This window comes from Rhipicephalus microplus, chromosome X (genome assembly GCF_043290135.1).
Source record: "Rhipicephalus microplus isolate Deutch F79 chromosome X, USDA_Rmic, whole genome shotgun sequence".
Lineage (NCBI taxonomy): Eukaryota > Metazoa > Arthropoda > Arachnida > Ixodida > Ixodidae > Rhipicephalus > Rhipicephalus microplus.
The window spans coordinates 368,590,716-368,662,804 of NC_134710.1; the positions used below are offsets into that span (position 1 = coordinate 368,590,716).

Consider the following 72,089-nt stretch of genomic DNA (forward strand, 5'->3'; position numbering starts at 1 on the left):
CGAAAGTCACCTCCTTTATTGGGCTACTTCAACAGTGATTTACACACATGTTAAAAGATGCTTAAAATTCCGAGTATGATTTCTTTTTCGGCTTGTTGAGCCGTTTCGCGCGTCAATTTTCTGTGCATGCTGACGTCACGCATTCGCTTCCTTTTGTCACATGCGGAAGGTTTAGGTCTGCGTATGTTTACCTTGGTGTCACCGCTAATATCTTCTGAGAAATATCTTCTGAGAAATGTTTTTTTTTTGTACTTGTCCGCGTAAACCACTACAATTGTGTCAGTACTGGCGTTTTACTTTGATGCACTAGTTCTTGATGGTGTAGCTGTACGTGAAGTGTTTTCTTTCCTGTTGTATCTTCATATTTTTTTCCTTTTTTGTATCACCCACCCCTGCCTAAGGCCTCATGTGTGAGGCTGGCAGTATTTCTGAAATAAATAAATGACAGAACCGCGATATGATTAGGCGGCATGCCACAATGGAAGGCTCCGAAAATTTCCAATACTTAGATTTCGTAACGTGCACATAAATCTAGGCACACGGGCCTCTACAGCAGCTTGACCTCCACCGAAAATGCGACCATCGCGGCATGGGTCGATCCTGCGTCCTCCAGGCACCAGCAGCACCCTTTAACACTGAATCCGCCACGTCGGATACTACTGCTGTTCTTTAACAGCCATTTTTTTTATTCGCTGAAATGGCAACACTACGCATAGCTGACCGGTTCTTATCTCATGTAGCTGCAGGTACCAGTGCTTTACTTTGTGGGCCATTCGCGTACTTCACTCAGTGTACTTCACAGCCGAGAACCACGGCAAGGAGCGTGGCACGGCCACCGCTCGTGACACGTCTTGCAAGTGATCCACGTGGCCGGCTATGTCACAGCGCAGACAAACGTTCTTTAGCTCGTTGCCAACGTATACAGACGCCACATAACGCACCGTCCGGCCGAGTCGCCGACCACCATTACTCACGCGCATGTCTAGCCAAAAGAAGCCATGGGCAAACAGCCGAATCAAAGCGGCGTATATATATTTGCCCATCAGCGTCTCAGACGTAACGCTCGGTTCTTTACACAAAGCGCTTCATTAATAACGCGTGTCGGTGCCTTAATTTCAATAAGAGACCGTTACCAGGAGCTGTAGCAGAGTTCTCGAACCAAAGTGGCACTCAAAGGTTGAAAGAGAAAAAAGAAATAAAACAAATGAAGACAATCGAGGGGGGGGGGGATGACCGGAAACGGGAACGCTCATATCCGCGGGCGCTTTCAGTATCGCGCTTATGAGTGGCACGTTTATTCCGAGCTTCCAGACACCACGCCGAGCCCATAAACGCGCGAGCCAAACCATAATTCATTCGACGCGATTTCTATACACTCGCGGCCGGATTCAAGAGAGCGGTGCAGACTAACGACCCGGTTAAAACACACAGACTCCTCGGCGGTGTCTCCTCCAAACAAAAGGCGCTGAGAGCTTCTTTAAGGGCAGAGGGGGGGGGGGGGGGGAATGCGCGACACGACTGCGATACAGCGTCTTTTACGAGAACTATCTATGCAAGCGAAAGGAAGAAATTAATAAATAAATAGGGGGGCGGAAGGAGCGAAGACAAACTGCTCGCTCTTCGCGCTTTGCAACACGTCCGGCCGAGCAAGTGCACTCGCTTTCTCCACTTTGCGCCGGGAACCCTCTCCACTTCACCCTCTTTTTTTTTTTTCTTTCTCCGCTCTCACTTACGCTCGAGTCGGTCGGGCACGCGAGAAGGGCGAGCGAGCTTTTTCGAGACTCCGCTCCTTTGCATGGCTGCCGCGACTAATTAAGAGTGGGCGAACCGCCGTCGACCTAAACTGGTCGTTTAAAACAAGTCGTCGGCGCCTTCTTCTCCTCCTTCCGCGGCCTCGTTAGCCACGCTCGCCTCAGCGACTCCCAGCCCCTCCCCAGCTGGCATTAGTGTCGATTCGACAGCACGAAAAGAACGATATTCAACAGCGGTGAGCCCGACGAACATATCACCGCGCGACTGCTGGGATAGAGAGAGAGAGAGAGAAGCGCTGCGTGCAGGAGGAAAATGAGTATGGCATATCTAAAAGCGGGGAAAAAAAAAGACAGCGTGAATCGGCTGGAACGAATTAATATTGCAGTCGGAAAGTACTTAGGGAAACGCGTCAGATTCGCGCGAGGGTGAACCGGCCCCGCACGCCGATGCGAGAATAAAGAAGACACATGCAGAATGAGCTCCTTGATAAATTTTAATGAATCAAGTGTCTCCACCTCACGCCGTGAACTCGCCTACCGTTTTGCGCGGCGATGGCTTCTCTGCGAAGCCGCTGCCTGGCCTGCAGTTCGTTCGAGCAAGAAAAATGCCTCGCGCGCCCGGCTCTTGCTGCCCGGTCTTCAATATATTTCCTCTTCGCTTCACACTCTTGTCAAGTTTTCTTGTCTATCCGTTCGTTTTACCCTCCGTCGAGTGCTCAGGCTCTACCTTTTTTGTTGTTGTTGTCGTTTCCCACGCGCCCAATGCCTCCCCTCCTTTCTCTCCTCCACTTCCCAAGAAACGTGTGTTTGTTTTATCGGTGCGGCGCTTTCCTAATCACCGAAAACGAACCGCTTATTTCGCGCAGAGACGCCGGCTTGCCCACTAGAGGAGAGCGAGCTGAAGAGCGGCACCACCGCCTCCTCCTCCTCCTTTGACATCCCACCTCCATGTGCGTTGCGCGCGATAAAGTATAGCAGGAAGAAACGAACGCCGAGCGGGAATTGAGCGGCTGCGCACGCGTGTAACGCCGGGCGCCTGTGCGAAAGAGGCACAAACCCGCGTCTCCATTGGACGGCGGCTAAAATGACGTTGGCGTAGAAGGGCGGGGACTGAAAGACCGCCCCTGCCAGGAGGCGGATCCACCGGATCGGTGCCGGAGGCCAGTCACTCGGCGGCGAGTTGTCCGTGATCCCTGCACGGGAGCTGCGCGTCGATATTCGTATTTTTTTCCCCCGACCTCCGGGTAGTTCTGCGAGTGAGTGGTGTGCGCGGCTTCCCTCACTGACCACCCGCCACGAAACATCACGCTCAACCCGACGGACAATCGACGGCGGCCAGTACAAACTGTTGGGCGTTCGGACTCCGCTCAGCTGCTTCCGACCGCGCAGCCTGAAATCGGCGACCACGGCTGGAGCTGTCACGGGCACGGCTTAACACGCAGCGCGGCTACGGTGGCCCGTTCGCGCCCAGCGGGATCCCTCGTGGAGAACAGCTCGCAGGAAGGACGTCGTCGTTTGGGAGCACGTCGCCTCACTTGGACCAGTGGGGGTGGACTGGTTCAACCGAGCCGCGCGAGGAGCGACGGTGTCTGCGCGTCGACGGACGTAGGGTGGCGGCGAAGACCACGAGCCCGATGACCGTGGACCTGTCACCGGGCCAGCAGCAGTCCAAGTGCTCGCGGCAGCAGCACGACGGCGACGCGATGCCCGGCGGACCGGCACCCCCGTCCTTTCTGATCCGTGACATCCTGAGCGAGTCCGGTGCCCAGGGAGCCGCGGCGGCGGCTGCGGCGGCCGCCGCTGCCGCCGCTAGCCTCGCCGCCGCGCAGGGGCTCGTGCACATGCCCTTCGGACAGCACCACCCGCTCCACCCCATGGCGCACCACCACATGCCCAGGCCACCGAGTCCGGCCGACAGCTATTCGAGGCACTCGGACCGCGACGACGGCCACGGTGAGAGAAAATCTCGGTCGCCTCCCGATGGTCACACCATGTGACGCAGCCAATAGTCGGAGCAACAGTGGGCGCACTCTACGCATTGCGCCGCTGTTCAGCGTAAAAGCATGGGAAATTGCATGTAGCCGTCTGCATGATCGTGTGCGTCGGAGGAGGATGTGACAGTGCAAGAGTAGGCATATATATTTACGCTTGCCCATCAAGCAGTATATCTGCCTTCTCGCTGTCGCTTCTCTATTGTTTATATTGAACATCGAGGCATGCCCTTATACATTTACTGCCGTCTAAACGAAACCATGGTCCAGTATGAGTGCACGCCTCCTTTCGTATGCTTGGGGGCGTCCCATAGTGGGACATCTTTTTCGCTTCGATCGCGGGCATTGTTGACGCCGAAAGGAAACAATGCAGCGGTCCGTCTCTTCCTGACGTCCGATGCTTTAAATGATGGGCTCAAATTTCGGGCTGCTGACGATGCAATGAGTTACTGTATACTACACGTTTCTGTATAGAAGGTTGGTCACAATTACCCCATTTGTATTCGCCATACTCCGACAATTTATTTAGCTTGCATTGCGCGAAAGGTTACTCGGATGCTATACAAGTGACATATAAGGCATCACAAACTTGCAAAATATATGTTAAAGGTAAGAGAGAAGTTGACGCCACCATACTTCGCAGCCTTCCCCATCTTCACATCAACCCGTGTGTGTTGCTCGAGCACGCCTACATGTCCGGCGCGGTGCATTTCGATTGAGGCGAAAAGACCCGTGTATAGTGCGATATCGACGCATGTGAAAGAACACCAGATGGTCAAAATTTCCGGAGCCCTCCCCTATGACGTCTCTCGTAATCATTTCTTGGTTTTGGGACGTAAAACCCCAGATACTAATAAATACGCATGCATAAATAAATTCGAAAATTATACCTTTAGACAGAAATGGAACTGTTGGCATTGATGCCTTTAGTGACATTGATATCTTTCAATTCATCTGTTGGCACCGTATACGGTAGGCTCAAACGTAAAATTAACCGTTAAACCCAATTGATGTGCATGCTTCGTTCAAATCAATTCATTATTACCTAACAGATATGTGTTCATATGTGAAGGTATAATTGTCCTTTACACGCCTAAAGGAGGAAACGGGACATTCTGAAATGTCGAGTTTTCCATGCCCCAAAGGCCGTCAACTTATCGGTGCCGAGATTTCGGTTCCAGGTACACACATTCTTCAAGCCAGTTCTTTTCTTCGAGGTGTGTCTTACCCCTGAACGTCTTATGAATTTACGAATGCTGAATTTACGTCAAACGCGTAATTGATACCCGAAGCACTTAATTAAACACTCAAATAAGCTAATCAGTTTTACGGCATCAAATGCATATTGCAAATATCTCCGGCTAGCACTTTTGTACGCAAAGAGGAAACATTCAGAGTGGCGCTTTCAACCTATCCAAGGTTACATTCCATATTTAATAACCACATTAGACCACGCTCTGAAAGCCGTTGCGTCAGATGAGAGACCGATCAGAGTTCTTTTCGTTGCCTCGGCGAATTCGGTCGAATATAGCTGAAGCTATCTTCACGCCCTTCCCTTCAGTCTTCGACATCTTTATGTGATCGGACGCAAAGACTAGCTGGGCAGGCGACAGTTTTAAGTTGCATTGGGGGAAACGATAGCAATGCATATTTACATTATATATACCGGAGTACGTGTTGCAATGTGAAGAATTAAAGCAACACCTTCAAACCTCGTCTCGGTTTAAATTCGTTGTGTTATACTAGGCGCACTGCTTTCCTCAATCCCACAAGCTAAATCATGGGACAAAGAACGCACTTGCTAAAACTGGGGTCAGTCTTACATTGATCGCTGATATTTAAAAACGCGCCGTATAAAGGAGGCACGAGTGCTAGGCTTTTGAAAAAATAAATAAACGAGTGAGAATCATTGGAAGAACGGGTATTCAAATGAAAAAACTGGGAGTACATTTATATTGCCATCAACACACAACTCCTCTTAGCAAGTTCAACTGTCTCGACTTTACGGCTTACAAAGCGCAGCGAAAGCCCAATAAGGCGTCGTGGTTTCTTATCGTTATCAGCGGCAGCGTTCGTCGGTGTGAACGCATGAGCGGCTGCGGGACGCTCCGTTTTAAATGCAGACTGTTTTTCGCACAGGCGCTCATGTAATAATAGCCCCGTTAGTGCACGGCCTCTCATTCCTAACTCGGGATAGATGCACGTCAAGCAGACGTGATGCCTCCGCGTAGAATCCTTTATCGCAGACGGGGGCTTTAACCTTGTATAATAACAGGGCTCGCTTCCCAGCCGCACACGGACAGCGTCGCGTTGCGTATACACGCGCTTAAATAAAAGAAACCCCGCGTACGGACGTTTCTAAAACGATCGCTTCGGCTTGGAGGAAAACGGCGCACGCTGCACCGTTTCGAGTTTGACAGGCATACACAGTGCACCGCGCGCCACCTCGTGCTCCCAAGATTAACCCAGTTCACATGACCGAATCACGCCGAGCGAGCATTACGAGTGTGTGTTGGGGACACAGACAAGCGACACCCGTTGCTGCGGGCGACGGACAGGTGACCACGCCGAGGAACACAGGACGCGCAGGGGTCGTTAGGCGAACGTTTCGGCCGGACAATGGCTCGCGCCCGGAGGCGCATCGCGAAGCGGCACATCTTTCTTTTTTTTCTTTTCTGTCTGCGTCTCGTATGCACGTGGACCCGCGAATAACCTCCCTTGGCGACAGCCTCTCTCTGAGAACCCCTGTCGGGGCAAATGTGGTCGGTGTGGTCGCCGTGAAGATACGTGAACTCTTTGAGCATCGTTCCTCCCCTGAGGAGGTTATGCTAAATAACCACCTTATAGTCTTACCCAACAGCACTGCTGTAGTCGCGCTTGTAGGCAAAAGTAAGGCAGTGGTGTGCGGAGTTGGTTCCACGGGAATACTTCTGGGTTCATAGAATGAACTGAATATAGAAGGTCCATCACTAGGGTTCATAAATATATCAGTGGGGCCAAAGCCTTGATTGATTGATTGATTGATTTGTGGGGTTTAACGTCCCAAAACCACCATTTGATTATGAGAGACGCTGTAGTGGAGGGCTCCGGAAATTTTGACCACCTGGGGTTCTTTAACGTGCACCCAAATCTGAGTACACGGGCCTACAACATTTCCGCCTCCATCGGAAATGCGGCCACCACGGCCGGGATTTGATCCCGCGACCTGCGGGTCAGCAGCCGAGTACCTTAGCCACTAGACCACCGTGGTGGGGCGGGGCCAAAGCCTTGACAGAGAAAGAGCTCAGGTTACGGGAGATAGAGATAGGAAGCTTCAGATGTTTTTCGTGGTTCAATGGCATCACTTTTCTTCGGAGTGTATATATCTGTGCAGTTTGCTGACAGTGAATATCAACCCGGTACTCTATGCGTGGGGCCTTTTATGCGGCCAGTTACAATTGGATGGCGACACAGAGCCGAGATAGGGAACAAGAAATTCAGTTGGTCGCGAGCATATTACGATACATGATTCAATCCGCGCCGTTTCCCGCCTGAGTTCGACGCCGATAAATCATGTAGCATGATATCAACGAGCCACTTGGATGAATCCACGTTCTCTCGGTTTTCCGTAGCATTAACAGTGCGCTACATTTCTCTCATATGTCGTGAGTATATACACTGTGTCAGTTACAATGAAGTCATGAACATATCAATTCTTCGAGGCAGTCCCATTTCGCGCATTTGGGTTCGGTGTGGAAATATATTAGACTGTTCTTACACTGTTTACCAAGACGTCGGTTGAGGGAAGAGCTTGTTTAACACGCTGTTGTCTAACTTTGTGCTCCACAACTTAGTTGTATAATATTGTTATATGTATATGTGCTTTCTCGTCTACCGTCGCAATAAAGACATCCGCTGGCGCGAATTGACAAAAAAGTAACATTTGTCTGGGACACTCTTATTAATCAGATCCTGTGTAAAAAACGACTAATTATTAGCTGAAAACTAGAAGTTTCGCTCAAGTTTCCTTGATACATGTGGCACTTTAAGAAACAGGTTATTTAGACTCTTCCAGATACTTTCATTTGAATAAAATTCGCCTTCCGATTCTTCTACTCTGCGGCTTTTTTGCCTTACATAATGAGCGCTCTTATTGGCGCGTTGTGAGACTGTCGACTGTACACTATGTGTTGCTTATAGATCGCATGTGTAGGCGCCCGTCACTACCTCGCTTAAAAAGCAAAGAAACATATTTAATAGGTCCCATTTCTCTGTTATCCTCGCGTGTTATGCGTGCAAAGGCGAAGTTATACACGCACCTCAGACAGTTCATGGGCCAAGTAACGTCAAAATTCGCCAAATGTTAAGCGGCTTTCTCAAGCGATGCTTCACATCGCATTATTGTCAGTGTCTGCATGCGAGCTTTTAAACATATGTCCTGCTACTGTTTGTGGTATACGTATTGCGTCATTTTATCGCAACACCTCTTTGGCGCATCGCGATGTGCTATTCGCTGACGACATAGTCTCGCGTTGCTTGCCGGCAAATGCTTTGTGTGTGCTGCCGAGGAACATGCGCTGACTGCTCCTCAGGACCTGGCGTATATAGTCGTATAACAGATCGCGTTTCGCTAGCCTAGATACAAAGCCATCCGAAGAACTGTCCATTGTAGAAGTCGGTGTGCCGGCCAATGACAAATAGGCTTTGAGAGATCCTTTGGGAGTCGCGCATGCGACTATCATGGTGTGTAGCTATCTCATTCAGGGGCGAGCGGTGGTCGGCATGCAGGGCCATGCACTGGACGTTGTTGTATGCCAAGATGCACAACATATATGACAAGAGAAGACGGTAGGTTAGGAGCGAAACCTAAAATTATCGATTTCTTTACCTTATTAAGCTTGACGAATACAGATCAGCTTATACGCTCACTGATACCGTGTTTGTGCGTAGCGCTTCGAAACAGGCTGTCTGTTACAACTCTGTTTAACTGTCCGTGATACCTGTATGCACTGCCAGCCAGCTGACGTCAAAACAGGTCTCCTGTGCATGGCAACTATGCAACTATATATGCCATATCCCTGACCATCCAGTGTCTGTGCCGGACATGTTTCGCGCTTGTCCCCTCGCGTGGGGCGATCGGGGTTCGTGGCCCCATGTGTGAGAGCGAGTGGGCCTAATTCGGCCGCTTAGACGCATGGGTGCGCGCCGCCCGGCCGCTGCACGGCGAAGAGCAACTCGTGTAATTGGGGCCCATTTAGCCGGCCGCGCCTCGACTGTGGCCCAAATGGCCGCGAGACAGTTGGAAGCGAATTAAGAAACGGCGCCTGCGGGCTGTCAACGAACGCGTTTATCAGCTTGGAAATAAACACAAGAAGGGGGTGGCAAGGGAACACGAAATGTGTGGCTGCGCCATGGTATCGCTGTCAAAAGGGATGGGGGGGGGGGGGATATGCCACAGAAGAGTGTCACGATATATATACGCGCCCGGTTCCTAAGGGGCTGGTGGAAACTGTTACGGGAGATAATAAGTGCCCTGAGGCCACACATGTATAGTTGCGGCCCTGCAAGCGTTCGCCAGAAATGAACACTGCAAAGAAGCCATTCCCGCCTTTCACTGCAGCGTTGTTTCAATATGCCAGTCCCATCCCGTGCTTTTGTGTATATCAATGAAACCAATGAACCTTGCGTTTGCTTAGTAGAAATTTGTGCCGCCAGCATTTCCCACGCTAGTGTGAACCTGTAAAGTATCATACAGCGTATGCTGTAAGAAAACGAGATGTTACTGGATCGCAAGCTTATTACAGTATGCTGTAATGAGGTGGTGGCTTCGAGCGGGTTTAGCTGGATGGCTGTATTATTTTGTATACATACTACATGTCCTATTCTTGCATTTTATATCATGCATCGAGTAACGACAACTGCCACTTACGCACATGAGACGCGTGTTCATTATTTTTCGTCGTTTATAACAAAAAACAGGTCATCAAGTTCTTTCCGAATACATAATACTAGCGCTAGCATTCCCCTTGCCTTTTTTTTTTACATCAAGTGACGAATGCTTTTACATTTGAATATTTTGTAATGGTCGACCCCTCGAGAACGCGCATCTGGTTACACTCCGGAGCATGAGCATATCTCTCAATGCGGCATATCTCCAGTCAGGCCTGTAACCAGGGGGGTTCCCTATGGGCCTGCCCCTTTCTTCCCTTCACATTAGGGATGAAGGAGGTGCTTTACCAAGGACAAATAATGAAAATAGGTATTTTTCAAGGTATTCAACAAGTGGGCCTTTCCCGAAAAAAAAATTCCTGGCTACAACCCTGTAGGGCTTCAGTGACAGCTTATTTGCAGAGCGGATCATTAGCGAGGATCCATATGTTCACAAAGCACATTGAATCTCGACCCAAATATACGCGTTATAAGAAAGTGCTTCGGCAGAACCGGCATTTTTTTTTTTGTTAGAATTACAGTATTCACTTCTCTACTATGATATTTGTGGGGGCGCCAATGCGCTCGAAGCGGACGATCGCAGAATCTGCCTTATTGTTGCCACTTCACTGCGAGAACTAAGGACAATGTTGGCACTGAAGGAGGCTAATTCGCTAGCAACTCGTTGGCAGCCTTCTTATTGGGATGTCTCCATGTGCACACACACACAGACACCATCTACACACACACACACAAAGGTACACCTTCAATACTTTGTCACACACAGAATCGTTCAATGAACGTGAACATCACGAATTTCGTGTTATTTTACGTTAACTGACGCCATACAACAACACAAACAGATGAGTCAGGCCAATCAAGCAAGCAATGGTAACAGGTCAAACTGTGGTCGTCGATCACTTTCTTTTTTTTTTTTTTTCGGTTCCGGACGTACGGACTGACCGTGAAACCGCGGCATCCCTTGCCCTTTGCTGTCCCTTTTGTCCAGCTCCCGGTAAAAAAGCGGGGACCGAATGCTTCAAAGTAGGCGCCCCCGTCGTGCGAGAGTTTCATGCCCGCTGCCGAGCAGGATGGGAACACTTTCACGCTGACGGCTTTTCGACTGCCCGATCGTTCAAATTGCTGAACGGTGGGTGTGCTCATATACGTGGTCGATTCGTCGCGAGACAGGCGCGGAGAGGAAAAGTCGGTGACGAGCTTGCTACGGGGATATGCGAGAAAAGCCCGGTCACAGTTGTTTCTTGCAAAGACCACTGGCTACCCACTTCTTGCTGGCGCGCGTTTGTGTGTCTTCGAGCATGCGGTTGACTTCTCTTGTAAGCCTCTTTTCCGGCGGCGGGCACCAAAAGCTCGTACGACTGCTTACTTCGAACTCTTTTGGGGCGAACAATGACAGCGCTGCGTACTTGTTTGTTAGTGAGTGAGACCGGACAAACAAACAAAACAAACCGCCGCACGCACACGCAGCAGGCGTGGGAAGACCAAACTGATTGGGGATGCGAAGGGGAGTGGACGGGGCCCGAGGTTGGACAGTTTTAATTTTTTTTTTTCCGGAACGTGGGGTTCTACAAGAGGAGTTTGTTGGTACGCAGAACCTTGCTAATGCCACTGCGGTCGGGAAGCCAGCGTGACTATTCTTCTATGGCCTCCTCACGCCGAGCGACCGGAGTTCTTTCCCGAAACGCGCCGGCAAGGACGCCGGTTCCAGTATGCCTGGGAAAAACAGCGAGGGGGCGAAGGAGAGCACACGAAAGAGAGCCACCCTTTCGCGATTGCTGACACAGAGCGATTGCAAAGTCCTTTTTCGCACAAGCGCCTATTCGCATTGTCTCGTAAACGACCGCACTCGTTGGGCGTCCGTGATGAGGCCCATTTTTTTGAAAACCGTCTCGCGCGCGCACACGGGCGCAAGTGACAACGGTGCCCGGCGGAGCCTGGTTGCGGCGCCGCGAGAGGCGCCACTAGCGGCTTTTACGTCGCACGTATCCCGCAGGTCACAGCCGCGCGGGTGCATCTTTTAGTCAGTCCTAAACAGAAACTCGGAGGTTGGTATGTGTGCTCGTTAGCAGCGCACCCACGTGTGAGGAGGCTACGTTTTAGTTATTTTATTTTCTCCGTCCCGAAGTCCGCTTCCTGCTAGAGTTGAGGGTGTACGTTTTGATGGACGTTGTTGTGGTGCCCGCGGGTTCACGATCGTTTGCACGTTACTCTATTGAACGCGAATGAGCAAGCACCCAAGATGGAGCTGGTCGAGGAAAGAGGCCGGCGCACAGCATTGGGACACCCCGTATGTATCGAAGCGCTTACATTCGACACAGGCGCTGCGCCGTGCTCCCTGCCGGGCTGCAGAAATTAGGCGCCTTTCTTCTCCTCCTAGCCACTTCCACCACCACATTCGACAGGGAAACGACAAGTATTCGTGTTTACCATCCAATAGGTCAAAAATGCACCCAACAGGGAATGGGCAGCTTTGGGTTGAAGTTTTTGGCTACGGTACAGGGAATCGCGCAGTTGGCTCCGCGAATTTCGTTCCTTTTGTTCGCGGTCAGTGATGGGCTTTCTTCTCTTTTTTTGAAGCATCGTCCAGAATTCACCGTGTGTGACGTGTACATCCTCTGTTTTCTTCCAAATGAGCAAGCGCTTAATAATTGGATGCGTATGTATATAGCTTAGCTGCTGTGCCCATAAGAGTTTATGGTGTTGTAATTCGGGCATATATTACGGCCGCAGGGCGCTGCATATTGATAACATTGGAAATGAAACAAATGAGGTGTACTTACAGTTAGATTCATGTTGAGGATACCAATGCGGTCGAAATTGATCGGCTTTTCAAGTTCGGCTTTCATGTTTCTGATTCTGCGGGATGCTTTCTTTTTGTGTGCAGGCATGCCCACAGAATAATAAAAAAGCAGACTAAAAACCACATGAAATCGATTGCCACGCAAATGTATGCTGCGAGCCGATACCATAGTATGTATCCCCACGTTCACAAAGTCAGTGTGAAGCGACGGTTTGATACAGAAGCACGGAGCGCAGGATCAAGAAGCTAGAATAACTTGAACATTGTTGCGTATATGTTGAACAAACAGACGAAACACGACGGACTCGCCCGTTTTAAGTCCTACGACAACAACCTTGACCGCCTTGCATGTTTTAACAATTCACTTTTTTAAAGCAAGTATGCCTAGTAGTTCCAATGTAAAGTGCTAGTTTGAAGACATCTGTTTAGAAAAATAACGCTCTCAGTGTTTTACAAATAAATATAAGAGCGTGGCTAAGGTTGAACATATAAGGCTTTGATTGAGCAGCGTGATAAGACATTATGCAACAACATGCGAACGAATTTCCCGCTTGCGCCTCCGTTCGTATCGAACCTTATTACGCAGTTTTCAGCTGACGAAAAAAAAAGTAAAAGTAATGTAACGTATATCGAATGCCATTAAGCACTGTTAAAAGCTATAGAATCCAGCATCCGTCGTTATTTCTTCTTGGAGGGGGTTGCAATGATTCGTCGAGTTTTTGGAAGCATAATTCAACTACGCAATAAAGCAGATTAGCAAGACTGTTTGGCTAGTATGGATGTTGATATTCAGGACTTTCGACCGTTCAAAGTTGTTCTTCCGTTGGCTGACCTCGGTACTTCGTTCACATTTATGAGTGGCCGGCGCAAAAGTTCTTCAAGTTCTTATATATATATATATATATATATATATATATATATATATATATATATATATATATATATATATATATATATATATATATATATATATATATATATATTTTAAAGAAAAGGCAGATAATATTGCAACAGGGGAAGCGTTCAGATAAATAACGGCGGCGTAACACACGCTGTAGAGTACGCGTTCCTAGAGATACAGAAAAAAAAAGGTAGGAAATAAATGCAGTCAAACCTCTTATTGTAACAAAGCAGCGTCAAGATCATGAAGTAGTTTGTTATATCCGATATTCGTTGCAGCAGGAGAGACAAATATTGTCTCTAACGAAATCGGCATTCTGGCTCGTGCAAACATACTCATTACATAGACGCATGCTCGTTACAGAACACAGCGAAGTTTTCGAGTGTCTAGGGACAAGAAGGCGTTATTTTACTGATATATTGCCATGACGCGGAATTTTCGATCACAATGCGTGTTATGTGGGTTAATCATTGTGCGTTAACAAACAAGCTCACCATATTTTAGCTCATTTGGTCAAGTACTTTATCTCTAATTAAATAATAATATTGTCATAACACGTTAGTGATGTCACAGTCTAGCAACACTGGCACACTCTCGAGCCGTGACGTAACAAGCTGCGGCTTGCTTTGCGAGCGTCTAAAACCACGTTTAGCGGTAATGTTTCGTGGCTCGAGCTACATCAGCTTTCTTAAGCTTAGAAATGAAACTGAATAATTTGTATCGGCTAAAACCTTGGTTGATGATGATGGATGCAATACATGACGTCACGCACGCCATGGAAGGGTTTATAGCTGGCTTCTTCTAAGGCTCACTTCGCTTCTGTGCAATCTTTTTTTTTTTTATTTATGTGCAGGCACAACAGGCCCTGTACTTTTATTTTTCGCTGAAAACTGCGAATGGTTGGGTCACCGTGACCCGCCCACGTTTAGCAGTTGCACTCGTCCGGAGGTTCTCTATAGGTTCTCAGTATCTTATTCTTTTACAGGGTGGCCAGCCGGTCTGAGTACTGGCTAACCTCCCTCTCCTTCCTTCTTCAATCATCCTCCTCCTTTCCGAAACTTTTCTAGCCACATCTGAAACGTTTTTCTAGACGTCGCAACCATATTTCAGGTCATAAGAACGTGAATCGCCTTTCAATATTTATTCTGATTTTCATGCAACCTTTAGAGTATCGCGCGTCACGTGAATCAAATAGTTTTTTGTAACAGCCTATGTCGTGGCGACTCTTGCGTTTTTGTTCTCGTTACGAAAAAAACAAACAGATGTCGAGTTAAACGTGACCAACCAAAGTTTGGGTTTAGTTCACTATAACAAATAATTACCTACTTATAGTGTTCGTTGTAACGAGGTTTCTCTCTACAGCGAAGGCAGGAAAAGTCTTACAAAAGGTAGCGGGGAGGGGGTGGCCTTGTACAAATATGAAAAAGAAAGACATCAGCTCCAAAAGCAATGTTAGTCGGGTGAACGCCCAGCAAAGTTTTCACCCTTAGGGGACTTTACCCGTGTCTAAAACTAACACATTTACGCTAAAGAAAAAAATGCATTTTTACGCATCAAAGCGCTGATATCGTAAGAAGTTGCTAATCGTCTAAACACCCTTATCACTGAAAACCAATCAGTGGACATCGGAATACAGATGACACCACCTTAGATGGCGCACGTGCCCAACGGTGCACGCATGCAACGTAGCAGAGTGTAAAATGCCTCAGGGATGAAGTGCTACCGACGGGCCACTTGGTATATATAACCATTGTATCTTGAGCCGTCATTCAGTGCCGGTGGGGACATTGTTGTTCCGCATAATTGAATGATAAACATTCACAGAATACGCGTACATTTATGGTGTGCTTGTAGATAGCGCTAACTGAGACTACTAAGTGCGTTTTGTCTACTTTTACAGCTTTTCTGTCTAGGTAATAATTAACAACACTAGAGAATAAAAGGTCAAATTATGTCCCCAGTGCTTCACTTGGCTTAAGTGTCTGTTGGATTCAGTGTTTTGTGTCTAACAACACAACAATATTTTGGAAAAAATTACCGTACTTTCATTACTCAATGAAGTAATTTTGTCAACAGTGACGAAACTGTGTTCGTCGGGCTGTCGCAGTCCTGTCTGCGCCTAAACAACAATAAAAGCACAGCCGAAAGCCCATGATCTCGTCAGGCATTTATTACATTACTTGAACGCTCTCAGTAGATTGGGTATCACCTTTTATTTACCTTTAATTTACATGATAAACCCCGTGCAATAAACATTGCTTCTAATCACTTATTAGACTCTCTCACTGCATTAGGTCGCACCCTTGTCAGGTTTTCTGCCCTTACGTTACTTCCGGGATAGACTATATATCCTTTTGGCACTATGCGTCGTCATGGTACCGCCGATGTTTTCAAGCTCATGGGTCAAATAAGGCCTATAAGGAAATTTCGCGCTTTTAGCTTGATTTAATGCCGTATCATATTTGGGGACATGAAAAAGAATGCAGTAATGCAGCGTCATACAAGTTCTGCGAGAAACACCGAAACTATTGGACGCGTCCTTTCGAAACTGCCATGTATAGCCGCGCCACAACTCCTTTGAGTCGATATAGAGTTGAGGCGTTTGGAGGGCCGTCGACTGGAATGCCTTCCAAGTGCGTCCGTGCGACACGGGTATTTTCGGGCGTGGCCCACAAGTTTCAACGCACTATATCATTATACTTATAGATATTAGAGCTCGCAGGATGGTGGCAGACGTGCGAGAAGACATACGCTAACATAGACGAAAGTAAAGCGAGCCCCAGCTTTGTAAACACATCTCGAAAGGTTCGGATAGAGCTGCTAAACATGAGCGGCGGACCGAGGCGACACCTGGCAAGCGCGCGCGTGGTGGTAAGGCGTGAAACTGCGTTCAAGGCCAGCCGGTAAGCGAAGTGGGCATTCCACGTTTTCCTTGCCTCTTCTTTCTTTTTTTTAAACGTTTTTGCACAGTTTCTTTGACTCAATCGCTCCTCTCTCTCTCTCTCTCTCTCTCTCTCTCTCTCTCTCTATCTCTCTCTCGTTGTGCTTATCGCTCGCATTTTAGGCACATATATGTGATGGAAGGAGTGGCTAAAGATGAGTCTGGCATGAAAACGACGATAATAAAGGTACCCTTTTCTTTAAAAAAGAAAAATCAGCAAAACAAGTTAATGCTCTTGTTCCGATAACGGAGCAATATACACCTGTATGTTAAATTAAAAAAAGGAGCAGCATAAGCTGGTATTGAAAACGGTCACAAGAAAGGAATACAACAAAAGCACGGAAAGGGAGAAAAAAATGTATGGCTGGTGATTCTCCCCCCTTCCTTTTTTCCCCCTTCCTCTTCCTGAACCTCGTAGAACAAACACGGCTAAAAAAAGTATCAAGAAAACAATTCAAGGTGTGCGCGGTGATGGAACGCGTGAACGACCGTGCCCATGACGATTGGCATAGACTGTAAGCAGTGGTCCGGAGCAAAGTACGGGACGTCCTTTCATCTCTCTCTCACTCTTTCTCTCCGTGCTTTTTTGTAATGCCCTTTTCAGTCAGACTGCAACATAGGAGAAGGGTCCGCCTCTCGCAAAGAACGCACACTTGACTGGAGTTTAGTGACCGGTCACTGGTGACGCCTGCAAAGCGCTCAGTTTTTTGTTTCCTTGTCTTTTATGTTTTTCATTTATTTCAAGGCGTTTTAGTTAATTACTGCAGCTAAATTGTAGATTGATGCTACAGTTATTACCGTTAATGCCTATACCCCGTTTTGATCTGTTACGGCAAATTGTGATCCTCAACCTGTACAATGAAGGCGTTTGTCGGCCATGACCAATTCTTCTTGATTTTGTCCAAGATGTCCTGAAATTGCGCTTGTTAGGATGTCCTTTAGGAATGCGTGTTAAGGCCATCTTAGTCAAATCAACAAGAACTTAGAATGGGCAGGGCATGTAGCGCATAACCACTGACCATTACGAGTAAAAAAAATTGAATCCAATAGAGGGCAAGCGCGCGAGGGGTAGACGAAGTTGGGTTAAGACGTTCGCGGGGGTAACATCGCCGAAGAAAGTACATGACAGGGTTGATTGGTGGAACGGGAGAGAGCCATTTTTCCTGCGGTATGACTAATGATGATGATGGTGATGGTCGGCGAAGTGTCCGTTAGATTGCCAGTGTACTGCGACTTAAATCGCTGTGCGAATCATAATGTTGGTAGTTTGAAAAGTATGTCGGTGCTCTTTTAGAACATCCTTTAGTGTACACGATTCTCTCTGCATCAGACAAAAGCCGTTCACTCAATTGACACTTTCTCCCATAACGATGTCGTCGTTGCTATCTAGACAGCTGCACAAATGAATGAAGCTTGCCAGTTTTGCCCGCACATTAACTAAGAAATTGAAGCCACAAAAATCTGAGAGAGAGAGAGAGAGAGAGAGAGAGAAGCAAGGACGTAAGTGAAAAGGCAAACTTTTGTGCGAAGATGACTTTAAGTTAAATCTTAAAACTAAATTTAAAAAAATGTACATGCATGCCATATAGACATACTACGCGCAGGTCGGCCTACCTTGCAATCATGGAAGTCTAGAAATGTCCAGCAATCGTCTTCCCAGAAGTCAAGGCAAAAGAAAAAGCAATAAAATATTCCTGCAAAGAATTAACCTAGTAAATTCATGCCCAGAATGCTTAAATAGCTTGTTAGATAACCAACCCATAACCGGCCTGTTTTCCATCTCGTGGCTTTAATTAGTTGCCTGCGGACATTAGGCCGATTGTTACGGCCGATATTCGAGCGAAAAGTTTTATAGCGACCGGTCTCCCAACAAGTGATCATGACCCTTTTAGTGACAACGGCAAAATGCTCGCTTAAGCTTTGACGTCTGCGCCATAAATTAAAAGGGACAAGAACAAATTACGCTGAGTCGAGGCGTATAACCGACGCGCAAGCTTTTGTGATTCTTAGCACGCCTTTACCTCGCCGATGCACCAACGTATGCACAGGAAAGCAGGTGAAATGCTTGACAAGCGTATACGTATGTACAGTTGTCTGCGACATTAGAGAGTTTTGATGCCAGGGATGCCAAGCGTCTTAGTGGTGGTGGTGGTTAAAAGAGGAGAAAGGCACCTAATTTCTGCAGCCCGGTAGGAAGCACGGCGCAGTGCCTCAATTGCGTTCTGTTGTATGTACTCCTCCCGCGCGGCTGGCAAACAGAGCAAGGGATTGCACAAAATAGCACAAGAACTTGAGTACCCAAAGGCTAGTTTGTCCGCAAAATTGCACTTCTCTAACAGAAAATTTTAGTGCCGCGGCCCCAAAGCTGCTCGCTCCCGTAAGCTCTTCCGTTCCTTTGTATTCTAGTCCACAGGGCAGTGAAAGCCCTCCGTGCTTTTTGAGGACAACGGGCTTGTGTGAACCAAGGAGGATACATAAAACTTTTATGTATCCTCCTTGGTGTGAACGCCTCTGAGTTGCGCTGCAGTGCCTTCACTGCTTCTCCCTCTTCCCTTTTTCACCCTCCTTTCTCTTTCTCATCTTTCTAATCGCTTTTCCTAATACCCCAGCGTAGGGTAGCCGTCTGGAACTCTTTATGGTTAGCATCCCTGTCTTCTTCCTTTCCGGTACCTGCGTGGGATCCCTGTGAGCCACGTGGGATCCCTGGTACTAAACTCGATTGCATAAACAAGGACACACGTTTCCAGAAAAAAATAGAGAGGGGTGGAAGAAAGATACGAAGGGTATTCTCAACGCTTGAGCAGTCATTTTAAAAAGGGGTAATGTCCTAATGTCGAACATGTAGTGCGAAACGGACTTATGCATAAACAACACTTACGAACAAAGAGCTACATGAATTCATCCCGAGGTTCTTCTGAACATCTTTAATGCGCTAAGAAGAAATATGCTCCTGGTGCTTCCTAAAAACGCTGCTCCGCCTTTGTTCGGACCATTCAATAATTCCGTGCCTAGCGGGACCATGGTCGTGGACTCGTATAATATTGTACGTACATAAGCGTATATATCTAGGAGGCATCCACACACAAGCAATCAATCAATGTTTCAATCAATCAATGTTTATTTATAAGCATCAGAAGTGTACATTGTGAGTAAGTATGCAGGAGGAGGTCCCAAGGTAGTAAACCGCAGGCGGGACCTCCTATGTTATTACAATGAAAAAGCTAAAATATGAATAACGAAAGAGCAAGTCACGGAACATTTCGAACTTTTTTTTTTCTACAAACAAAGCAAGATATCAAAACTTAACAAAAGCGTACGAAGTACACGTACGAAGTACGATGTACGTACAATACGTACGAAGTACACGTACGAAGCACGTACGAAGTACAATAGCGTACGAAGTACACGAATAAGAAGTTTCAGCTGCAGTCTGACCCTCGCTTAGTTTCAACAGGGCCTTGCCATTACCGTAATCCCATGCGGCGTGCAGTTCGTCACGGGCGAGGCTTCCTGACCCTCGACGACGACACAACACAAGCGTGCGTGTCTCGCTGCTCCAGCCACGAATTCCCATGAGTTATAAATGATACGTCATTCACGCCGCCAGTTTCACACGTTTACGGGCAACCTCCCTGGAACCTCACATCGTATTGGCAACTTCATTCTTATGACGATAGTTATAGCGCGAGAACAAAACGACGACACAGAGACAAGAAGGACACTCTGTGTCGTCGTTTTGTTTTCGCGCTATAACTATCGTCATGCCATACCAACTAGCCCAAGCTGCCACACTTCATTCTTATGTTCCAACCAAAAGCCTTCCATTCCAGCTTGTCGCAACGACCGACCGGAGTAGGAATTGGAATACGCGCAATCGGAATACGCTATTGTATAAAGAAACAAGCCTACCAGAAGTACACCACTTAGGAACGAAGATCCTCCAAAATTGGGCTCACCCCGTATAGCCAAATTTTTGTTTTTCTTGCCATTTTTTTCAGGTGACATTTTCTTCTGGTGTCACCAGTTTGCATCAATTAAGCGCAGTTAGAAGGCTTTAGCACTGCGCAAATCCTAATAACGGGTGTCCACACTGCTACGGAGTACGGTTATTCTAATCAGTGAGGTGAGTGATGCTGAAACGTTGGCCACTCCCTGCCGAAGAAAACCAACGAAGCTGTCCCCCGCGGACCTCGATAGGCGCGCGAAGAGTGGCACGAAGCGCTCCCACTCCCGAAGAAGATCAACTGACGAGAGCACGCCGTGTCGGCAGCGGGCATCGTACACCGCGGAGGGGAGACCGGGTGGCCGTGAGAAATGGCTTTTTAATAGGCTCGCGGTTTCGCCCTCAATGGGTTAATGAGCCTGGTCGCTAATAGCCTCTCCTTCCTAGGACTCGAGGATGGGGGGTTTCGCTGAAGAGACCCGCCGCCGCTAAAATGAACGATGCGAAGAGAGGGGCAGGCGAGCAGGTTATCAGCCCTCCGCCGTTGTAGCTTGCCTTGTCTGGATCACGACCTCTGCGGCGGCTTGGCGGGAGTACCGCGTGAACCCTGGCGGGCGGGCGCTTCTTGACCCCGCTCTTTTCGGCGTGGTTTAGCGTGATGACTGCGCGCGTAGAACATGACGTCTTAGTGTGTGTGCGCGCCAGTGCGCTGCGTAAGCCCGGGTGTCTGTTGTAAGCTCCTGTTTCGGGAGCATAGTGTAGTAGTCGTGCTTAAACAATGAAGTATGCGGATTCGCCCCACGTTCAGAGCGCGTGTAGGGGCGTGCAAGACGTGCGATGCAAAACTTGTGAGAGGAAGTCGACTTTCGATGGGAACTCGCACGTTTGTCAGAGGCGTAAAGAAACATGTACATACATGGCTAACAAAGGGGAAGGGCGCCGAGAGCAACAACGCGAATACAGACAGCGACAGCGTCCGCCTCGGTGGCCTAGCGCTTAACGGTGCGCAGCTGCTGACCCGAAGGTCGCATTTCGATAGAAGCTAAATCGTACAGGGCCTGTGACTGTGCGAAGTCAGTGCACCAGATTGTCGATGCGTCCGGTTCCTTCCTTTATATACGGCGTCCCACATCATCATACCGTGGTTTCGGCACGTCAAATCCCAGATATTATTATATATTCTACAGCGAAAGTGGCACCGTGCAGAAGCAGAGAGCGTGGCGAAAAACTTTTAAGTCTCAAGAAGAACACCATCTGCGGTCGCTGATGCGCCGGAGAAACAATCCGAACAGGAGCCTATACGTACCGCAGAAACGCGAATACAGCGCAATATGGAATTTATGAAATTGTGCCTTTGAAGTTTTGGGGTGTGCACACTTTTAATGCACTTTTAGAGCAAAAGCAGTTTCGAGATGACCATCATCAAAGTAGGCTACGAAATATGTTGTCGTTCCCATTATACCTTCGTTATCCACTAATCAAAACAGCGTTTTGTTGAAACGTTGACTGTAACAATTCCTAGGACATTTTTTACCGCATGGTTGATGGCAAATATTTACAATATCCTCCCCACCATCAGAATTCATTCTAAATGAATAGAATTTGCCTTACAAATTTACTTGGCTTAATTGCTCACTTGCCATACATACCAAATGAGTATGGTAATTATTGTCGCTTGTGGGCGTTACGTGCAGATGAGATTCGCAGCTTGCAGTACTCAATATCAAAAGCCACTATCCCACTGTCTGTCACATATGACTGTATAGATATCAAACAAAGACTGTGCACACCTTCACGAACAATATTTTGTTGTTCTGTCGAATCTGTGTGCAAAAACACTTTTGAAGCTGAAATAATTACCGGATTTATTTGAGATGCGGTGGCTTTTCAGTTGGTAGTGCATTTCTCTTCACCCTGCGTCATACACATTCTAAATGACATTGTATTGTGCTGGTCAAAACAAAAGATTTGTTTAAATTTTTTGCTCGATAGATTTACTATATATATATATATATATATATATATATATATATATATATATATATATATATATATATATATATATATATATATATATATATATATATATATATATATATATATATATATATATATATATATATATAGCTCGGAGGGTAACCCCGCAAACGCTGCAAGCTTGCATAGTGTGCCTTAGGGCCTGGCGAATTTGGCAGCGGTGGCGAAACACTGGCGATACCAGTGGATCTACGCGCAGAGAACGAATTTATCTGGTCATATATACGACGACCGAAGGGTATAGTATCCTGTCGATTATTGGTTATGCGATGAATGACACTGGGGCGCAGTGTGTACACCCAATATATCATATAGACTATGTATGAAAACACTCGGCGTTTGCCATGGCGCCAACCTATCGCTTTCTTAGACATCGTGCACATACCTACACAGGTGTGTGCACACTAAGGGAGGGCAAGTGGTCGAATGCAACGGCTAATAACTGCACGAGTGTACAAGAAGCTTCCCAGTGAACGAAACCCGTGCACAGGGGGCACACTTGTTCACATCTATTTCACGTTGCTTATCCTTTTTTTTTTTTTTATGAATGCTGCGCCGACAATGCGAGTTTAGAGCTGCGTAAATCGCTGCGCAAGCCCAACGTGCATCGTCGAAAAGGCGCAGAATGTTGAGCTGGTAAATATGCGCCGAGCGAGTGGCGGCTCACGGCGGTCTCTCGAAGGAACGCCGCTTACAGGACAAGCAATGTCTCAAAGCGGATGGCAAAGCTGAGTCGCGTGTATCTTTCTAGTGCAATGCACACTTACACACTTGCCAAGACACACTCCCAATACGTTTTACGCGCCTATCTGCGGCGCAGGCAGGGCCGCATATGCGAGTGCGTGACGTCATCAAAGGCATCCGCGCACAGCGTGCCGTCATCCGGTCCGCTACCGTTTGTTCTCGCTCCTATTCTCCTAGGTGTGCTTTTAATTTTTTTTTTCCTTTTAAGTGGAGCTTGGAAGCTCCGTTGTATTTATAACTCTCTACAAGTTCATTAAAAGCGGGCAGGGGTGCGCTTCCTTAGACTCTGAACCCGCCACAAGCGCAAAACGAACGGAGCCCTCAGCAACGAAACGAAGAGCTCACGGGCGGCGGTGGTGGCCTAATGGAGTAGTGTTGCTTGCAGCGCGCGCCGCCGCTGGCCTAAGGGAGGCGACTCCGCGGGAGGGCGCGCGCACTAATTTGTTTCCGACACCGCTGATGGCCGTGACGACGGCTGCGCCGCTTGCTCGACAAAGAGAGAGACGTGGCCGCGCGACGCGATGCACAAGCGCTCTCTCCGGCCATCATTCATCAACCCGCGCCACGGTCGAAAACAATTTCCTGTCCGTTCGCCGGTCCACATTCGTCTGGAACAAAGCAATCGGAGAGCTTGCTACAAGGGTCTTCCAAAGCAGGCACCACAGCCGGTTGGGTTAGAGGGCGCTCCGACCTCCTCAACTATGGGAAGCGCAGGTGCGGTGTAAGTTGGAGTTCTCGCGTCACTTTTCCCCCTTCGTCCTGAAGTCTCCGGAAAAGGTCAAAAGTTTAGGCTATTTTCGGAATCCTCGACGCGTCTCTGACAATTAATCGAGCAGCGTACGCTCCATACAGGGTCGGGGTCCCAGCTTTAGCATAATATACGGCGCCGGCGTTTTCGTTTTCGGGGCACGTTATGTGGACGACGAACTGCCACTCTTCTATCTCAGCGATGGTTTGAAGATGCGTATACTGATTTAGAGGCTAATGCGCATATGTACGTGCTAACAAAACTATGTCCATGGTAGAGCGAATATCCCGCAAGAATACTTCATCCGCAGCAACGAGATGCTAAAATACCTGCTTTTTAAATATATATACGGCCAAATCACACGCGGGAAGTAACAGGCATTCACTAACGTCTCACAAGCCGAGATTCTTTTTTTTCTTTTCTGTTTACCTAGGGTAAGCGAACTCATCGATGCATTCAACACTAGCTCGTCAGCACCAGCCTGCAAAACAAGGAGAGCTCGGCCTTCGGTTTTTTTATGAAGCAAAAATGCTGCGATAGGGTAAACGCGAAAACAGCGTTAAATCAGGGAAAGCAAGAAAGGACAACAAAGTGGCGCAGTTTACAGGGTACCGCGAAGGCAGAAACAAGCGACGCCGCTGGACGTAAACACTCTTGGCAGAGTCTGTTCACGGTTCGAGAGAACCCTCTTCGAGTCACAAAAGTGCATTAAGGCTGATTCGATAACAGCAAGCAGCGTTTTAGCGAACCAGCCCCCCCCCCCTACCCCCCAACATGGCAGGCCAAGCATGTATCTGTTGTACTTGTACCTCGTATCGAGGTGGAGGAGGTCGGGGAGGGGGAAGGGGGAAGGGGCATGCCGCTGCGCATTTATGTGTTTTGCGAATGCTCAACGAAGGGGGCGCTCCTTCTCCTCCTCCTCCCAAAACGGTTGCGTCGAACAAGAAACTGAGCGGCTTGGTGCGCAAGCCGACGGGGATGCTTGACGGGGCGGGGTTGCAAGCTTAATGCACTTTCTAGCGACGCCTTCCTATACATACACGTTGGGAGGAGCAGCGCATACGCTTGACTCGTGAATGAGATACCCGTTTCTCAGGGTCTCTCAGAGATTTAAAAAAAAAAAAAGAGGGGAAAAATTGAATGAAAAGGGAGGGCATACGGAACGAATGAAACACTCAAGGCGGGCGTTTACCATGTCACGATCGCCTTTTACGCCCAGATAAGTGCGCCTCATTAAATTACCCGAATAAAGCAAAAGAAGGAGCAAGGGCACACTGAACGAGGTCTGCCTCGCTTAAAAGCCTGTTTGCGAAATCAGCTTAATTTACCCGCGGATGAGAAAAGAGAGGGGAGAATGAAAAAAAAAAGCCAAGAAAAATAAATAATCAAAGCGGCGACACCGATCGCAGTGGTATGCCGAGCGAGCCGAGTCGAGCTCCAAAGAGCTTGGACATGGACTTGCAAGTGTGGCAGCTTGGGCTAGTTGGTATGGCATGACGATAGTTATAGCGCGAGAACAAAACGACGACACAGAGACACTGTCCTTCGTCTCCTTCTTGTCTCTGTGTCGTCGTTTTGTTCTCGCGCTATAACTATCGTCGTTCAAAACGACCACAAACGCGGGAAAACAAGCAGCCACATCTGCTGTTTGAAGCAGGTCTAAAACTTGAATAATCTCGACGCCACGTGGAAGTGTGGCATCTCGGGCTAGCTGGTATGGCATGACGATAGTTATAGCGCGAGAACAAAACGACGACACAGAGACACTGTCCTTCGTCTCCTTCTTGTCTCTGTGTCGTCGTTTTGTTCTCGCGCTATAACTATCGTCGTTCAAAACGACCACAAACGCGGGAAAACAAGCAGCCACATCTGCTGTTTGAAGCAGGTCTAAAACTTGAATAATCTCGACGCCACGTGGAAGTGTGGCATCTCGGGCTAGCTGGTATGGCATGACGATAGTTATAGCGCGAGAACAAAACGAAGTGTCCTTCGTGTCCTTCTTGTCTCTGTGTCGTCGTTTTGTTCTTACGCTATAACTATCGTCATGGACATGGTCGCCACGCACATGGACGCCACAGTTGCCAGGGGGTGGTCACAGAACACGGTGGTCTTATAATCAGTTGATATCGTAAACATTACTGTCACTAACGTGCAAGCAGTTAGCGAAGGATGACCTTGCACCGCGTGTGCAGGCGTGTTAATGCACAAATTATTACGATATATAGGCGTGATGGAGAGAATATATATAAACTGGTTCTGTGAGCACCAACCGCAGCTTCACGTTCGATGCCATTTTAATCGTTTGACATAAGTTTATAACGCTTCAGTACAGTATCTAAGGTCTTAACGGTCACTTTTGCATAGTAGAATTTGCAATATTAGACATTATGCCTCCGTCCGCACAGAAATGCGGAAATGTCTTTTAGTTCTTACGCACATTTAACATGACTGAAATCTCGATCCCCCCTCCCCCTATTCTCTACTTTTTTTTCTTTAACAAGCAAGAGAGAAACTTGATTTTTCGGCGTGCTTATTCGGCATACAGATTTTTTCCTTTTTTTCTTTGTGTCTGGTGTAATGAACGTGCACCTTTGTTTTAAAAAAATTGTTTCTGCAAGAAGTATAGATATAAACGACGAGAGATAAGCTGAGATGCGCTTAACCCACGTCTATCATGCACCATGTCTGCGGGCTCATTCTCTACATGGTCTTCGACAGCGCTTCCTTTTTTTCCCTTCTTGTTTTGACGTCCGTGCACGTATACAACTGCGTACGGGAAGTAAGGGACCCCTTAATTACTTCTGAAAATACGAAGAACGAGCGCGTTATTCTCTCTGGGCGATTCCCGCTTTTCCGACTCAATTCGTGACGTCAGCGGTCCGTTCACGCAACGTCAACAAGAAGCAAGCGCTCCATTGGCCCAAATAACAGGAATTTCAGTTGTGAATGTTCCTCTATCCTGCCCTGCGACGCAGGGGCACAGCCACTCTGCCTTGTCTCGCGTGACTAGCGCGTGCGACAAGCTCATTTTCACTTCTTTTTGTTCGTCGGCAATTACGAAAAGTGTAGACAAAAAAAGCGCGCGATTCTGATCGGCCCAACTCTATATAGTGTTGACACTGTCCACGTGTTTTATGAAGCATGACGAAGACAAAAAAATACGAACAGCGCGATATTCTATACGGGGAGGAGGCACAGACAAGCGTCTGTATATATGTGTCTCTTCTTTCTTTGTCCCCGTTTAGAATATCGCGCTGTTCCTTACTCGTACAATACCAACTAGCCTAAAGCTTCACTTTACTAAGCTTTATGAAGCAGCAAGCTACCTGGGGGAGATAGCACCGGTAGGAAAGGTGCAGGAGGCGAGAAAGAAACTATACTCTCTTATCACTGAACGCGGATTGCACTGGTTCATGGGCTCTTTAACAGCCGTTGTATTCGCATACGTACATATTCCGCGTCTATGTCCACTGACCATTATGTCAAAACTCCAGATCGAGGTGGCGGAGGGTCAAGCGAGGGTCTCGGATACGCCGTCGCATGGCTTCCCTCCTTCTCACGGGCCCTGCAGGCACCGTGAACTCGCGTCCATCCACACGACCAAACAACGAACGATCGACTCCCAGAAACGAGGCCCCGACACGGGTTGCCATGCGGTGGTCTGGGTCGCCGGTTGCAGCTCATACCTGTTGGCACGGGTCGCCAGCGTGGGCCAACCGGCGACGCGCTGGACATTCATCACAAGCTGCCGGCCGTATACATAGCGCGACTTAACGCGCGCGCGTGCGAGGCCAAGCGTGACGAAAATATGCCGCCTCGTGGCCACTCGACCGACGGTGGGACACCGATATTCGCGGGCTCCGTTCCCCCCATTACGTCTCTCTTGCGCGGGTCACAACCGGACGGGCAGCGAGAGGGTGATCTACGATATCAAGCGAAGAGCGGACATATTGCATGAGAGCACGAATAAAAGCGTGGGACACAAAAAAACAACAAAAAAAATACGCGCACGTACAAGTGGAAAGGCCTTATTACAAGTGTTTAGCGTACAGCGTTTACTGTTCAGCCGCAGAGCTAAATTCGTATATACACATCGTGGCATTTGTCATACGGCGAGCCCAGGTCACGCCTGGCAGAGTATACCCCCCCCCTCCCCCTTCATTTGTAGCCATTCTACCCATCAATACTATGGCATCAGTTGTCACTTTTTCAGTGCTGTGCATATAATTATCTGGCAGTCTGGCAACGCTACTGCGTTGCGTTGCATTGCATGGCGCTCTTAATGTCCTTGGGGACACTTTGTGTGTATATCTGGGCTTAAGGATGAATGTTGAAATATAATGAATGCAGGTGGAGCATACATGAATAAATTGTCCAATTACAAACAAGCACTTTGGCGTACCTTTGTTGGTGCCGCAACTACCTTTGTTAGTTTTTTAAAACTGTATAGAAGAAAAAATCCTGTTTACAGGGCATTAAACAACGCGAAAATGACAAAAAATGGTAGTGGTCTCATGGTACAGTCCAATTTAAATGATTGAACTGATAATAAACACGTCCAAGATGATATAGGAACTGCACAGAGAACGTCAATTGTTTCGCGTTGCTGCCACATGTTCCTGCGCGCTTGTACTGAGGTAACCAGTAAAGGTATTGAAAGCGAGACTCGGCACAGATTGTGGTTCAGCATGAACTAGAGCCATGGGCTGCAGACGCCGTTACTGTTGATGTAGCGGCAATATATGAGGTGCACTGTATAACGAGATATATTTGCTTAGATGCATCAAATCGCAGTCACTATACGAGGTTGACGAGTCCTTCCCGCTCTGAAATATATGTCTGCGAGCTTTCAACATGACCCGGGTGACAGCGCGAGACGTTATTGCAATTCTTGGCGTTCTGAATAAAGCCTCTTGTTTGGCCTCCGTTGGACGTGCATGAACCGCCAGCAGAACGATGAAATTACCTTGGCCGCATAATACGTAACCTTTACGTGCACAAAAGTCTACAGAGCCCGCACGACAAGAAAAAAGAAAAAGAAGAAAAGAAAAACTGTGAAAACCAAACCACTTGCTAAAAGCAACAAGGAAGACGAATGGGAACGAGAGACTGCAAAGCATGCAGCGCTAGCATTTCTGTCCCAAAGCCAAACACGCGCCTGCTGAATTCAAAAATCTGCAGGAGTCTCATACTATACAGGTGCTGGTAATAACATCGCGTAAGGTAGAGATAAAGAGTTAAAGGGGGGAAAAGGGCGCTGTGGTGGCGCTGCAGGTTGGCGTGGTTTGGTGGGAAATACACACGCAGCTCCGAAAAACGCGCTGCTCCCGCGAAGCTTATTATACGCTTGCAGCGAGCGTGATTCCAGGGAGCATTACGCGACACTGCATTCGGCGCACGCATTGCATGTGGTACGCGTTAAGCTCGGCTCGAGAAATGCCGGCGTGCTGGAGCGGAGCAGTTTTTCGCATTCTGCGGACCATGACCGTGCGCAATACGGCGAGATGTCCGGGTGCGGCATCGAAGGTACGAGCAAAACCACCCGTGCACATACCTGCTTGCTCTGAAACAGTACATAGAGTACAGTCGATAAGCGAAACTGTTGCGGCATAAATACCTCGTTTAGGAAGTATTAAGGCATTCCACTCGCGATTATACATTTAGCGAGGATTCTGTGCAGATTTGAACGGGCACTGAAACACGTTTTCAAGCGACCATAGAATGGATTCACTAAAGGAGCTTATTGCCTCACGAATGCAACGCCGCGAAAATGTTAGGAATCGGCCCAGTAGGAGCGGAGTTGCAAATATTTGTCGCACGCTGCAGTCGCATTCTTTCTCTCTCTCGTCCCGATGAAAGCGCTGGAAGCTAAGTAGGGGGGATGGCTTGGGCAAAGACAATACGTCACGCGCACCTCGGGACCTTGCACACTTTTTTTCCTTTTTTTTTTCTTGGATTACGCGGCCTTTTCAGTGGGATCGCGCGTGCACGTGTGGACAAGTCATGGCCTTCCCCCGGCGATCCTTGCAACGACCGAGAGACGCCATGTTCAAATCAGCCAATGGCTGATAGAAGGCCTTCTACGACTGATCTTTGAGCTTCCTCCGTCACTTGTCGAAAGACGAGAAAGCAATTCTTAGCTGATTTTGATCATTTATTCTTAATCGCAAGCCGACTGCTGCGCTATAATATTTGGCTCGCATGATCTCGGGAACCTCTGCTACCTATCGGCAGCGTTTTCTGACCATGCTCAAAAACTGTTGCGAAGACCTTTTAAGAAAAGCTGCAGAGCCACTATACTCTTTTTTGTTTTTTTTTGTTTTTTTGCACGAAACTGCATATGATCTCTTGAAAGAAGCGTGAGTGTCACAGTTGTTACACCATGTGTTACTTCTTCATTAGAGTTTTATAACATAACATTTCCTCAAAAAAAAGTAAAACTGAAAGAGAGGAGAAATGTAGGAAAGGTAGGGAGGTAACCACCAGACTATGTCCAGTTTCCAGTTTGCCAGCCTACACGGGGGGGAAGAGAAATGACGGAGTAAACGAGAGGGGGGAATATATATATATATATATATATATATATATATATATATATATATATATATATATATATATATATATATATATTGCACACCAGACGACGAGCTCTCCTGCAGCGCTTGAGGGCAACATCATTGATCGACCACCTGTGAAAGCTTCAAAAATTGACCTATGTCGTGTAACATATTGTATCCTTTACATGAAGCTCAGAAACTGAGAGAATATTGGATTAATAAAAGGAAATCACATCTTACACTGGCAGCCGAAACTTGGCCAATAAGCACTATAGAACTCGCATGGGCAATGTAAGAAGCGCCTAGTAAATACGCTGTGTTTATTGGTGGCTTACGTTGAGCAAATCTCGGAACATATAAATACGGTCACATATCGCACCACTGCTTATTTTGCTTTAAAGTGATTTTGAACATGAAATGAGGACGATAGGAGTAAATTTAGGGCCGAATCTGCGAAGTTCTTTTCGTTCGTATTAGTGATCTCTGCCTTCGCCAATACGTCAGCTAGAAGAATTGGTGGGAATTTTCTGCAGAAGCTTCAGCACGTCAGAACGTTCACAGAATATGGGCCTTAAGCTTGGTACTTGAGCACATGCGCATGCTAGTAACATGCCTGACCAGCTTCTGTCAGAGGCAATTACACTACGCCGTCGTCTAGACTCATCGTCACAGAAAAAAGCCGTGCTAGCGCTACTGAACTTCTTGCGAAGTGACCTGTCTGAACGACTCTGAGTGGATTGATTTCACGCGCGCGCGTGTGTGTGTCCGACTTTTGTTCTTATTTATTTTATCTCTCTGTGTTTCAATCGGTCTTTTATTCTTTCAACTCCGTATTCCCAACCCCAGTGCAGGGTAACATACCGGATTATAGCGTCTGGTTAACCTCCCTGCCTTCCATTTTCTCTTTTTTTCTCTTTGTCTTTCGACAGCAGTACGTCCAACTTCCACGTCCGATCATTCACGTCCGACTCGACATCGCTCGAGTCCAAGGCCGAGCATGAGACCAAGATGGAAGAACGCGCTCAGTGCGGAACCATCGAGTAAACGTGCTGTGTGTGTCATTAACTTTGTTCTCTCAAGAGTCCCGCTTATTTCGTCGACTCTGCGGGTATATACATATGAAACGACCGAGCACCCGTACACACTAATTCACGCACATACACCGGAAGTGCATCATTGCCTCGATCGCCCAGACTACGGGTGTGCAGTTGTGGTGGCCTTTGTTCGCAAAGCACGGGAGTTCCCAAATGTGGCTGCCCAAACGAGAAAAACAAAATTGCGAAGGTTTGACGTTTTTCTTTCCCTCTTCTTTAGTTGCTCTGCCGTGATTGGTCAATCTCCGCGGGTGCGCATGTGAGGCATCTCGAACGCAACGAAGGAACAATAAAGGCTACTCAGACGTGCACGCAAAGCTTAGTATGCTATACATTTTCGTGGCCTTGTACGGAAAGTATATAGTGCCGAATAAAAGGTACCGCAAGAAAGGGTTCGTTTGTTCGTCCGTGCTGTCCCTTACGACTCTATTTATTTGTGTCGCATGCTTTCCGTTACAAATAAATATTAGACGTATACGTTCACATATGCATCATACAATCGATTACCAAGCTTCTGGACGCGATGGATCATTTGTGTTGGCTAAAGCCACACGCAGACACATACACACACACACACACACAGACACACACACACACACACACACACACACACACACACACACACATGCGGACGGACGGACGGACGCGCACGCATACACATGTACATGTACATGCACATACACACGCACACACACACATACACACACATACGCACGCACACACACACCCACACATGCACATGTAAATGCACATGCACATACACACGCACACATACATACACACACGCACGCACACACACACCCACACATGCACATGTAAATGCACATGCACATACACACGCACACATACATACACACACGCGCGCGCGCGCACACACACAACACACACACACACGAACACGAATAAGACTTGAGCACGCACACTCATCGTTGCACGTTCAGCGAGCGTACAAAGCACGCGACGGATGATTTCGAAGCACGTCCTTTTTTCCTTGAGCAAACACCGGGAATCATCAGCTTGTTGCCGTGCAGTGTCGATTACGGGACGATCTTCTCACTATCTATGTACACGCTCTCGAAATCGGCCAAGTGCGGCGTCCCGAGATCAGCTTCGCTCTCTCTTCATTCTGCAATTGTGCTCGCCCAATGTGTGCGTCAGCTTCGCTGAACAAACATTTAGTTATACGGCCTACGTGCGAAGCAAGGCACACAGGAGGGCACGCGGCGCCGTGTAGATGCTGTCGTCTGACATATAATCCTCTTGGTTTATTCTACTGCCTGTTATTATTATTATTATTACTATTAGCTTTGACGCCACTAGCAAGTACCATTTAATTGAGATATAAAAGTTCCCCTCCTTCACTGATGCTCTCAGGATGACGTATCATACAATGAACTCCGTTTAAAAGTAAGGGAAGGCAACTTGATGCTTGAAGTTGATCCAGGTTGTGCATTTTCGGAATCATACTCGCTATATGCTTTGAGAAAGCTGGAAAATGATGTACTGACGGATTAACTACACATCTTTAAATTATAGGATACCCCAACTATTCAGAATTCACGAAAAAGGGGGAAAAAATCAATGGCCAGCACTTCTTTCATTGCAGGACACCTCATTTCCAGAAACGTTATCAGCGTGTACGAATTCAGTAATCTTGTATGATGTAGCTTTCGTAAACCTCTCCATTCCTTCCTTCCTTCCTCATTTTTTCAACAATGCTGTACTTGCATGGCAACACATCGGTATACTGCGCTGCTACATTGTGTCTATTTATTATAGTAATCGAATATTAATTATTACAGTAAATTGGCTGGAAATAGTGAGGGTATTGCAGGCATACGGTTTTATACTTATTGGTTTGAATATTATACAGAAAATAGCGCCAGATGCACGGGTTTTCTGTATTGCACCTGTCTAAAAATTGCGCCGAAGCAAGTGTTTCATTCCAGCTACATTTATGGAACCCCTACCTTGATACGTATCGATATAGCGATGCAGCCTATGAACTAAATTTGGAATAACCTGTACATCTAATGAATCATGTTAATGATGATGATGTGGTTATTTGTGGCGCACGGGCAATTAGATGGCCAAGTGCGCCAGTTCATGACAACAAATTGCATAAGGGCCCCAAGATTCCGCGCGGTAAGGTGCGAGAAATATATTATATTAGTATTTAATTAATAAAAATGGCGTAAAATGTGTGAATTGAGAATTAATGGCGAATGGCCATGGTTACAAAACTAAGGTGGAGGTATACGGCATTAGCACAAGTGCCTAGTCAACGCCCCTGATTACAAGATCCGCGAGGCAGGTGCTTTCTTTAATGTATAGCCCCGCCGCGGTGGTCTAGTGGCTAAGGTACTCGGCTGCTGACCCGCAGGTCGCGGGTTCGATTCCCGGCTGCGGCGGCTGCATTTCCGATGGAGGCGGAAATGTTGTAGGCCCGTGTGCTCAGATTTGGGTGCACGTTAAAGAACCCCAGGTGGTCAAAATTTCCGCAGCCCTCCACTACGGCGTCTCTCATAATCAAATGGTGGTTTTGGGACGTTAAACCCCACAAATCAATCAATCAATCTTTAATGTATAGCCACCGCAGCAGCGAGCTCTATTCAGACGTCATGCTAGAGACTGCTTACGAATATCACATGAATGCTATGCACGTATTTAAAAAAAAAATGCGAATGCCTCATGCTTGAAAAGCAGCTCTCCGTCGATGAACATCAATGGGTGAAGTAGTATTTGGTGCCGGTAGCATAGTGCAAAATGATGTTTTCTAAGCGTGCGTACCACGCGTGAATCACGTCAACGCCGGGAAAGTATGTGTATATACTGTCGCAGTATACAGTCCGCGGCATGCGCTCACTATGACACAATGCACCGGGCATAGGGAAAGCTTTTAAGGCTGGCTTGCCATAATTTGTAAAAGCTTCAGGCAGGTTCAGTTATTCTGACTCGGGACGCGTAGAGGCGGAGCCAAAGTTCCCAGGCCGTGGTGACATAGGATTCAGTAGGTTAGTGGCCTGGAAACTTGTGACCACCCCTGTACATTTTTTCGGTTTATCGCACACGCGTGCACAATAATGCCCTTGCAAGTACGTTTGTCGCGTACGTAACAAGCTGCAGCTTGGCATGGTTACAGCCAATACTCAGCGTTGTCGAGAGAATGTATATATGCTTGTACATACGTCCGCCTCCAGTTCGGTAATTACGAGAGCACGAAACTGGCCACGAGGAAGGGAAGCAGCAATGCTGAAAACTGTTGTACAGTGGTAGTACTATATAGTGGTCAGTTACATTTTATGTGCGCCGAATTACGAGCCAGCGGGCGCAGCAGCAAGCGCTGCACGTGCATGCAAAGCTTCCTGCATAGCGTGCGACGGAATGAATCCTCGGTTCCACGTGCCTCTTGAAGGGAGAATGGGGGAGGGGGGGGCGAAATTAAAGCGTCACTGCAGCCTTTTAGGGCCGAAACAGAGCGATATGCGCCAACGAGAACAATCGGACGTCGTTGAGGGCATGAAAGAACAGGAACAGCGTTTTTTTTTTTTTGTCATTTCTAGCGCGCACGCGCACCACGAGAAAAAGAGTGGAAGTGCGCTGGCGGCATGCACGCTGATCGCGTGCGCGGGAGAATGACGCCTGCGTCAACCGGAAGTGAGAGGAATGGGCAGGAAGTGACGAACGCCCGGGTGAACTTGCGGCTGCTACTTCACGTCTCGTGCTCCTCCCTCCCGTTTCTTTCACGTTTCTTGTGTGGCGGGGCTATTACGGGGACTAAATGCTTGCACGCTGAGAGTGCACAGATTACATTTGATTCTTCCTGTTATGCTGCGCCTCTCAAGCGTGTAGATGTTACATCATAGAACTCATCCAACAACCAAACTGCTTTGCTCGCCTCCCCCCCTCCCCTCCCACCCTTGCCTCCCCGTTGTGTACAGTGCAACATATAAGAAGTCATACCATAGGCCAGAAATGTAGCGAAGCACAACTGCTGTGTTGGCGTTCTTTTTATTTCGTCTATCCTTGGGTGGTGTTTCGGTACTCAAAAAACAACAGCATATCTATGGAGCGAATGATGATGAGTGGAACCAAGTGTCTGTCTGTCTGTCTGTCTGTCTGTCTGTCTGTCTGTCTGTCTGTCTGTCTGTCTGTCTGTCTGTCTGTCTGTCTGTCTGTCTGTCTGTCTGTCTGTTTGCTACTGCCGATTACGCCTGACGCAGGAAAAGGTTAGACTAATGATGTATTCGCTTGACCGCTCTGGCTCAGAGTGGCCAGATGCAGAGGCAGCTCGCAATCGGAGCGCGAGAGGCAGCGTACCAACCGAATGACATCAGCGATCTCAGAGCGCTTAAAGCAGCGCGCCCGTAGCGCCACCGTGCAACCAGTGCGGGAAGCTGCCGGGTAAACATTGCGACGCCACGTCAACAAACGGCGCCGATCAGTTCAGTGGACATCACTGACATGTCTAACCTTTGTTATACTCTTTCTCTCCCTCTATCTGTCATGTCTGGGCATAGCGAAAGCTTCTGAGCTGCGCACATAGATCTGGTGATCGTCCTTGTCCGAACTGCCTTCTTCAAGGCAGGCTGTCTGCGAGCTCCTGTAACGACAGCATTAACGTTTCCTTCGCCTTTGCTACCCACCTCGTTATTGACATGGTGCATTTACGACTTCGTAGCTGTGAATTAGCCCCACGCGCGCGCGAAAACGTCATTAACAACGCACGTGCGCGAACTATTACGTGCCCTACGATGCCCCGATCCGAAATGCACGCTGGCACTACTCACCTCACCTCGTGGACCTGCCGGCAGCCACGTGATTGGCCGGCTTGTGTCACGTGATCCGTCCTCTCGGTCAGGTCGCGCCACGCTCCCACTTCGAAGTCAGAGCGGTCGGCAGCGCTCCGAGTCATAGGCAGACGCTCTGTAAGAGCCAATCGAAGGTAGTCCGAGCACTCAAATCCTACCAACCGAAGGCGTAGCTACTTTTCAGAGCGCTCTAGAACACTCGAAAAGGCTAAACAGAATACGCCATAATAGGAGCTTCGCCCCTAAAACGTACTGGACATAGGCGACTATCTTTCATCAAGTTAGTGTCTTCGCATGCCAAGCGCCGTTGGTACCGAAGATACGTCATAAAGCCCGCAGCGCGCGGCCGACGCTGGCCTCAAAACAAGTAAACTTTACTGCCTCCAATGCTTCGACAGAAGCATCGGTACATTCGTTATTTGTGTTTGTGAGATGAATCAAAGTGCATGACGTGTATACACTCGGTATTTCATTGAGATTGCGACTCGCTTTACAGATGCGACTTTATAGTATACCGATGGCTGCGTCGCATGCGTGCCCTGGGTTGTTACGGAGATCGCTTAGTCGATGAGCATGTTTTTCTTAACATTAAAGGGTTGCTGTTCTCTCGAGACAGGGGAGAATGTTCCGCAACCATAAAGGACGACGTCGCATTCCTGGTACATGTTTCTCAACCGTGTCTCGTAAAGTAAAATGAGCAAATGAGCGGATCTTTAGTGGCATCGCCACCGCAGCAATGCCGCGACTCTCTCGGCCGTCAGTGAAGTAGCATTCCGAATTGAGTACGATTCAGCACTCGTGCGGCTGTACACGGATCGACCGGGTTCTTATATAACCGCGCCTGCGCGTTATCTCGCCAAACATGCGGGTCGGCCCGGCTCATTTCGAGACCTGCAGTCGGTAAGGAAGAATGAAAGAAAGAGCCCCATAAAACGTCGCCATACGCGACTTTTTTCTGCTGGCGGTAAAACTGAAATAGCCTTGTGTAATTCTTAACGCGTCTATATAAATGCGAGCATGCAAGCTGCCTTCCCGGACCGGATTATATCGTTTTCAGAAACATCCGCCGGAGACCTCCCGCAGCCAGGCATCGTTCGCGATGCTTTTACACTCCTTTTACGAGTGCTTCTCGCTGATAAATGAGCCGGGATAGAAGCTATGCAGAGCGACGATTACCTAACGTTGTCCTGTAGGATATGAGCACGTGTAATCATTAGGTTGGTTAGCGCGGTAACTTTATCGACGAGGTCGTCCCCGGGTGCATATTCGTATTAGCCGCATGTACGCTCGTTAACTTGCTCAAAACGGCGTCCCGTTTCCACGCCCGAAGGATACATGTATAGGTATCAAACTGAGTCTCCCCATTTGATTGTCGTAAGGAGTCGAGTTCTGTGACTTTTTGTTCTGCTCGTGCTAGTTTCTTCACCGCTATAACTGTCACGTTCCGAAAAAAAAAAACATTACAAAACAGTCGTGTTTAGGAAGCAAACTCCGGCCGTGCCGCTTTCTTACCACAGTAGCACGATTAAGCAGCATCTGTATATTATACTCATTGTTTGGCCCTCAGTTACTCATATAAAGTTACACATGCATGCCCCCACTGGACACTATCCACCGATACCGGGCTCCACGCCGATTCATGCAAAGACTACTCGTTACTACTCAACTCGATGTCCGAGTCGGTCGCCAATTATATCGCCTAGTCAGACATATTTGGGATGGTTCAAGGGTGGATTTGAGAAACGAAGAGAAGCAATATGTGGAGAGCTAAAACAAACTGATGCTCTTAGCGATTACACATCTTCGTAACATGTAAGCAAGATGCGTTCCTTGAATCCGCTCAACTCTCCTCACCCGATTCGACAGCGTGCGCGGCCAAACAAGCGCCGCGTTGTTGACGTTCCATCTGTGACCATTATGACAACGACACGGCCGACGCGGCCCATCGTGAAAATCACTCTTTGGTAATATCACGGAAGGGTCCGCGTGCTCTGGTATCACGTCGTCGCACTTCCACGCCCTGATAAAGACCTCTTATATAAACCACTCAGCCTCCCGATGTCCGCGGCTCGCGCAATTTTCGGGCAACTTCTGTATACAGCTTGTACGCGGCCGTTAAGAGCTGTGAAGACGGCCGGACGCTCTTCTTTACGACGAGGGAGTCGCTCCTCTTCCACGCCCCGTGGTTCTCGCACTCGGCAAACTGGCTTCCCCACCTCCGCGCACAGACAGAGTGCGCAAAGATACAAGCGATCGTCCCGCATGGCGCTCGCAGCAAGCTGCGTTCGTGACAGGCATATAAGGACCCGCGCGGGCCTGCCGTTCGCGAGCCTCCCATATACCGTCGCAGTTCTTTTTCCTTTTATCGTAAACGCGTTGCTTTTGTTTCTCCGTTCCTTTCTGCGGCCGTCTTTTCGTGCATCCCAATAAACACGGAACGATTTGCCTGTTAAACGAGCCAGGGAGGAAGCTGTTCTCTAGTTGATCGCCGCTCCCAGGTCAAAGGTTGCCAGAGTCGTTTAGCTGTCGTATATATACGTACAGCTGGGCGATATTGCGTGGGCTATAGATGCACCTCCGGACACCCAGCGCGCCCTGTTTGCACAGCCAGACCCCCCTCCCCCCTCCCTCTTTCGTCCCGTCGTGTGCTCTCCCTATTCGTCGAGCGCGCGCGTCTTTGGCCTCTATGCTCTTCATGTGCGTACGGCGAAAATGGCTTCGCATATTCTGTTACACGTCTGTCAAGTCACCAGGAAGGTGGTGTGTTTTTTCCTGCTATGCTAAGCATGAATCGGCGATGAAACTGGACTCAACTACATCGAGCCTATAAGGATATAAATTCTGGGCCTTCGCAATCAGCGCCTGTGGCAGCCGTGAGCCGAAAAGAATCGGAACTAATGGGTGCCTATAGGCTCACGCTTTTATGTTCTTAATGTGTAGATATATTTTTTATGGTCACCTCTCGAAACGCATAAGCAAGCAGACGTCGGTAAGGTGTTGAGAACGCCGAACGGTGCAGAGGTGTGCAGTACATGCTCGGAGCTTTGTGATGGGACGAACGCCGATTCCCTATATGTCCAACACCACCGCTCGCTAAACTTCGGTCCATTGTCCAGACAGATTCACCTATCCATATGAAACTTCATGCTTTACGTCAGTCTTCTGAACAAGAACGTAACATGCCAGAAGAGCCGAAATCGCTCATGGTTCTTTCACTGTTGGATAACAATAATTCAGTGGGGAGTGACGTCTCTCTGTACCACCACCCGAATAACACGTGTAGTGTACACTTTGACCGCCTTACACATTGAGGTAAGAGTCCCCCCGCATACTAAATCGACGTTTGAACAGAAGTTCTTCCTTGCGATTTCCTAAGTATAGAACTTCCGCACTTAATTTCTGCACAGCGCTTTTCATCGCAAGTACTTTAAGCGCATTTATACCCTTTGCTGGAGGTACGACTTGTGGACCATAGTCCCATGTCAAGTCCGAAATTACCCAGACTTTCTAGCTCTCTCGATGGCGTTCTTCTTTCATCGATACAAACGGCGAGCACTCGAGAAACACGTGCAATACGTTTTCAATTTCATAACCACAAGAGCAGCGCTCGGGTGGAGTAGAGAGGTGTGTCAAGTTTGCGGAAATATATTTGCCTACACATGCCACTTACGAGTCGAAGCCCGCGAATTAATGCGCGTATGCTTCGCGGGAGATTTGCTGCCTCATTAGACTATATATACACGCGAAGAGAACCACTCGCAGGGCACCTTTTGTGCGACCGCCGCAGCACACACCCGACAGGCACGCAACGCAGTTCTTGCTCCTTCCAAGGTACGCTCGCGGAGGCCAGCGCACTCTGCCGAGTCTTGCGGTGGCTCGTCTCGACTACCTGGCGCCACGTCCGGAGACGTATATATGAACCTCGTAAAGGCGGCCGGCCCTGCTAGAGGTGCTCGTAAAAAAAGAAGCGCCCGCGACGCCGGGCCCGCGGCGAGGCTCCCAAAACGTTTGGCGTCTGTCAGGGAAAAAGCCGCGGCGATGATGCCTCCCCTGCAATTACCCCGCGGATCCCATGCTACGTGTGACGCCTGGGAACAGTGGGTACATACACGCACACTCGCGGCCACTGCAGGACGAAGGAGTCGCGCCGGTTAGGGCCTCAGCTCCGATCTCCTCGTGCGGGAGGGCACTCATTTTCGGTCGCCGTTTGTGTGTGTACACGTGGTACGCATAGGAGGGGGGGGGGGGTGCACAGTGGGGAAATGTTGCCACAGACGTTTTTGTTTTGCCCTGGTTAAACAACACGACGGAATCGCTAACAGAAATTGACGTCTCGGAGGAAGACAGTGATTAGAATCCTTAACATCGATGGGTCTTCAGGGGTGGTTGAGTTGAAGGGGCCTAGCAAAAAGGTTTTAGTGCACGCGTATGACCCGTACATACATAGTGTGAAAATGGGAACGAGAATAACGATTGCTATGGAGGGATATGAAACCAGGAACAGAAAGAAACGTCGTGAACTTAACGTTTGGCTCCTAGATTTGTTTTGCTTGTTGCTTCGCTGTATACAAGGTACGCCGGCGCTAGCATGTTAAGACTTGAGGGAATGTTTTTTATATTAATAATTGCTACACCACAGCTAGTTTAAAGGCTTCGTTGCGTGTAGCATATGGGCACATTAGAAGGCTTGGACGTTACAAGTGGCGCTGACATTTCTCATCGCAGCGTCACGTGACTTTGAAGGACGGCACTCACATTCGCGGATGCCAAAGACCCGCGCTTCATGGCCATGACACATCTTCTATGGTGTTACGAGGTCCAACTTAAGCGCTCGAGGAGTTTAAAATTTGGGTTGTAAACATGGTTATGTGATGCGGAGCATGCGCCCTTGGACGTTTGATGATATACTTCGCTCATGTTTGGGGTGGGCGAATGCGCACTGAATGTTTATGCCTCTTTTCCCTCTCAATTCATCGTGTTATTACTGTGTTATGGCGCTCTTGTCTGTCAGCTATTAGCCCTATTGCGGACTAAATATTTCTAAAAAGGATTCAGAAGCTTTAACCTTTTGCAGTTCGTTGTCGGCCGCTGCCTAATAATGCAACCTTGCCGTAGTCGTCCATAGTCAGGTACTCCACGAAAAGTTCCTTTGTGCTCATTCACGCGTTCGTTTTCTCACCACACAATGCGTCACCCCAAAAAAAAAAAGACTAAGTAAACTTCTTGCACTTGAGTCTTTTACCTTCATACACGAATGGACGGAAGGTATGAAAGGGTTTTGAACCGCAAAGGGTTAATGAAGTGCTCAAAAAGCCAGCAGTCAAAGCCTTATTTCGCGAACGTCTATAAATAAATTCATTCGCAGAGAACTCAAACCTCTCGGTTGCTTGGCACGTGTAAGACTCTCTTTGAAGATACACGTGAACACTCTTTGGGCATTATACTCCCGTACGAGAGTCGTGGGGCCCAAAAGAGAGTGAACGTGTTTCTTTAAAAGGAGTCATACGTGGCAAGTCAGGAGCCACTGAAAAGAGTAACGTATACTCCTTTCTTTTGTTTCTCTTGAAGTGTAGACCAAAAGCTTGAGTGGTGGGTACGTGCTGTCGGTCGGTCATCTGTCCGATGCACATGCTATAATACCGATGTGTAACCCTCGGGCTCAAGTGTCCGCCCCTCTCCATGGCAGCGCGGTTTGTGTGTAGTTGCGAGAGCCCTCGCATTCATGGCCGTGCGAAAGGTAGGAGCTGACATGCACGCTCGCGCCGGCACGAATGGAAAGAGGAGCAGGGGCAGGCGTGCGAGGGTCAGACCGCCGAGTGTTTATGGCAGCGGGTCAAGTGGGGACGTACCATCATGCCGTGCCTGGGCCAAGGTCGCGCGGTCACCGAATACATAAGCACGTCAGCAAGTAATAAGACGGTAGTCGGTACGCATACGTGACACGCGATATCGTTGTTGTGTATAACATGACGCCAAAATTAACCGCGTCGATGGAAAATGCCGTAGGCGAAAGAACTTCCCGCGAGACTGTTCATGTGTGTGAACTTTGCGTGGAAAAGAACTTGAAAACATAATCGAGTCTTGGGGTTTTAACTGTCCAAAGTGAGCCATGCTGGTGCGGGAAAAACCCGATTTTATTTTGGTAATAAAACTACTCTGATTTTACGTCTCAAAATCACGATATGATTATTAGGAGCGCCTCAGGGGAAAAGTCCGGAAATTTAAGCCACCTGTGGTTCTTGTGCCCCTTATTTCATATTCATGGGGCTTCAGCATTTTCGCCTCCTTCGAAAATCAGTTGCCGTGGACACGGTTCGATCTCGCAACTTGGGGATGAGCAGTTGAGTGCCGCTATAGATCACCACAGCCGGTCATTTTATCTTAAGGAACTAGAAGCTCAATGTGGGACCCATTCACTGTAAACCCAGAAAATAATAATTGGCATACACGTTCGCAGTATAACGTACGAAACGAATACATTCTTAAAGTTTTTTTTTCTTTTCAATTGGAGCTCGCGGACGCTAAAATTTCGTGTCTCCAATTTCATCACGTATCGAAATGATGGTGCCTTGCGTTGCTACATGCGATTGAAAAAAAAGCATTAGCCTAGAGCCTTTCTCAAAAGATCGTCCGTCCACTCAGGAATCCACGAAATCGAAATCGCTTGAAAGCTACAGAGAAAAAAAAGTAAACTTAGGTCGTAGTACTCTGTAGCTTTCAAGAACCAGTAGTTTCATGACACTCCACTCTTCGTGGCAAATGTCTTTTTTTTATTATCGCGATATCAGATATACGAACATTTCACGCGTATTTCTGCCATCGCCGTGAGCGTGTGGATTAAGTCCAAATAAATAACATTGGCTCACGCGTTGCATGTTCTGTGCACGAGTGAAAGCGTGCGTGGGTAGCTGACCCATCGAAGCGCAAGTGGAGAGGAAACGCGCCGGTCGTCTCTTGTCTCGCGAAAGGCTCACTGAGGAGCAGGAGGGCTGTTGCGGGGCTCCGAAAGCAAGTGCGTACTTCGACTCGCCGAGCATGGTCGCCCGAGGATCGTGCGCGCCGCATCTTTGTCTTTACGTGGATTAGCAAGCGGCTCAGAGAGAGAGAGAGAGAACACAAGGAGAAAAACAGGGAGGTTAACCAGGGTTGAGCCCCGGTAGGCTACCCTGTACTGGGGAAGGGGAGAGTAGAAAGGAAAGTTACAGAGCAGGAGAAAAAAGGTCACTGATTGGGCCGACGAGTAAGAGTTTCACATCACAAACGATGAAACAGGCCGGTTTCGCAAGGTCGCATATAACACTGCAATTTGTTGATATCACACTCTTTGGTTCACCCTTGCTGTGAAACTGACCTTTTCCGGCCCTATCATATTTTTTTCTTTATAAAGGTTGCCTACATCTTTCACTGCTTCTGTGTGAACTGCCTGTATACGAGGGATATTTCACACTTATTCACGGTTTTTCAAGTGGTATATTTATTATGTGTTATGCGACGGCCACGTTTCTCCTTCCTTGCACTCCATTACCGAGGCGCCTCAACAATCGCTTTCCGACTGATGCGCGCACTCACCCTATCATAATCCCTCTGGGCTGTTCGTATAACATCCTTTCACCGCAAAGCCATTAGCTGCGATCACATTCTGACTAAATTGGTGTCGCATCTCTGTGGCCGCGAATTCCATGGCTATACTGAAGCGATACACGCACCACCTTGCATAGACTTGTGCACTGAGTAATAAACCCGCACAAAGGGTTGTTCGTCATGCGTGGCAACGTTGTCGCAGGGGTATCTGGTGGTGTATACAAAAAAAGTCCCGCCTTTAGGGAAGGTCTCGTTTCATGTCATCCAACTCTCGCACTTCCGTACGACGCAACAGGTGCGCGCTTTCATGGCGCTTGGCAGGGAGCACCATTACAGATGGCCCTTTATATCCACGCGCGCGCCGATTTGCCTCGTGCACAGCGGAAGCCGCCACAATTCGAAACACGCCAAGCGCAGCTAAAACGCTTGCTTCTTTTGATTGTTCGTCTCCCGCTGAGAGTGTATACCGGAGCGATGCGTTCAACACCGAGGGCGTTTTCGTCCATCGTCGCGTGAATAGTGTCCATGCCCCGAAACACCTGAACGACCGGCCAGATATGACCGCAGAGTGAATAGGGAGAACGCAGACAGAAATGACTCGGAAATGCACGACGGAAGCGAGGAACAGTTATTGATGCTCGCACACTCCGATGCTCCGCGTTTGGCGGCATGCGTTGCATGCGCGGCAGCTCCAACTTGTATATGTTATCTTGTAGCACCACCGTAGTATACGATATAGCCTATACGTCACCATCTGTATTTCACTACCTTGTTGGCTTGTGTATAGACATGTGGCTGCAGCGGCAACAGTCACCAGAATGTCTTCAATGTAGAAGTGTAATCTGTCATTGAGAAGGAGAACGTCTTCAGATTGGTTTAATTTTATAGGATTAGCTCGTCACAAGGCGAATAGAAAAGGGACACAAGTGAGGAGGGAGAAAGTTTGAACTCGTCAGTTTTCATCGCGTTTGCCTCCTCCTACGTTTGCCATTTTTGGCACATCGCTTGGCGCAATTGTAGCTAATCGTAGAACGGCGGAATGTGGAGGGGAAACAGAAGAAGGGGAACCAGAAAACACAGAAATCGGTGTATCTGCGATGCATATCGTACGAAATGTTTTATCAATCTGGCTGAAATGAATATTGGTTTCTGTTGTTTCACTAAAATATAAGAAACTTCAAACGAATCACTCATCTAGCCGTGTTGCCCCCTTTTTTGAGCCCTTCGTTTATCTATAATCTGCAAAATAGAACAAGGCATGGCTAACTGAGGGAAACCGTTATTGAATAAGCATCTGGACGCGACACTACGGTATAGTGATACGGTGTTTTCTTGCTATAGTTTTTGTTTGAGTCCGGCTGTTCGTTTTAGGAACTAATGAGTTTGCTTTCTGGCTCTTTTTTCTGACCCCAGGGAGCGAATCCCCGGAGCGGACGCTGGAGTCTCCCCCTGGTGGCGGCGGAAGCGGTGGCGGAATGTGCTCGCTCAAGATGAAGAAGCAGCGCAAGGCGCGCACCGCCTTCACGGACCACCAGCTGCAGACCCTAGAGAAGAGCTTCGAGCGCCAGAAGTACCTGAGCGTGCAGGACCGAATGGAGCTGGCCGCCAAGCTCAACCTCACCGACACGCAGGTCAAGACGTGGTATCAGAACAGAAGGTACGCACCCATTTCGTGTGCGCGCCAAGTTGCAGATGGACTGTATGTGGCACCTTATATGTGTTCGGTGAATGAATGACTGGCGGAGTTGAACAATTCAGATAGAAGTAGGATGATAAAAGGGCAAGCTTAAGTGGAGGTTGAGACTCTGAAGCAGCAAGTGGGGAGTTCAAGGACGTATACCGTCTTGTTTTGGCAGCAAACGGGAGTCGAAAATACGTGTTTGTGCGTTTCACCGTTGTTATTTTCCCCGGTCATGTTACCGGGGTAAGGAGGGACGTCACGCGCACCACGACGCCGCGCGATACGATATTTTCCGCGTTCACTCGCGTTTCGCCGGCGAATGTGTGACACGTTTGTCACCGCCAGGGGACCACGAGCGGCCTCTTCTTCCAAAGCACTGACTGGCTCAGAAAAAAAAAAAGAAAAAAAAAGGGGGGGGGAGGCGTCTCATTTCCAGCTTTCCGTGCCGCCTTTAATTGTGTCTCTGGCAAGCGCTATTGCGCGCGCTCCCTCGACTGCGCTTAGCGGCAGGAAGTATGGTGCCTGAGCATCGTGGGAGTCTGGCTGCCGCGAAGCCACGGCGGGGAGGAGGGCGCGCACCCTTCTGTCGCCGCAGCGAAGACGTCGCAGCTCAAAGCGCTCCTGTCAGAAATCGCTTAGCGAGAGATATATACGCGTCCCGCTCTCCCAGCCGCCCGCTAAACGGCTGCTGCACGTTGCATGCGCCTCTCGTGTCGACGCCAAAACAGCGAAAAGAAATATACGGTAGGGGCAAGCGCGCACGCGATGTGTGTATCTCCGCGTGCGACCGAGGGGAGGGGCGACGGCTCCCGAGATCTGTGTGTTCGCTCGTGCACGCGGGAAAAGAAGAGCGGAGGGAGTTTGCGAACGTTCGTACATACACCCGGTGCGAGAGCCCCCGGAAAGGCGCTCGCAAATGAATGACCGCGCATGACCGCAACCGTATTCAGCGGCAGCAGCGTTTTGGGCGTTTCTTTTGTTTTCCGTCTCCGTTGGCCGCTATCTCCGCGGCGCTCACGTAAAGCACTTCCGCTGCCGTGTGTACAAAACGAGCGTTTAGAACGTTTAAGCGGAGGCCGCCCTTTTCATACTTGTGCGCGTGCGTATTTTTTGTTCTCTAGTATGGTGTGGTACACATCACTTAGAGGAAAGAGGAAACGCGAAACCATTTGTGAGCCTGGTTAATTTCTCAGAAGTCGCTTCGCCGGTTTCTCCCGTCCTCCTTCGTTCACTCAGTTTCCCCTTTCCCCCCTACGGCTTTTTGTGAATGCGGTTTAATTAAGCTTGCTTCGTGATGCGGACCTCGCAGGCATCAGTTCTCAGACGTTGAGCATCCACAGCTCCGGCAGAGCTTGACGCATGCCCTGCACAGAGATGCGTGAGGATGCTTGTTCGAAAACACTCCACTGGCTTTGTACGAAACTGCATTCTCCGTTTTTCATTTCCTGCTGTAATGCTCGTGTTTCTTCGGGCTAGCTTTGTGCTTGTCGAAAGGGTGCTTGATTGGATAATAACAGAACTCCAGTTAGAGTCACTTTTGTCTTCAGGGAGCCTTGTGTGCCGATTCGGGCGTTGCTGCTTCGTACTTAAGTATGGGTGTTGTTTGCTTCATCTGTACTCTGATATCTTCCACGTTGGTTTTTGTCTTCTCTAAACGTCAATCCACTGTTATTTCGCAACGTCCGCGTAAATAAATAATTTTTAGAATACTATGAGACAACATTGTTGGTGTGATGTATTGGTCTAAATTTAACCCATGCGAAAAAATAGGAAAACGTTATGTAACGTTCATGAAAATGTTGTCCGAGCTGGTATATTAAAACGTTAGTGATCTTCGTATTTAGTAGCACTGCGCAAAAATTGTGCTTTCCCACCTAATAACTTTTTTGATACTAAATGATTCAAACATGCATTCCACTTCCCATGTTTTTACTTATGGTTACATCGGATACATGGTATGACTGGCCTTGATAAGCCGTGACAGGGCACCTTGGCTGTATACACTTCCCTGTGCAAATGCTCAATGATAGCATATCGGCTGGCATGGTCCGTGTGCTGGGATCCCAGGCCTACACACAATCTATCCTGTGAAGAAAGAGTGTGATCCGTTCATTGAGCATTGCTTCTTTCTTCCTCGCGCAGGACGAAATGGAAGCGCCAGACGGCCGTGGGCCTCGAGCTGTTGGCTGAGGCCGGAAACTACGCAGCCGTGCAGCGAATGCTTCAGACGGCTCCGTACTGGCTGTCCAGCTACACAGGCCTATCACCGCAGTCCTCGCTGAGCACCATGGCCGCGCTGGACCTCTACTACCGGCAGGCCGCTCTACAGAAGCCCATGGCGTACCGGCTTTACCCGGGCGCTCCACCTCCGGGAGTTGCTCCTCCCGGAGTTCCGGCCGGAGTCGCTCCGCCACCGGGCGGCCAGGGTGCGCCTCCACCGCCACCCCATCACGCTCTTCCACCGGGTGCCTCGAGCAACGGACTGCCCGCGTCTGTCGTGCCACCTCAAATGCCACCGCCGTGTACGTCTTCAACGGCCTCGCCGTGCTCGGTGGCCAGACCGTCGTCTCCCGCTGCCTCGTCTCATCCTCCTCTTCCCACGACGTCGTCCTCCTCGTTGTCCTCGGCGTCCTCTTTCCGGCCCACGAGCAGGGAGTCCTGCTAGAGGAGACCAGCGTCAGTCGCCTGCTCCGGCGCACGCCTCCTCCTCGTCCCCACTCCTCTTGTAGAGAAGATTCCTTCATACTTCGACTGTTATCTTGTTCTTTGATGCAGTCTGAGAGAGACTGAATTGGAGGGTTCGTGAGCTTTCGAAGCGGAAAGTCTAGTCGTTACACCCACGGAATGCGAACCTTTTTTTTTTCCTTTGCTTTAGAAAAGTGAGCACAATGATCGATTAAAGCTGTAAACCTTAGTTCGGTGCTTTCGAAGGCTTTTAGGAGAAAGAGCTTCACGCACGACGCTCTTTGTTCGCGCACAATTTCACCGTGTTTTCGCAAGGCCTCTTGAGTATAATGTCGCAGTAAGTTGACTCCCAGCAGGGTAGTCGAGTGACAGGCGAGGGATCCTTGCGCGATGATTTTTCTGTCACTCGATCCCTTACTGCTCGTCATTTTGTTGTCAATGGCCTGAAGCCCCTTTTCGGCCGTCAGCACATTAACACCAGTGGCTATAAAGTTATCCCCGCAAGCAACCACAGGCGCGCAGTAAAATGATAAATTCTGTACTGCATCTCAAACCCCTGGGTTGCGGGTCGTAGGGGTACTGTACAGCAAAGTAACAGCGTACGGGGCTAAAGGCATGGCACGTTACGCGCAGCACTAAGGTGGGGGCATTGAGACCAAAAGCTAAACTTAATGATACAAGTACCTTTCCTCTTTAAGGACTGAAGTTCGCTCATCAATAATTGCTTAGTTTGTTTTTCAGTCGAGTACGACCTCCCATCCATTCTTCATCCCTTTAGCTATGTAGTCTGTTTATAGGAAGCAGCTACAGAATGGTGTAGTGGTGTCAGTTCTTTGCACCCAGTTTGTAATTACGTTCATGCGAACGCACACTCGCACACGCGCTCAGGTGTGAATCGCCGGTGACGCATTTCATTCACAAGTGAACCTCGAAAAATTAGGCTTTAGGTTGCGATCCGATGTCACTGTCTGGCCATTACCGACGTGTAACTTCTAACGCATTTCACGCTTGAGGGCAATCTACCCACGTTGTGTAAATAAGCGAGCGAAAGAAAGAAAGAGAAGTTCTATGGTAATATCGGTAGTGGACATGAGGACGTGCTATAGAAGCTTGGCATTTGAAAGCGCTAGCCGGATTTGTTTACAATACCGGTTTCCTAAGAAGTATTTCACGAGAAGTTTGGTGCCGGGCAAGGAACGAATAGGGCTGTTTGGTTTGAGCATTCTCGTGAAAACAATGAGCGCTTGCAAGCACTGAAGCAGGCGCTCTTGTAAAGGGTGCTCTTAAAAGGACAGCGACGCCTTTGGGAGCGACGTGTATAGGTTGCCGTGTACCCTTTTCAAGTGGCATTCCAGATCATCGCGTCAATTTGACATCTGACAAGACCACCGTATTACGTACGCATTTGCAATCTTTTTTTTTCTTGTTCGTTTATTGCTTGTACTGAATTTTCTCCCCTCCGATGTGAGATTGCGTCAAGGTGTGATGTGCGCTCTTGGAACATTCACGCGCGTTTTGAGAAAGTGACTTGTGGACGATGCCGAAAAAGAATCGTGTGCCGTTATTCTTGTGTGACATTCTGAATGCAAAGTCGGGTGTAAGACACACCTGAACTTGCCCTGTTGTAATATAAGTTTGTAATCTCGCGTAGATATGGCAATAAAAAATGGCTAATAAAGAAAGCAAAAAAAAAGTTGAGTTGGGAGTCTTGATTTCGCGACGTGCGTTTCATGCGCGAAGCATATGACGTTGCATGCAGAATGAAGAAAAAGTTTACGCCTGTGTTAATGAAAATGTATTATGATCAATCAAGCAACCAACCAATCAATCAATTGTTATTAGAAACATCTTGAAAAAGAACACAGATATATATGCAGACGGTTGTGCTGAGGTTCCAAATCGCCGACCCGTCATGTGGTTTAAAACCTTGGTTGTCAAACAGGAATTTCCGATTCCGGGTCCTCGGCGTTTCGGCTGTAAAGTTATGGCATGTTTTATACGCAGTTAACACTGCCTAGGCAGTAACTGCAGCCGCTTCATGTTGATTCGTGCAACTTGGTGTTAGCAGCAAAGAGAATTTCCTTATAGCTGCAGTTAGCTTGTCTAATACAAAAGGTATACAATTACGCTTCGTTCTGCCCCCTTCCCTCGGTTCTTTTAACATTCCAATATACGTAATGACATACTTTGGCCACAAAATCCCGAACACAGAGCTTAAGAAACACACAACGACAAGTGCACACGTGTGTTTGTCGTTGTGTTTCTTCGCTCTGTGTTTGTGATTTTGCGGCTAAAGTTTGTCATTAAGGAAGTACCAACTAGGCCAACTATCAGTCTTGTGCCAATATTCTATTTCCGAGTCCTGATCTTTAAGCCTTAACTCTCGCGTCAACGTGCGTTGTAAGTTAAACTGGCCTATCGTGACTTTGTTTCTTCCTATACCCCCCGTATGTACTATATGGTACGTGGTATATAAAGCTGAAATTTCAGCCGTTCGACTGAAAATACACTCTTATGAAGTAACATAAAAACTATGTTTCGAATGGAATGGAATTCTCACTGATCTAACGAGTTAAACTCCGAGACCCTATCGCTGAGGTCGACCGCCGCTCTGCGCAGCTACGACCTCGGCGACCAACTCGGGGCCATGCAGGCTCAGGCAAGATCTTGACGCACCATAATGGGATACCTGAGCCCGCGTCACCAAAAAGCCTGCAGGACGCAATAAAGTTACAACCAACCAATGCAATGAATTTTCCACAGAAGAAATATCTTTAGTGTATGTGAATTACCATTCGACGTTAGAGCAACGCTATCGAACACCAGATACAACTTAGCCAACACAAGCCACTGGAAGTAATACGCGTCCAACGGCCTTCCCGCTTCTCCCTTACTACTCGTCACGACTCACGGCGCCCTGAGGGTGTTTTCTTTCAGATTAAATAATATTTTAACATTTCACGTATACGTTACAGTTCCTGCTTTATCGCACAATTTGTTTTCGAAATATAGTCTTTAAATTATGGTATTGGGTGAATCGGAAAGATGTACGCTCAAAATCCTGGTTCTCATGAATGTTTCGCATTAAAAAAAAAAAAAAAACTTATGTTTGGACTTGGAACTCGTTCAGCAATACGGTATCCAGTTTTGTGTGCACAAAATGCAAGCGAAAATATGTGAAGGACCCTTAATAAACTTTGAGAAATGTATAGAGAAAGACAATGGTGAGAAAGAAAATCAATATAAAAGGGGAAAATTGGTAGATCCCAAGTACAGTGGGAATCGATGATATGCGAAGCACGAATGAGTAAGGTTGCATTGTCACATTAAAATCAGCGCAACGTTACGAAGCGGACGTAAATTGGGCCGTACATCACTTCCATGTCATCATTATCATGTTTGCGCATGGCATTTGTGCTCGTCTTCCATTCGCGTCACGATATACCACATTTGGTATATGTGAAGCTAGCAAAACCGCCGCGAGCGCGCTAGGAGCGTAGCATGTAGTCATGTTATACGTGACACGCATGTAATGATTATCATGTTTGGACGTGTCATTTGTCTTCGTAGTCTATTCAAGTCACGTGATATCAAATTTAGTATATGTGAAGCTAGCGAAACAGCCGCGAGCGCATCATGAGCGTAGAGCATGTAGACATGTTACATGACACGCATGTCATGATTGTCATGTTCGCACCACTGATATACCTTCATCATCCATTAACGTCACGTAATACTAAATTTGGTGTATGTGAAGCTACCGAAATGACCGCGAGCGCATCATGAGCGTCGCATGTAGTCATGTTTTTACATGACACGGAAGTCATAATATCCACGTGAGGGCCTGTCACTTATGTTCCCCATGCAGTCATGTCATACCATACCAGATACCAGTTTCGCAATATGTCATGTGAACAAAACCATCGCAAGAGCAGCAAGGCCATGAATTTTAAATTATGACGTTCATGACATATATGTCATGACTTCCATATTATAACTGGTCACTTGTGCTCGTCATAAAGTCATGTTGTGACATACCGATTTTTGTATAGATCCCATCATCAAAATGGTCAGGAGAGCTAAAAGTCGTAGGCGATAGATAGATAGATAGATAGATAGATAGATAGATAGATAGATAGATAGATAGATAGATAGATAGATAGATAGATAGATAGATAGATAGATAGATAGATAGATAGATAGATAGATTCAAACTCACCGAAGTTCGCCAAGAAATGATTCGCACTTAAAATGAGGCGAGTATCGTCATGTGAACATAGCATGTGCACATGGCCTTCGGCAATTGTGAGTATGCAGCGTTGGAAAAACCCTAATCGAGAAAGAAATGGGATACTGTCAGCTTTGGTAGATATGCAGTACAGGCTCCCTGAAGGGATTGCATAAGTTCCTTTTAAAGAGCTAAGGAGATATATACAGAAATTATATATGTTCGGGCAGTGAAACGCACCTCCTGGAGGAATGGTAACGTAGCAGTTTAATTGCTTACAGCCTATACCCAACAATGAATTGACAAGAAATACGGACTGATCGCAACTCGTCGCCCAAGCCCGGAGAGTGGTCAAGGACCGAGGGTTGTTGGAATAAGCAACTCTCCCATTTCTACCAACAAGTTACCGTCTCAGTTAAAGTTTATTGCTCCTTTCATTCATTCTAGTAAAGTCCTATAGACTTAATGCATATTACTAAACAGTGGTAGGCGCCGTCGACATACTGAGGCACTTTTACCGACTTCACGGTGTACGGGATCGGCCCAGCTCAAAGCTCGCCACCACCCAGTATGATCACGTGAAAACTTGCACAGCGGCTGCTGTGCCAGTTGTCACGTGATCATAAAGGGCGGTGGTGAACTGCGGAGCCAGTTGTCACGGGACCATAAGGACTATTGGTGAGCTTTGGGCTGTGCCGAGCCCACCCACAGGGAAGTCCATGGAGTCGGTATACAAGTGGCTCAGTATGCTGACGGCACGTACCGCTGTTTACAAGCATGGACTAGGTCTATGGGCGACACCTTACAACTTGCTTAGAACCTAGATTTGTGATGATGCCTCGTGAGGAGCTCTGATAATACGAGCAGGGTTCAAATCATGCAGAAAGTCACGAGAAGCTGGAAGAGATGGAAAATGCGTGAAACAAGGGGATGTCGCTGGAGGCAGCTTTTCAAGAAGTGGACTTGTCTTCGTCAAGGACACGACTTACAAAGAATGTCACAGGAGCCAATATTTCGACAAGTTCACTTGTCAACGGATTGGTTCAAGGATTTGTAATTACAGAGAGTTTATCAGTATACAATCACAATATGGTACCGAAATCGGTACCATTTATATAATAAATGATGCCTTAAGAACATCACCACCCAAGCACTTTGTGCTCATAGTTAACCAGCGAAACGTGCAGCCCCGGTGTTCGGCAGTATAGGTTCAACTCGGTGTGGCACTGAAGCCTTTCAAAATTGTTGTTTACCTCTTCGTGCTCATTAATAAGCTGTGACACCCGTTTGGCTTGGGTCTGCCGCAGTGTTTATTTTACATGCCGCACATTGTGCTTCGCATGATCATGGTCATGGAGGAGTTTAATGAGCACTTAAATGCGTTCTGCAATGCGTGAATCTGAGTGGTTGTTCCCGAACCATGCAGGCGGTCGCAGAAGTCGCAGCCGAAGACGATATTCCGCTGGAGAAACTCCCGCCGAAAGCAGGCGTTCGCCACTACGAACGCGCTTCCGCAATCATCACATTGACGCCACATTGACGCCACGTTGTTGCAAGCGTTTGACATCGCGAGCAAACTCGGCGGCGTGGTTTGCAGGATCCGCCTGCCACCAGCGCTTGCATTCCCGTGCGTGATTTAGCGCGGCTTGGAAGGTTGCCGGATCATCAGCACGCAGTTGTTCCCGGCACTCGGCCTGCTTGGCCTGTTTTGTGGCCGGACTGCGCCATCGGCCCGGCGAGTCGCAGCTCTCGTACATTTCCACTTTCGGCACTCTTCTGCAGTTGTTCGTGGCAAAGCCATGTGTAAAATCTCAGGAAAAAACTGATGCGCGCGTGCTGTGCTCGTCGCCACGGCTGCGGCGGGAGGGACGACGTCACTTACAACGCAGCCAATGGCACGCGTGCTTGGTTACGACGTTGCGAATGAGGTAACAGATAACACGGCCAATGAACGGTTTTTCGTTTCTCCCAGCCATTCATAGCTTTCACTGTACAATGTGGTAATCCGTAAAGCAAAGAATTGTGCGCACGCTGCTTAGGTAGTGTCCGCTTTTGTTTGGGAGGTGACGCCGTCCTTCAAACTGCACTGTGGCATAAAGAACAAAGCGACTTTTATCCCGTGTTAGAAAAAAAAGAAAAACTGAGCGTTCGCCACCAAAGCAAGAGCGCAAAGAAAACACATACGTAAATAACAATTTCTACATTCACTGATAATGAAAACCATTTAACAGATGTTAGATCACGGCCATACGTCAAGCTTTTTCTTTACGTCATGCTTTTGCTTAATGGTGTCGTAGCGGTTACGGTGCACAGCTGCTGACCAGAAGGTCACGAGTTGGATCACGGCCGGGGTGTTCACATTTCAATGGAGGTAAAATGGTAGAGGCCCATGTACTGTGTGAGTTTAGTGCACGTTAATTCACGCCATATGATCGAAATTTTCGGTTCCCTCCACTACGGCACCTCTCGTTACTATATCGTGGTTTTGGGACGTAAGACTCTAGATATTTTTAAGATAATTTCAGCAAGTATTTAAAAAATGTTCTTACGCTGCAATTGTTCGTAGATTTAGCCAATTATGAAACACATTAGCTTAAGTGACCAAGAAATGCCAAAAAGTTCATGCGAACGAAACGAACGTTAAATACATTTGTGTTTTTGTTAAATGTTTACCGCTTCGTAATTCTATATGAACGTCCTTAAATATTTCGCGGACTTATTCACGACAAGAGAGAGAGAGAGAATTAAATAAAAGGAAGAGACAGGGAGGTTAACCTAAAAGAACTGGTTTGCTACCCTGTACAGGGGTGGGGAAATAAAGGATCGGAAAAAGGATAGACATAGAGAGATATGAAATAAATTACGAAAAAAAATGCATATGCACACACATGCAGGGCTTTCCGATCACCGTCGTCTGGAGTGACCGGTTGAACGCAAGAAGCGCAGGAGCGCCTTCACAGCCTTCTTCTACGACATGAAATCCTGTCGGTAGCGCAGCATTCTTTCTTCTGAAAGAGTCTGGTTGTCCAGTTCGTCTAGTGCATTGCAGAGTTACTGTCTCTGCGAGCAGTATTGTGGGCATTCGCACAGAATATGCGAAATCGTTTCGTCACTGCCGCAATGGTCGCATGCAGCAGTGTCGGCCATTTCTATGCGGAATGCGTACGCATTGGTAAATGCGACACCCAACCATAATCTGCACAGCACAGTAGCGTCCTGTCGGCGAAGTTGTGGAGGAATTAGAAGACTGAGAGTTGGGTCTAAGGTAAATAATCGTCCGTGGGGGAAATGTGACTTGTTTCATTGCGACGTGGTGCGCTTGCGAGCAAGCATTCGGAGTTTCCTTGCAGCGTCAATTCTGGAGAGCGTAATTGATATTTGATTGCTTTCAGTATGGGCAGAACGGGCAGCTCGATAGGCCCTTTCATTGCCAATTATTCCACTATGTCTTAGAAGCCATTCAAGGCTATTTCATGTCCTTTCTCAATGAATTGGTGAGTCTTTTCTGCAATCTCGAATACCAGCTGTTCGTACGGGCCGCAAGATAAAGGTGTTAGCAGGGATTGCCGTGCCACCTTAGAGTCACTGAAAATTGTCCATTGTTGTGGCTGTTGATCACTAATGAATTGCACTGCGGCACGAAGAGCTGTGATCTCCACTCCCGTTGATGTCGTAAGGTGGGAGGTCTTGAATTTTCTTGTAATTTTATTGGTATAACAAAAGATGCCGTTGAACTGTTCTGAACGGAGCCGTCGGTGTATACGTGTATACAGCCTTGGTACGTCTCGTTTAACAAAAGCAGAGCAAGCTGCTTAAGAACAGGTGATGACATATCTGCTTTTTTTCTGGATGCTAGGTATTGTTAGCCTGAGTGAGGCACTAAGGAGGAGTCGTAGGCCTGCCGGTGGATGTGAAGCATGTTGGCAAAGAGTCGCTACACGTGGTTACCGTTTGGCGAAAGGACGAACGTGGTCTGTCTGCTGGTAAGAGGCTATAGGTGGTGCAGGGTGTCCGAGCAATATATGTGTCCCGAGTGTCTCAACATTAATATGCCTCGCGATGAGGTGGTCACCGGCGATTGCTATAGAAGCCATTATCGACGCAATACGAGGCAAGGTTTAGGCAAATCAGGAGTGCCGGGGCCTGAACACTCTGTAACGTTCGTAGGCTTGTTTCGCTTGCATTGGTCGATTCCGGTAAGCTGTATCGCAGGAAACCGAGAAAAAGTACCCTGTACAGCTCTAGCATTGCACTGGGTGATCAAAGTCTTCCCTGTGAAGAACCTCAGTAGATTACAGATGTCTATTAACTATTTTTCCATCTAGGAGGCGTGATCGCTCCGCGATAGATTCCTGTCAATTATGGCGCCCCAAGTGCGATCGAACGTATGGTACAGTTTGACCATTGATGCTTACGGTGTACTTATTTATAGGCTTGAATGTAAAAGCTACGAGGGCGCATTTCTGGGAAGAAATTTCCAAGCAGCTAAGGATGTAGCTAAAGCGTGTAGGTGAAGTCTACTTGCTTGAATTTGGGCCCGAATTGAAGAGAAGCTGATACGCTAGCGCTGTCCGTAAGACAAGTTTCCCCCACTGTGTTGATGGTGGAAGTATCACTAGCGAAGCATGCTGGCAAATAGAGTTTTGTGAATTCAGCCTCTGATTCGGCTGGGTGAGTATTACGCAGTGCAGTTGAGTAAAAGGACTGGACTGGAGTACCTGGCTTGTAGCAGAATAGTTTGCGTTTCCTAGTGAGGCTGTAAGCAAAAGTATAATTCGTGAGAATGATTATAGAAACAAGTTTTATGGTCACCATTGCGCTCGTGTGGCTGCTGTGACTGCAAGATTGGGGAAGTACACATGTAAATCCAAATTTGTCTCTGTTTTTTCTTACTTATGGTAGACGAGTACCAGTTAGTAACCTAGAGCTAGCCGCCACGAGGCAACCTTCTTTTTCGTACGAGTTCTGAGGGTCGGATTAAAAAAAACTGGGAAACAGTGTGCTAAAAGGCCAAGACACTTCGGTAGTACATCGAGGCAAAGTTATCGCACGCCTTTTGCGCATTCGTTGTACATAAAAAAAAAACACGCAAGCCGTCACATACAACATCGCCCGTGAAGATTTAAAAAGAAAACACCAAATAAAAGGGCAATGCCGCAGCTGTTCTCATGGCTGATTGTTCCCTTCAAGAAACACCTCTCGAAACGCACCGTGTAACACCTCTTTCCCTCGAGGAAATTTCACATTCGCACCACACACACACACACACACACACACACACACACACACACACACACACACACACACACACACACACACACACACACACACACATACACACACACAAAGAGAGAGATAAGAAAGAAACAAGTCACTGCTGGGGGGCGAAAGGGGGGGAAGGCTTCTCCCACGACCGTCTGCGAGCCCACTCATCTGTCGGCTGTTTCTCGGCGCCGCTTGCAGGCTAACGCAATAAACGCACCATTTTGAGAGGCGGAGAAAAGGAACGTCGGGATGGCCCTGCGCGTTGCGTTGCGTGCGTCCGCTGCGGGTGGTGTGTGTGTGTGTATGATGAGGGGGAGCGCAAACGGACTCTCCGAGACAGCGCGACCTCTATCGTCGCTGTCATGTACCCAACGAAGCGACGCCGTGTCTCTCGTAGTGCCGAGGCACGCACAAGTCCACTTCGTCGCTCGCGATTTACTCGGGGTAGTTCGCTCAGAACGAACCGAGGGCTCCCACAAAGCCGACACGACGTTTTGGGGCGTATACGCTAATGCAGTGTGTGACAAGTGTGTACGACCTACCGATAAATAAACGACTACACAAGGCGCCCCTAGAGAGGAATGAACAGCGTGGTAACAATGCATTAGACGGCATGTATACACGCAGTGTTAAGTAGACATAGCTATGAGACAGTGCAAAAAATGACACTTCTAAGAAAGGCAGAGTCCAAGCCAATGGCCACCCAATATGCAGTAAGCAACTAAAGAAAGCGTTTGTTGGGACGGGCATCATGTTCGCTCTCATTGTTACAATAGTGTGCTCTACAAAGAACCAGTTCCTACAGTTCCTCGTGGGTTTTTGATCATCCTGTAGAGGAGCGCCTACCAATGCATCCTCGATAATAGAGACCGTTATAGAATGTCACCGCCGAAAGTATTTTGCACTGGCAGGGGCATCGTCCTTGCCTACTCAGAGGCTACAAAGCACATTATCGTGGCCCAGTGGTTTGGTTCCAAATGCATTGGAAGGCTGACATTCACAGCATCATTATAGAGTGCACCTCCAGAGTGGGACTGCGCCTCCGGCACTTCGTGCCAAGAGGACACTTGGAATGGCGTTGACACTTCTCATTTCATGGTTAATACACTATACTACGGCTTCCGAACGACCCGAAAGATGCTGTTCATGCTTCTTTGTTCACCAATGGGTCGTTCGCTTAGTGCTGAAAAAGTCGATGAAGAGAAAGTCGAAGCAGCCAACATGGCCGATGCTATCTATATCGAAGAGCCGCCATGCTGGTGAAATTTCTCGTTTCTCCATTTGAGCAGTACGCTGTTCAGCTTGTATCCAACTTTTCTAACTTGATCCTGAAGACAAGTATCGAACACCATACGCACATCATACGTTCAGTGAGCGCTTATTTATTGCACCCAACCGGAAAACGCCCGACACTCTAGTGAAACGTCTGGTCGGGACACTAGGTCACGGAGAATTATTCCTGAAAGTGGTGGACCGAGAGTATACAGCAGCGAGACATCGACCAAGTGCCAATTCTGTCAACAGCGTTGACACGTGAGGCAGCGGCTGCGGGGCACACTGCATTCAAAGGAGGTTTACAGCCATTGATAAATTGCCACTAATGCAGCACCAATACGCTGCAAGTTTGCCCTAACTAAAGTGGCCACATTACTGTTAGTAACACCGTTACGGCTGACGTTTTCAAGGTTAGGCTGAAGTATGTGTCGCTGATCACGTTCACAGTTCCATTAAGAGTCTAATGTGGGGATCGCTTAGTTGTTTTAGTCAAACTGGACGTGTGGAGAAGAGCTATGCAGCCTGCCTTATCATCTTGCCTTACCTTCAGTTTCAAGAATGCATGAAGTTTAAGAATAAACAGTTTTTAAATTAAATATAAAAAAGTTCTCATCAAACATCGATGGCATTCCTTTATTGTATAATTTCAATATGTGTTATCACTCACGTGTTGTCTGGGGTAGAGGAGCGAAATTTCCGGGAAGTACAAATAGCGTTACGTTTTTTTTTTTCCAAATTTGGAAATAAATTACGGTTCACACATTTTGCATGTCAGAATATATATATATATATATATATATATATATATATATTATATATATATATATATATATATATATATATATATATATATATATATATATATATATATATATATATATATATATATATATATATATATATATATATATATAATTTTTTCTAACGACCTATGTAGTATACTTAACGTAATAGCCAGGAACTTTCATCTGAAGCTATTACCCTCTTCAGCTGAACAACTGCAAGACCTGCGCCCCGCCGTGGTGGTCTAGTGGCTAAGGTACTCGGCTGCTGACCCGCAGGTCGCGGGTTCAAATCCCGGCTGCGGCGGCTGCATTTCCGATGGAGGCGGAAATGTCGTAGGCCCGTGTGCTCAGATTTGGGTGCACGTTAAAGAACCCCAGGTGGTCAAAATTTCCGGAGTCCTCCACTACGGCGTCTCTCATAATCATATGGTGGTTTTGAGACGTTAAACCCCACAAATCAATCAACTGCAAGACCTGCGTTCATCATACCATATAGCCTCCTATATTTTTCATGCCCGCGTAGTGTAGAGGCGAAGGCCGTCCACCGCCCTCGCCCTTCCTCCTCAATTTACGCCTGCCTTCTCCCCAAGAGGGGGTCGCACCCCATACTTCTTGCCTGTACATGTTGCGGTGCGCGAAAACCATAAGCTCGCTCACTCGCTATACGCTACCACGTGTTGAGGCACCTCGAAGTATTTACGAAAGTGGCTCTATACAAGCAAAAGTTCTCCCATGTCCTTCGTGTTTGCCGCCGGTAATCTTGTGCGTATTGTGTGAACAGTGTTTCAACCTTTATTGTTGAAAGGCCGTTCTGAGCGTTAAGGTTCAGTGTCACTGAACCAAGCGACCGTTTGTTTACTCTATTTTACGGAACCACATGTGGGTTGCTAGCGCCGTTACAACCTATATTATTTACTACTATAAAAACTGATTCACGGTGCATATTTCATGCATTACTTTTGGCATACCAATTTGGTTTTCTATCTGCAGTGTGGAATCAGCTGCGGCGCCTTGCGCCCGACAAGATGCCGTACTGCTGCGTACTGCACTGGAAGTCTTCGAGCAAACAACGGACGCCGGGCATATCGTTCCACGAGATACCAAGCGATCCGGAACTGCGAGCGAAACGGCTAAAGGCCATTTCTCGGGACGACTGGACACCGAATACTACGTCGTGTTACTCGACTGTATGCAGCCGACACTTCGGTTCCTCCGACTTCATATGGGCTGCTGAATTCGCAAGCTCAAGAAAGACGCTGTTCTCAGCATTTTCGAAGAGTACCACAATATGTCTCGTGTTGCTTGCTTTCAATGTACTGTTGGGATGGAAATAAACGTGAATAGTGCGGCATCTACATTCTTCGTTGTTTCGTATTTAATTTGCGAGTGGTTGTAGCCTGCATGATAAATAACTATTCTAGCATCTTTTTATTCCCTCCAAGGTTACTGCGGGATGGAAACATCACGCTGCACTGTTTGCGTTTCTTCTCATCATCCCTGTACATCATGAACAAACACCAATGCAACGTGCGCATTTATTTTACAGTTGCACCTTTAATGCAAATGCAAATTTCTCTCTACAAGCATTTGCACAACAGCTTAGTCGCGTCGTCTGCTCTGGGACTGGGTATAGGGTGGATGCGCGGTGTAGTGGCGAGTGCTTGAACTAGAAGGCACGGGCCATGGCCTCCGAGATTGCGGGCGCGCGGCGGCCGCACGCCCGCTATTTCGGAGGCCATGTACGTCAAAGTGCCTTGCTCCGCTCGCCACTCAGCGGGCATGAAAAAATATAGGAGGCTATGATACGTAAGAATATCGATGAAGTGTTTAAGCTTTCAGAATTCCTCTCCTCTTGCGTGCTGTTCGCGGCAGATGATTAATCGAGCAACTTATTTCTGATGTAGGCGATCGTTTTCTTGCGTTTGTAGTTCAGCTTTGATTATCTGCCTCTCGCCTCTTCCATCCTCACTTTACCTGTCATGCAGCGGTGTCGATGGAGAATTCAGGCAGAAGGGTCGGTCACGCCTCAGAAGCGCTGTTTATAACCACATTTGTTGTATGCATCAGCACACCGAGATCTAAATAACCAGCGATTGTTGCGTCCGTGCAGTAGTCAGTGTTCATCATCGGCGTTCGCATTTCACTCCTGCTGCCATTTGATGCCATAAAGCAAAAGATGCGCTGAAATCCTGCTACCAAGTCAGCTCTAACGAAAAACAAACAAACAAACAAAAAACAACTCCCGCCTAGCGACGCGATTAGGACCGTGTCACGAAACTTTTGCCAAAAGCGACGATCATGCTTTCTGTTGTATTGCGCAACGCAAAGCTGCGTCCTTCTTGTGACTCGAGTGTCGCTGCACCGAACTACCCGTAGATGGACGGCGATGTATACGGTCCAGCGTCCTCCCACGCGCTCAGCGGCGGCGACGCATTTCAGGGTCGCTTGACGATCGCCTCCGCTGGATCTCTCGCTTGTTGCGCTCGGATGATCCGCAGCGCTGTGTGAACAACGTGAGAACGTCCGTCCCTTTTTTTATTTTTTTTTCGTGATTGAGGGGTACGTGTGGCGTACGGAGACGCGGGTTGCTCACTGTGAGCACAGGTACCACGCCGTGCGTGCAGAAGTGATCTGGCCTGAGAGCAAAAAGGAAGATTATGGTGGACGAAATTGCCTTTAAAGTTCGCAATATATACACATTTTCCTGGCTCTCGTGTTTGCTTCCGTTTTCTTTTTGTCCCTTCTTTCGGATGCGCTTGCGAGCGTGAGAAACAAGAGATGGTTCGACCTAGGAGCTGGAGGAATGTTTCCCGCGCGAAGACCAGAGTTTCAGACCATCAGGGGAAAAACGTCGTTTCCAGAGCGCAATGCCGAGGTGATGGTTGAAGTACACGATGGATTCAAAGGCGCGTCCTTCGTGAGGGCAGCAGCATTAGAAGTAACGCTGGGCCAGACATGGATTTTAGTATTTCAGACTTCTTTAGGCGACAGCCGTGGGCGCTTCATCAACCGCGTATAGTGACCGTCAACGTCAGCACGACTGATATGCAAGGACTCGTCCGTCATGCGATGACGACACTCTGTGATAATGACGTTGAATGTTGCGGAAATTTATAGCGTTATGATGATTTCATCATGACGTTACATAACGTGGCGTCATCACTTGGTCAAAGGTGGGCCAATCACGGATGCAGTGCAAAAGCAAGCGAGGTGCACAGAACTTGCAGTGCCTCGAATTTTTTGAATGAATCAGAAATATCACAAAAGTACTAAACCAGAAAAGAAAATGTACTCTCCTTATTCTCAGTAGGCATGTTTCACTACAATATCCTTGTGTTTGCATTTGGGCAGAGAAATCTTTGTGAAAACCTTCTGTGAAATCGGTGCAATAAATGCTTCCAAGAAAAATATTCACATTTGACGACATTTCAGTGAACTTTCTTTAGTGTGCACATTGCAATCGCGTGATTACTTGTGTTTTCATTTCGAATTCCGTGTGGTGCGGACAGATTTTTGTATCCAAAAACTTGGGCTCAGTGCGCAAGCATTGTGATATGTACCTTTGCATGGCTTTGTGTTTGTTATCGAATATGCGATTGTTGTACAAGAGAAGAGGAATAGCCGGCGCCATGCAGTGGAACCAACCTCTTCTTATATACATTTATTTAAAAAAATTGGAGGCAGTGCAAAATTACGTTGCACTCACGTCAAACTTCGAATTGTGCAAGGCGTCTTACATCCGCTCGAGCTCCCAAGCAGGCCAAGTCACCATCACTCGCTAAATTTGACCTTTCTCTCAGACTGCAACGCAGGAAGTTGACGCCCAAATTACGGTAAAATTACCACTCAACCCATACCATCATTTCCCCAGCAATCCTCTTTACGTTATCATAGAACATTCAGAGGGAAATTCACAAACCTCTTCGTCTCCACATTTCATTAACATTGTCTGCAAGCCTCCCACAATTATAGTGCAGGTCAAGTATTAGGAGTGGTTCAAAATTTTATCTTGCGCACAACTTTAGTGCTAGAATCTTCTTAATAATAGCCTCCATATTTACAAAAGGACATTCCTAAAAAATCGTTCAATAAACAGAACGAAAAACAAACAAACAATACCGTAGTTGGGAGCTGCATAACCACTTATAGTATACAGGTCGTATAAGAACTTAAAAACGCAGTGGTCTTGTGTGAGAGAGCAAACAGAAGTGACGCGCGCCGAATATAGTATTGTATTTAGAATGAAAAATATAATTGTGCATAAATGTAAAGAGTTTAACGCAAATGAGTCTGATCTACGAATAACCGATACAATACAGTACAATGCAATGTAATAAATATTTTTTCCAAAAGCACAAGGGTTCTGGGGAATACTATTGACTAAAAACTGGTGGAAAAACAACTTGATAGGGCTGATAGCCCATTCGAACACATAGGTGGCAGTTGTATGAAAAAGGAAAAGTAACATCTTTAGGAGCTCAAAAATAAATTGAACACTGACACAAATAAAAAAACCAAGCTGTAAATATTATAAACAACGATGAAAACAAATACAATAGACGAGGAGGCAAACCAATATTCAGGGGTCACAAGAAATCATAAACAATTGACTCTGATAAAATAACACTGAAATAATAAGTAAAGTAATATTACAAATTATGCTCAATCATCAAATTTTTTACGAAATGGATCTGAAGTTCCTGCAGTGCACAACACTTTCTACCTTGATATTTATTTTATGTGTATGGCAGATCGTGCTGTAAAGATTGTAAGGCGTATTTATTTCGAAACCGTGGAAAATGCCACATATAGCTATTTCTGGTATTGGCGAAAATTACTCCAGGTGGCAAAGCTGCAGTAGGCACAAGGAAATTTTTGAAGGAAGTATTTGAGAAACAAAAAAGAATGAAGCAGATGACCAGTGTAGAAATATTTTTATTATTTTGTGCCTTAGATAAGCTGGTCATGTTGCCTTTAAAAAGCATATTGATAGTGTTTCGAATCACCTTTTAAAGATGATAGTCTTTCTTGGGGACATTCGATGCAAAAATGTTGTCTGTCTGTCTGTCTGTCTGTCTGTCTGTCTGTCTGTCTGTCTGTCTGTCTGTCTGTCTGTCTGTCTGTCTGTCTGTCTGTCTGTCTGTCTGTCTGTCTGTCTGTCTGTCTGTCTGTCTGTCTGTCGCTCCGTCTGTCCGCCCTTAACAATACTCTAAACAGCACCAAATTACACCCCAAACGGCCGACCTCATCCGCAGTGTCCATCAATAGTGCTCAAGATTCAGCGTTGATACAGTGCTATTGTCAATTAAAAAAATGGCCCCGTATCTGCATGTTTCATTGCAAATCTCGTCGAAAGACGACAGTCTTGCGTGTGGAGAGAGGGAACGAAACGTTTATTTGATGTTCTGCGCAAGAAAATTGGTGAATTGTATTCTGGATGTTGCTGCTTTAGCGAGACTCGATCCGTGCAGCGAAGTTGAACGAGCGCATCGAGGCACGTTAGACACGAGCGCCATCTGACAGTTATCTTCGAAAATAAAGGAAGGCGTGAGAGCCCGCGGAGAAAGATGCGCGCCTGTCTCGGAGGCGATAACGAGTTGAACGCAAAGCGACGGGCAGGTGCTACCCCCGTGTCGTCTTAGCAAAGCGTTGGAAACACTTGCCTTTTTGAGCATCGCGTTGCACTGTCAGCGCATTGTGATAAACATCACGGTCCCTATAGAAGTACCTCTGTGTGCCTTCTCTAGTATAAAAGCACACATACATAACATTGACGTGTTGCTATGGTACCTCAGATATGCGCAATAATTGCTTTTTAATTGACAATCGCACAAGTATGAACGCTGAAACTTGAGCAATATTGGTGGGCGCTGCGGAAGGGATTGGCCATTTGAGGTATCGTTTGGTGCCTTTAGGAGACCGTTACAGCGGATAAACAGACAAAAGCACAGACAGACAAAGAGACCAAAATTTCGGTGTCGAAGGTCCCCAAGAAAGACTATCGTCCTTAAAAGCAATTATTGCGCATATCTGAGGCACCATAACAACACGTCAATATTATGTATGTGTATTTTTTACTAGAAAAGACATACATAAGTAACTTAAAGAATCGTAGCTTTTATAACGCTGCGCCGGCCACGCAACGCTTGCACGAAACGGCAAGTGTTTCCGACGCTTTGCTAGGACGACATGGTGGTGTTACCTACTCGTCACCTTGCGTTCTACACCTTATCACCTCAGAGACGGGCGCGCATGGCGCGCGCCCCGTTTTCCTGGATATGTGCCAGATAGCGCTCATGTCTCACGTGTGGCGTGACTTGATGCGCTAGTTCGCCTCCGCTGCATGCTCGAGGCATTCCAACGCAGCGCCTCCAGAATACCATTCACCGATTTTCTTGAGCAGAACATCAAATAAATGTTTTGTTCACTCTCTCCAGACGCAAGACCATCGTCTTTCAACGACATTTGCCGTGTAACATGCAGATACGGGGTCGTTTTTTTTTTCTGCAAAGAAAACGTTTCAATAATGTTTGTCTTTCCAGTAGTCTTCCACACGAAGCTACACTAACTTAAATGGGAAGAAAATAAGGCGCAATGAATGGTAATTTTTGCTTTCGGTGGAAGAACTCACCGACATCTATACAATGACACATGACATAGCAGATTGATTTTAAAGAGATATTTTGAGGGTGTTTATTACAAGTAAGGTGCCAAGACAACGCAATAATATTCTCGCGTCAGCGCTCTTTTGATTGCGCCCAATTTCTGGGTCTCTCACATGGATCCGTATACACACTAGGCATGTGCATGCACGAGGAGTGAAGGGAGAACCCAGAAGGGGGGGGGGGGGGGGCGTCTCCATTTGGGTCTTCCAAGAAGACGCTAAGTCAACCCAGTATCTTTACTTCGTCGGAATCGCCCCGTCATTGTCTAATGGGCATGATTGCGGTCATGCGAAATTTTTACAATAATGCCAGCCGAAGACCCTTGCTGTTGCTCCAAAAACTGTTTATTGGCCACTTTCAACCCACGGAAAGCTAAGGAACAAACGCAGGCCATTATGAGCAGCAAGTCATTGCTTCATTTTCATTATTCTCACTTTCACAGCGAAAGCTGTTATGAGATCACAACATGGGTCACGTGTGGCGCAGTAGTTGTCCACCGCCACCAGTGTCCATAACCACTATCACAAGAAATTAAAAAAAACAGTAAAAACATCAGACACAATAGTGTTCCAAACCGGGCCCCATGCGTGCCATCCCAGTATTCTATAGAATACTGGGATGGTATAGAATACCATTCAGCCACGCCGGTGCTTAGAACTCGATCGCAAACTTCGGAAAGGAATCGAATATCGGGAAAGGAATCGCGTTAATATGAGTAATAAAGCGTTTTAAAACAGCAAAGGAACAACCAGTTGTCACACAATGCGAATTTGCGTAACGATTGGGTCGTCCAATGCTTCAACCCATTACAAATGCTTGTTATTGGTAACCTATTAACAGTGGTGCATGCCCACTTCAGGCATAAATATTCATCGTCGTCAGCAACTGCATAAAAAATTGCACAAAATTCCTAACAAGTGTGCAGCGGATACCACGCTTCCCCAAAACATGACGAAGTATGTCATAGTAAATGCTCGCATACTGCACAAAATTATTTATGGCGTAGTGGGTACCCAGCTGGGTCAGCTACCCAAAGAATGTTTAGAAAAGGTTCTGAAAAGCCGCTTTTTTCAGCTTTAACTGACACTGTGTTGCGTTTTTTTTTTTTGCATTCACTGAGATTCAATTAAGAGTTCAATACAGAGGGTGGGCGCTGCGGTGAAGCGTTCCCCTCCATCCCTCTGACAGGGAAACCTGCACAGGCCTATCATCACACGCACTTCTTTTTCGCATCATGTCACATCAACATACGAAGCTCAGAGGTCCAAACGCCGTTAGCATTCCCGCGTGTCAACCGCGGCTCTCATGTGCTATGGTTGCGCTGCTATAGGAATCATTATTAATGACAACGAATAGACCCTGATGCGAAGAAGTAGTAGATGGGATGTTATGAGAAATAATTGTATTGTAAATGTAAGAGTCAATGCAATTAGGTCACTTTGAATTCTCTTGGTTCCCTTCCGAGCTCACTTAATGAAATGGTAGCAGGAGTCCTGATAAGACTAAGAAGTATAAAGTGAAAGTAATACGCTCCACCGTAGAACGATGATGACGAGAAAGTAGAACAATTTCGTGAGGACGTGGAATTAGCGGCAGGTACCAACGGAGTACACCATTGTCATGAGCGACTTCAATGCGAAAGTAGAAAGAACAAGTTGTCGGCATCCATAGGGCATTGACTCTTGGAATGACAGGTGAGAAACTCTGGTGGAATTCGCAGAAGGAACTCACTTTCTTATATTGAAAGCCTTCCTTAGGAAGTATATAAAAATAGGAAGGGAACATGAAAAAGCCCTAAATCGGAGAACCAGAGCTGGAATTGGCTTTCATAATAATCAAGGATCCAAGCAGGATATATAGGTAGTAAGCAAGACAACAAAGCACGGATCGCAGATTTCTGATGGCGAAGATACCACATGCACATTCAACCTACAGAGGTCAGCGTATAGGCCGTGAGTAAAAAAAAACAACAACAACAGGAATTCAGCATTGCACTTGTCAAGTTCGACGCATTAGGACAATATAAAAAAAAACGAAGACAGAAGATGTGAATTAAAATGTAACTAAAACGACTTTTCAAGCAACCCTTCACAATGGCAAGTACAAAGACGAAAAGTAAGCGAGCTCTTTCAAAATATGAAATAAATTCGACATAATTACGAAATACATAACGTAATCACTAGATAATTTCGATTTTCCAGAGTTGTCGAAACTGGCCAACGCAGATCAAGCCAGCAGACGGTGGAGCTATATCACTAAAAGCATATAGGCCTTTGAGGAGTAAAAGATAAACAGAACAGTACCATTGAAAATATTAATGACATAGTGCACGTGGCAGATGATTTCTACTCTGAGCCATACATTTAAAACAAAGGTAACCTTTGGGGGTAGTGTAATCAAAGGCGATGTGGTGTTCCATGAATAACTTTCGGTGAGGTCAGGAAAGGCTTTCAAAGCCCCATGGAAAAGCGGCTGGAGAAGGCGGCATAAAAGTCGATCATATTAAGCATATTTTTAATATTTAGGAAGCTTGCGACACTTCACGCATTGTCCTAAACTTAAAATGTACGAACAAGTTGCGAAACCGCCAATATTTCCCTAATGCCTTAAAAGAATAGGTAAAAGACCCCAAGAACTGCAGACTAACCAGCTGACTTCGGCTGGCTGGTTTATTTTTTTTTTTTTTTACAGTTTAGCCTCCCGAAACGACTTGGGAAGTGAGAACTGCCCTATAGTGGAAGACTTTGGATCATTTTCATCACCTGCGGTTCTTTAAAGGAGTCTTGACACAGTACACCTACAATTCTCGCTTTCCAGCGAAAAATAGAAGTATAGTGTTCATTATGCGTATGCACATGAAAAAAAAAAAATGCACCGTAAATGAACATTTCGACCTAAAAGAAGCCATGTAAGTCACCAGCTATTAACTTCGCTCACCGCCTGCAACCGCCAATTTACCACATAGGCTGCTGAAAAATGCGGAGCCCACTCAGAATCACTAATCTAATTTGTTTTGCCCTTATGACTCACTGAAACTTATACTCACCATTTTTTTTTTCAAACTGGACTCACTTGGAGACACAAGTTCACTAAAATGTTACTCTCTTAGGCTCAGGCTCGAGTTTGATCTGGAGTGAGTCGACTCATGGGTCTTTTAGCACCTAATTAGCTCTTTGAGCGTGGTGTAAATGCGCTTTAACAACATCTGGCATAATCAGGGCTCTACTTGACGCATTTTGATCTCGTACCGTTCAATACGTGTTGTCAGGTGTTGCGATTCAGTAAGAAAATTGTTATTGAAAGAAATGGCTCAAAAGATTAAAGCGTTCACGGTAAAAAGGTAAAGATCCCCCCCCCCCCTTTTCTGTAATATATATATATATATATATATATATATATATATATATATATATATATATATATATATATATATATATATATATATATATATATATATATATATATATGATCTAACAGACAATAACGATAAAGAAAGTAGGAAAGTATAGGGGAAGTTATTAGACCGAATTGTAATAGAAATGTGAAGAAAAGTGGGTGAAAATATAACTTACCGTGGGCAGGAACCGAACCTGCCACCTTCGAATAACGCGTTCGATGCTCTACCACTGAGCTACCACAGCTGCTATCCTCCCAGTCACTTTTATTGAATATTTATGTGAATTTAAACGTGGGAGTGTCAGTCAGCGCCCTCAATAGCCATGGCGGCGAGTGTGGCACACTCTTTATGAGGCTATATGGCGTCACGTCACACGAGAACTCATTACGAGCTGGCCGCTGACTCGTATACAACCTCATCATTATTTATTACCTTATTATTATTGTGTCACTTTTTCCATATATATATATATATATATATATATATATATATATATATATATATATATATATATATATATATATATATATATATATATATATATATATATATATATATATATATATATATATATATATATATATATATATATATATATTTCTTGCAACCAGACTTACTCGGACTGAAATTCGCTAATATATGACCCACCCGGACAGACTCACGACTCAATTGGAGTATCGGTGAGTCTGTGTGAGTCGACTCATGAGGAGTCAGTTTGCCAGCCTATATTTTTTCATGCCATTTTAGACGAAGCGTAGCCATCGTCTACTACTAAATCAGCCACTTTACCACACGTGATTAGTATGGTACTGCTACGCTGCGATGGCATTAGACAGCTTTGTTGTTGCGAAGCAGTAGCACAGTCAGTGATTCAAGGTATAACATGATACATAAGATATTAGGTAACATTATTATGAAATAGCGTTTCAAAGAGTAAAAATTCCTATTCTTTGCATTCCATGGGTGAACGCTGCCGATGTGGCTTTTCTTAACGCTCTCGCACCTAAACTACTAATGTTTGTTGTCACCGCTGTCCTGGGTATAGATACAAACTAACAATCACCTGTGGCGTACCCGTATACCGCGGCCCGAGGTCTGGGTATGGACCATACGTGTCTTGAGGAAAGGATTCGACAACGTACGCGACTGGGTGTCCCCGTATTTAATGTCCTGCCTAGACTGTCATATTCATCATACACTGTTATTCTTCAGCAACTTGACGTATTGGGCTAGTTTGTTTTGCGTGATTCAAATACTTCGCTACAATTACTGGGAGAAGAGAAGTTGGGGAGGGCACCTTTACGACGTTGACACACGTATATCCACTTTTGCCGAACTTATTTCGTCACAGTAACTGTAGCTCACACTAAGTAAAGAGGCGATCACTGGAGCACACGCGTAGGCGGATAGATTCTAACCTTCCTGTCCTTCCTCCTCCTCCTAGATAGATAGATAGATAGATAGATAGATAGATAGATAGATAGATAGATAGATAGATAGATAGATAGATAGATAGATAGATAGATAGATAGATAGATAGATAGAAACGCTAAAGGTGTCTTGGGATTGCTCAGAATTGCTTCATTTTTTAGTAAAAATAATAAGTTCAGAAGAACTATCTGTTCTCTCTATGGGAGTAATATACGAAAATCCCCTCCAATGACATTTATGGTATTTTGCTTACAGCAGCAGTCGAGAAAATTGTTAAAAAAGCTTAGAAAAACTAGCATTGTTAGATGGAGGCCAATGATTTACGCATACCATTTGCTCATTGCATTGAGATTAGCGGCAAGCATTTCATAACTTGGCGTCTTTATGAAGTAAAGATGTGTGAGCAAAGCAACCTTGGACGTTTCTTTTACGCAAAACGCAACACACCCGCACCCTGAATGGCGATGGGAATTCGTACACCCAGGCATGCTCTTGAATCCAGTGTAACGCCCTGCCCATGCTTCCGTTAGTAATATGATACAAAGAGAGATAAAGATGCAAGGAAAGGCAGGGAGGTTAACCAGACGCACATCCGGTTGGCTACTCTGCACTGGGGAAGGGATAAAGGGGAGAAAAGAGGTTACAGAGAGATGAGAAGGTACACACAATCACGAGCACACTCGAGGCGCACACACAGTCTACAGGTGGTCGCTCAGGTTTGTTGACTTTAGGTAAAGTAGCAGTGCTTTAGTTGCTTTCTGTGCAACTGACGCCGATGCCCAAGGTCCTAGTATCTTCTGCACACAAAATGGTCCGGGGTCAAGTTGATTCAACACCATCTGGAGCTGGC

The 72,089-nt window shown here is 47.0% G+C and overlaps 1 protein-coding gene across 1 annotated transcript; it reads left to right on the top strand.

Moving 5' to 3' along the window:
- The first annotated feature begins 2,939 nt into the window (after positions 1 to 2,939).
- LOC119161951 (uncharacterized) lies at positions 2,940 to 49,866 on the top strand. The gene is made up of 3 exons (XM_075881608.1): positions 2,940 to 3,704; positions 45,241 to 45,484; positions 47,651 to 49,866. Exons 1-3 carry the CDS (start codon positions 3,386 to 3,388, stop codon positions 48,171 to 48,173), a joined length of 1,086 nt encoding a protein of 361 aa, XP_075737723.1. The 5' UTR covers positions 2,940 to 3,385; the 3' UTR covers positions 48,174 to 49,866.
- Positions 49,867 to 72,089: the final 22,223 nt, after the last annotated feature.

What these genes read in the sequence shown, in the direction of transcription:
- LOC119161951 (XM_075881608.1), top strand. Translation starts at nt 3,386, where the DNA reads ATGACCGTGGACCTGTCACCGGGCCAGCAGCAGTCCAAGTGCTCGCGG. An exon ending in GGACCGCGACGACGGCCACG is followed by an intron (nt 3,705 to 45,240) that starts GTGAGAGAAAAT and finishes TTCTGACCCCAG; the next exon opens with GGAGCGAATCCCCGGAGCGG. An exon ending in ACGTGGTATCAGAACAGAAG is followed by an intron (nt 45,485 to 47,650) that starts GTACGCACCCAT and finishes TTCCTCGCGCAG; the next exon opens with GACGAAATGGAAGCGCCAGA.